This window comes from Zingiber officinale, chromosome 2A (assembly GCF_018446385.1).
Source record: "Zingiber officinale cultivar Zhangliang chromosome 2A, Zo_v1.1, whole genome shotgun sequence".
Lineage (NCBI taxonomy): Eukaryota > Viridiplantae > Streptophyta > Magnoliopsida > Zingiberales > Zingiberaceae > Zingiber > Zingiber officinale.
The window spans coordinates 68,351,198-68,423,286 of NC_055988.1; positions in this window are offsets into that span (position 1 = coordinate 68,351,198).

Genomic DNA, 72,089 nt, shown 5'->3' on the forward strand with positions numbered 1-72,089 from the left:
TTGCCTCTGTGTATTTGGTATTAGGTTAATTATGCACGTGTCATACATAATTTAGGCAGGTTAATAGTAGGATATGCTAACTTTGTGGATGCAGTATCGAACTATTATGGCTTTTAGTTATTATGTGTGTGATTGGACCCTTGGACATGTCAAGGGCATTTATATGTGTGTGCATGATTGTATTAAAATACAGCAGGAGCTGTATTTAGTTTTATTAGGATTTTATTTTTGATCTAGATACATGTACATTCCTTTTATGGAATATAGGATCAAAAATGTAAAATTCTATTTATGTCGCGGATCGAATCTTGCAAAGTGTGGAACCTTCTAAGGGCCAGAGGCGCAGCGGAACTAGGAGCAAGATGGATGCGACAGCTAGACCCGGTGGCGATGGCCAAATATGGCAGCAGCTTGGGATGACAACACACGGAAGACAACTAGAAATAAAAGCCATAATAGTTGAAAATTAGATTTTCTATTTATTGCTTTTATATTGTGCTGTGTGTGCATGTTAGTTTACAAGTTTAGTAGGCTAGCATAGTTAAAATTCCTCATTTATAAATAACTAAGTGGGAGAGGGATTTTTAAATAAATCCCATGGTCTCCATTACTGGTTTGTAAGTGATGCAAACAAGCTTGCGCGTTGGCTCTGAGTGCCTTCCTCCATAACGGATGAGCTTGTTTGTGGATCACTAGAACAGACTTCCATTTTTGGATGACTATAGGAAGTTAATTAAGAGCGTGTGATCTTCCCCAACGGAAGGGGCATAATCTTATTAATGGACTTAGTGTCAAGTAATGGTATACACTTAGACACATCTAATAGTATCCTCCCCATCGGAGTCACTGCTAGTATTTGTGTGACCAAAAGACACCAAGTATTAATTTTATTTGTCAAAAAGTTAGGTTGACAAGATAATAAAATTAATGGGTTAAGACCCTCCTTTTACAAATGTTGAATTTGTATACGTCCACACTAACGTGGCATACAAATTTCACGGTGTTTTGAGGTGTTGGTTAATTTAAAATAGTATTGTTTGAGGAATCAATATTATTCTAAATTTAGAGTTCTGACCAAAAATTATTTGTGATTCTTAGGATGACTTTCAACCCACTGTCCATCATACTTCAACAGAATAGACTTACTGGACCTAATTACATAGATTGGAAAAGGAACCTGGACATTGTTCTTACTGCTGAAAGCTATAAATTTGTACTGACTGAGCCTTGCCCTGAAGCACCTACTGGTGAATCTACCCAAGAGGAGATTGAATATCATAGGAAATGGATAAAAGCAGATGAGATGGCGCGGTGTTACATTTTGGCTTCAATGTCAAATGTATTGCAACATCAGCATCAAGATTTACCAATAGCTTATGATATTATGAACAATCTCAAGGAACTCTTTGGTCATGAGGATAGGGCTTCTAGACAAGAAGCTATGAGAAAGATAATGACAGCCACCATGCAAGAGGGTACTCCTGTAAGGGATCATATCCTAAAGATGATGGCTTATCTGAACGAGATACAGATCCTTGGAGGAGAAATTGATGGGGAAACCCAGATCGATATGATCCTCCAAACGCTACCTAGAAGTTTTAAGCAATTCCGCCTGAACTATAATATGAATAAGAGGATTTATTCATTAGCGGAATTACTGACAGAACTTCAAGCAGTAGAAGGATTATTTCATCACAATGCTCAAATTCACTATGCTGAAAATGGTTCTACTTCTAAACCGAGAGGAAAGAAGAAGAAGAAACAAGCTGGTTCAGTAAAGAAAGTGAATAAATCTCAGAGTACGGGATTTAAAGCTGGAGTGAAGAAGCCGAAGGGCAAGTGCTTCATCTGCAAGCAGGCAGGACATTGGAAGGCGGATTGTCCTCGTAGGAACCAAAACAAAGGTATATCTCATGCTCTAGTTGTTGAAACATGTTTAGCGGTGTTATCTACCAGCACCTGGTGTGTAGATACGGGAGCCACTGATCATGTCTGCAATTCCCTGCAGGGGTTCCAGGAAACCCGACGACTATCTGAAGGAGAGATTACCGTCTACATGGGCAATGCTACTAAGGTGGCAGCTGTTGCAGTGGGAGACGTCTACTTATCTTTTAGTAGAAATAGAAATTTGATTTTAAGAAATTGCCTTTATGTACCCAGTTTTAGAAAGAATTTAATTTCAGTTTCTAAATTGTTTTTAGATGGATATTCAGTTTCCTTTAGTAACGATGTAGTTATTAAGAGAAATAAAGTGATTATCTGTTCTGGTACATTAGTTGGCAATTTGTATATTTTAAATCTAAATTCTCCCACAAAGCAAAACATGGAAATTTATAACTTATCTTCTAACTCTAATAAAAGAAAAGAACCTTCAGAAATGAACCAAGCATATCTTTGGCATCTAAGGCTTGGTCATATTAACTTAAGTAGGATTCAGAGGCTTATGGCCGATGGACTTTTGGGTTCATTAGAGTTGGAAAATTTTCCAACTTGTGAATCTTGCTTGGAAGGTAAAATGACCAAGAGGGCTTTTAAGGCCAAGGGGTATAGAGCCAAAGAAGTGTTAGAATTGGTTCACTCTGATTTGTGTGGTCCTATATCTGTCCAGGCAAGAGGAGGTTTTGAATATTTTGTCTCTTTCATAGATGATTATTCAAGATACGGATATATTTACCTAATGCGCCGCAAGTCCGAGTGCTTTGATAAGTTCAAAGAATACAAGGCTGATGTGGAAAAATGATTAGGTAAAAGTATCAAGACACTACGATCTGATCGTGGTGGCGAATACCTCTTAGGAGAGTTTAGGAATTACTTATCAGAGGTCGGGATTCAATCCCAATTGTCTGCACCTGGAACACCCCAACAGAATGGTGTAGCGGAACGAAGGAATAGGACCCTTATGGAGATGGTTAGATCAATGATGAGTTATTCAGAATTACCAAATTCGTTTTGGGGATATGCTCTGGAAACAGCAGTATACATTCTGAACTTAATACCTTCTAAATCAGTTTCTTCTACTCCCATAGAATTGTGGAATGGGCGAAAACTCAATCTAAGACATATTCGGATTTGGGGTAGTCTAGCACATGTGCTAAAACCAGATGCTGATAAGTTAGAATCTCGTACAGAAGTTCGCGTGTTTGTGGGATATCCCAAAGGAACGAAAGGAGGTTTATTTTATAGTCCTAAAGATCAGAAGGTCATTGTTAGCACCAATGCCCAGTTTTTAGAAGAAGACTATATAATGGATCACAAGCCCAGTAGTAAAGTTGTTTTAGAAGAACTTAGAGAGGACACGTCCACTTCAGTACCAACAGTACAAGATGAAGTACCACAAGAGACTGCAACACGTGTCACACATGATACACAACCACAGATAGTGCCTCGTCGTAGTGGGAGGGTTGTAAGGCAGCCTGAGAGATTCATGTTTTTGGGAGAGTCTTCGGACTTGATCCCGGGTAAACATGAACCTGATCCTCGAACATATGACGAAGCACTCCAAGATATAGATGCAGCATCTTGGCAAAAGGCGATGAATTCTGAAATAGAGTCTATGTACTCTAATAAGGTCTGGGAGCTTGTAGAACCACCTGATGGTGTAAAAGCCGTTGGATGCAAGTGGATCTACAAAAGGAAAAGAGGGATAGACGGGAAGGTAGAAACTTCAAAGCTAGGCTTGTTGCGAAAGGGTATACTAAGAAAGAGAGAATCGATTATGAGGAAACCTTTTCACCGGTAGCCATGCTTAAGTCTATCCGGATACTCTTATCCATTACTGCTCATATGAATTATGAGATTTGGCAAATGGATGTCAAGACAGCTTTCCTTAATGGAAGTCTTGAAGAGAACATCCATATGAAGCAACCAGAAGGGTTCATTGAAAAAGGCAAAGAGCATCTAGTGTGCAAGCTCAATCGGTCCATTTATGGACTAAAGCAAACTTCAAGATCTTGGAACATCCGGTTTAATGAAGTAATCCAGTCATATGGATTTATTCAAAGTCCGGATAAGAAGTGTAACGGAAACGTGGTGGTATTTCTTGTACTATACGTAGATGATATTTTGTTAATTGGCAACAATGTCAAGGTATTATCAGACGTAAGGGTATGGTTGTCCAAAAAATTTGATATGAAGGACTTAGGAGAGTGTGCACACATTCTTGGGATCAAAGTAATAAGGAATCGCAAGAAAAGAATGTTGTGTCTGTCCCAAGCTTCATATATAGATACAATCCTTGCTTGTTTTAGCATACAAGATTCCAAGAAAGGTTTCTTACCTTTTAGGCATGGAATAGCTCTATCTAAAGAGATGTCTCCAAAGACATTAAAGGAGATAGAAGACATGAAAGCAATTCCTTATGCTTCAGCTGTAGCAAGCCTTATGTATGCAATGCTATGTACGAGACCTGATATTTGTTTTGCCGTGGGCATGGTCAGCAGATATCAGAGTAACCCTGGACAAGGACATTGGACTGCGGTAAAGCATATATTAAAGTACCTGAGAAGGACTAGAGATTATATGCTAGTTTATCAAGCAGATGATTTGCTCCCTGTGGGTTACACGGATTCAGATTTCCAATCAGATAGAGACAACAGTAAGTCTACATCAGGCTATGTGTTTACTTTAGGAGGTGGAGCCATTTCATGGAGGAGTGTTAAGCAGAAATGCGTTTTGGACTCAACCATGGAAGCTGAGTATGTAGCAGCCTCTGAGGCAGCTAAAGAAGCAGTATGGATCAGGAACTTTCTAATGGACTTAGATGTGATTCCTAGTTTGCCCAAAATCATCACAATTTATTGTGATAATAGCGGTGCAGTTGCAAATTCGAAGGAACCATGAGCTCATAAGGCAAGTAAACATATAGAGCGCAAGTACCACCTGATACGAGATATCGTGAAGCGAGGAGAAGTTGTCATCGCCAATATTGCATCAGCGGATAACCTGGCAGATCCTTTCACTAAGGCCCTTCCAGCGAAAGCTTTCGATCGGCATGTGGAGGGAATGGGAATCAGATGTATGGTAGAAGATATGGCAGCTTAGTCATTATTATAAGTGGGAGATTGTTGGAGTGTATACTGAAAGCCTAAGCTTTGTAAACATTCATTATGAATAAAGAATCACATTTGGTCAAATGATCTACATTTAGTTGTAGTTGTTCAATTAATTTATATTGTAGATAACATAGTATGTGGTGTCACATACAGAAGATGATGTTATCAGTACCTTATAAATTATAAAAAGTAGCTCACGACCAAAATGGAAAGGAACAAACCATTAGAAGGTCGTAGTGTAATTAGGTATCAGTTTATCTTGATTGTATAATTACACTAGTACATTTAGAGTGTATTGAGTATGACCATTTGAGGTCGTTTCTTTTATACTGACTTTATAAAGAAACAAAGACCTCGGTTATTATGGAAGTGTGTGCTCTTAATCCTAATATAATAACAAGCACATATATTTGATATTTATTTCTTTAATTTATCAGTGGGTGAGATTTAGTTCGATGAATCAATAAGCCCGATAAGTTGGGAAATGGTATCACTTATAGTGTGTGTTGTTGATTATAGAAGGAAACTGTGTCCTAGAGATACTAGGTTGATAATGTCCTCAAGAGGAGCTCATAAGGATTGTCATGTTAAACCCTGCAGGTGGACTTAGTCCGACATGATGATAAGGTTGAGTGGTACTACTCTTGGACTAAGATATTAATTAAATGAGTTGTCAGTAACTCACTTAATTAGTGGACATTCGATATCTTAAACACAGGGAGACTAACACACTCATAATAAGAAGGAGCCCAAAAATGTAATTTGTGATTGGTGCGGTAGTTCAATAATAGTTCTCTAGTGGAATGAATAATTATTGATAAAATTAAGTTGTGTGTTCGGGGCGAACACGGGATGCTTAATTTTATCGGGAGACCAAAACCAATTCCTCCTCTCGGTCCCTATCGTAGCCTTTTATTTATAGAGTACTATACCCACCTATACCCACTTTCTATACCCACCTAATAAGGGCCGGCCAAGCTAGCTTGGGAACCAAGCTAGGGCCGGCCTAAGCATAAATTGGTGTGGCCGGCCCTAGCTTGAACCCGAGCTATAGGGGCCGGCCATATTAAATTAAAAAGGATTTTAATTTTAATTTTTATTATGTGGAAGATATAATTTATTAAAGAGAATTAAAATTAAAATATCTCTCTTGTAAAAGATCTACAAAAGATTAAAGAAAGAGATTAGATCTCTTTCCTTATTTGTAGATTGGTGAGATATTTTAGTTTCTCTTTAAAAATTATTCACATGTTGTAAAATAAAAATTATGGAAATTTCTTTTTATCAACCATGAAGAGATTTTTGAAGAGAAATTTTAATTTTAAAATTTCCGGAAACAAATTAGGAAGTTTTAATTTGTTGATTAAAACTTGTCTAATTTATTTCTCCATGTGGTGGCCGGCCATTATAGTTTAATTGGGGAAATTTTATTTTATTTTTCTCAATTAAATCATGTCAAGGAAATTAAGGAAATTTTATTGTAATTAAATTTCCTAATTTTCCTAGGCCAAGGAATATAAAAGTAAGGGTGAGGGTGCCTTCATGAGAGACAACCCTCTATTATTTCTCTCCCTCTTTTGTTCCTTGGTGTGGCCGGCCATCATCATCCTCTCCTTCTCTTCCTCTTGTGGTGGCCGAACCTCTCTCTCCCCTTGGAGCTCTTGTGGTGGCCGGATACTACTTGGAGAAGAAGAAGAAGGAGAGAAAGCTAGCATCTCTTGGAGCTTGGTTGGTGTTTTGATCTTCTTCCTTGGTGAAGCTTCCTTATTGTTGGCCGAACCTAGCTAGGAGGAGAAGAAGGTGGTTGGTGGTTTCTCATCTCGGAAGATCGTTGCCCACACAGCGTCCGAAGTTAGAAGAGGAATACGGTAGAAGATCAAGAGGTCTTTCTAGAAGGTATAACTAGTAATTTTTCCTTTCCGCATCATACTAGTTATTTATGGAAATAATACCAAATACAAGAGGCTTACGTTCTAGTATTTCGAATATGTTTTTCGAAGTTGTGTTCTTTTGTTTTATTTTTCCTTGTGATTTGATTGTTCTTTTCGGTTAACCAAAAGTTATTTTAGGAAATTAAATATTAACTTTCTATAAAAGGTTTTGTCTAGTCGGTGGTGGTTGCTCCCATATCCAAGAAGGCCGTGTGCCTCGCCACGTCAGTACTGGGAACCAATTATGGAAATTAATATTTAATGGAATTAATAACTTAAGGTGATTTGGGTCGAACGTGTTATGTTCCGCAGGAGACCCAAGTCAAAATCTAAAAGAACGAATAGATTTAGTTTTGGATCAAACGTGTTAAGTTCCGCAGGCGATCCAAAATTTAATTTAAAAGAACACATGGTAGCTAGGAAAAGGTTCAGACCTTTGTACAAAATTTTTGTACAGTGGAACCTCTAGGTTTTCCGAGTAGCAACCAATAGAGGGTGCCTCCACCCTATCCATGGCACCTTCGCGTAGCTCTGAGACATCTTTGAGTGGCTCTAAGGTGCCTTGAGAACTGTTCACCCGAGGCTGACTTGTGTATTTTAGCTCCTTCAAAACATGTTAGTCCAAATACTAAAGATTCCCTACAAAACAAAGTTAGCATACTAAGATAGTATTAATTAATTAATTTGACAGTCTCAGGACTGTCTAGTTCTGAATTTCAAATTTCCTATGAAACCCTAGGTCGAAATGATGCATACTGTTCCCATAATGGGGAACACATCTTCACCTACTCCTCTTAGGATAGTTTTACTAATGTCAAACCAATCTTCCAGACCATTTGGACTTTTGCTCAACACCCGAGACTTTAGGACTTTTCGCTAGATGTTTTATCCCCAACTCGTCCAATCTTCCTCCTAGTGCCCATGACCTCAGGACTTTCACCTACTATCCTTGACTCGTAGGATTTTTTGTCTGATGTCTTCACTCTTCTAAGACATCCGCCCAACCCCTCCAACCAGGATTTCCTTATCTAGCCACAACTAGGAATTTCAACTTACCTAGTATTCAGTAGGACTTTTACCTTATCTAAACTCATTTAGGGCTTTCCTGCACACTCAGTCAAGCTTATTAGAACCACAATAACCCTTAACTTTGAACACTTTGCTATTATCAATACTTGGATTTGATTATCTGGTGCTTCCTGCAACAACAAACTGCCCAAGATTAAAAAGAAAAGGAAAAGTAAAGGAAAAAAGGTCAAGAATGTCCAAGCACAAAAACCTCAAATCAACATGGAGCGAATCATTATCATCCGAGTCTGAGATAGAATAATATGTCAGACTAGTACTAATGCCTAGCCACAAGAAGAAGATGACGAAGCTACATCGGAAGAGAGCATCAATGAAAGGGAAGTATCTACCTATGAGTTTGATAAGGTAAGTGAGGTACGTCACCTTCCTTCATATCAAATTTACGAAGCTATTAAAATGCTATCTTGAACTTTATTAACAACTATGACAAAATATATTGATGCAAAGAAAAACTATGCATGTTTACAAGAACATTTTGATAAACTTAAAGTTGAAAATGCTAAATTAAATGAAGAAATAGAAACATTGAAATTAAAAATGAATTTTGCCTACTTAAATTCAAATACTATTCAAATTTTTAATTTTAGAAATTATGGAGAACTAAACTAACATTTAAGAAATCATATGTGTCAAATAGGAAAAGTTACAAAAACTGATATTCTACAAAAATATTTAATTAATCCAGTAGGCTATAATTTATTTTGGAATCTAAAATATGTTCTAATTTATTAAATTAATTTTTATGTGCATTCTAGAAATAATTTGTTGAATTATGAAATGTATCAACAAAACTAATTCTTTGTATCCATTCTATTCAATTTTTCTACGTAATATGTTTTCTATGATAAATAAAGATGGTATCTGTCAATAAAAAAATTTTCAAAAAATTTCGACTTTTACTTAGTTTTTCATGAAATATTTAATGAGAATTAAAATTTAAAAATTAAAAATATCTTGGATATTGAATTTTGAAAAACTTATATTTTTTGTAGATAAAAATTATATTTTCCATGTTCAAAAAATTAGACACATTTTTAGAAGTTAAAATCTATTTTTAAATGTTTAATTTCAAAAATAAATATTTTTATGCAAAAATATTTATTTTGGATAAAATAAAAATAGTTTCATTATTAAAATTTTTATTGTGATTGGCATAGTTCTGTTTGCCATTGACAAAAATTTTTAGGATTTTTGAAAACTTAAAAATAATTTTCAAATTATTTTTGGAAAAATGATGCTTAATTCTTGAAAAATATTTTAGTTGCAAAATAATTTTCATAAAAAAAAGACACAACCTTGGATAATCTATATATAGCACTTAGAACTTTTTTTTGAATTTTTCTATCTTATTTTCCATTATTTTTTTCGATATGACCAAAGGGAGAGAACTTATAGGGGTTTTAGTTAAGAGGGAGTTTGAAATTTTCTTTCTTGAAAATATTTATTATGTATAATTTATAATTTGTAATTTTCTTTGTTACACTTAATTGCAATATTTAACTCTTTAACTTATGTTTTTTTATAAATCATATTTCTTGTTTGATTGCCCTAACCATAACTCGGGATGATGCACATCAAAAAGGAAAAAATTATAACTACCTCGGGATAGTTTTGATATGATCAACCGAGTTAAGTTATACCCTGTGTATTTGATACCCTGTGTCTAAGTGTGTAACGATATAGGAACACAAGAAGTCGAGCAGAAAATATAGTGAATGAGAAAGTTGACATGGAAAGCGAGTTAACAAGCTCAGTATATCCAAGGTACGCGGAACTATGAATGAGTACACCTGTAGAGCAAGAAAGACATGCACGGTGTATCCGAGGGATGAGAATGTTGGGTTTTTCGGGCCACGAAAACAGCTTTTCGTGTCGTGGAAACCCCGAAACCCCTAGCCACGGATCCGTGAGAAGTAAAAACTTTCGAAAACAAAATTACGAGTATGAGTTTACCAACCTATAGATCTACACTAGAACTATATGTTAAGAGTTTACCCTTGATGTGCGCCTTTCGCGAATCCCGCTCGTCCAAGGTGCCGGATCTCAAGATTGTCAAAGTAGAAAAGCCTCTAGAAGTATCCACACGAACAAAAGAAGGAGATCACCAAACTAAAGTGTGCTTGCACCTTAGTAGGGTTCGGCAAGATGAGGAGAGGAAGAGCAAGAAGAGAGAGCTCTAGGAGGAAGAAGATGATATGAATTGCCTTGAATATAAAAATGAATTCCTCATTCACCACAAAAGTGGCCGGCCAAAACATTCAAGTGTAACCCCCATTTTGCATTAAGTGGCCATTAAAGAGGGAATATGTAACCTCCATGAGGTGGCACAAACATGTGCTAAACAAGATGATGTGGCACATCATCATTGGCCACTTAATGCCAAGTCACAAATGATATGGCATAAAGTCAAGTCAAACTTGACTCTTCCTCTTCCTCTCAAGTCAAGTCAAACATGTAACGACCCGCCTTCTACCACTAGGCTGTAAGGCTGATCGTCACATTATGCTGTGCTAAACTATTCCCTGACTATTTAGTAAGTCTAGATGCGGAAGCTGTACTAATTAAAATTTCACTAAAACACTGACATTTCTTGGTTCTATACATGCTAAGGAAGGTAACTAACTACTCATAACATGTCTTACCTTCCCCATGGCCAAGGAACTGGACTTAGACACTTCCATGCTGATACCAGACCTCCCAATCGATCCACGGATCGATTGGAATAGTCGGATCGATCCAGTGATCGATCCAGCCGGCAACTGTATGCGGGACATAAGTTGGATCGATCCAGTGATCGATCCAGCATGCTACTGTGGCCGGGACGATAATTTGGATCGATCGGCTGATCGATCCAGGTTGATCAATCGATCCGGTGATCGATCCCAGAACTCGATCGACTGATCGATCCAAAGGCCTACTGTTCGCGGAGCAGATTGCCCAATCGATCAGCTGATCGATTGGAAACCCTCGAATCGATCAGCTGATCGATTCGAGTTACTGATTTCATGCCAAATGTCTGATTTCAGCACTGTTTCGTGCCTCAACCACATTACAAGTACTAAAATGACCAAGAAACACTCTAATGACAACAACTAACATTCTAACAACATAAAAGAGGTGTTCTAAGCATAATAAAGTGCATGGTTAACTAATTCGTAATGAATAACATACTAAAGTGCAAGATGATAAAAAGAAACACTGAAAAGTTCTAATGTTTGAAATAAAGCTTGCTAAGGTTCCCTAAGATCTTCTTCCAGGTTCCATCCACACACATCCTTATCAATGCATTGACCTCCAGCCTCCGCTAGTCCATCTTTCCTTTACCTTTATCTGCAGTATAAGGAAAAATAGAATCTGTAAGCTTAAAGCTTAGTAAGAAACCATCTACCTCACAAAATCATGCATTCGATGCAGTATGCTTTTAAATCATGCTATTTGAAAATATGCACTGAACTTACTAAGACATGGTATACTGAAATCATAAGGCATAACATATAAGCATGACATAAGCACTGAATCATGGCAAAGCAACCCAAAGAACACTGAACTGAATATAGGCTAAACTAACTGAAACTGAATCTGTAACTGGAAACAAACTCAACTAGCATAACTGATTTTGAGTTTTGAAATTTAATACGTAATAAGTGAAAATACTAAACATGCTGTTGGGCCCGGCAACTGTACTTGTTGTGCGCGCATCCCTACTAGACCCGGGGTTGCAAGTCCCGAATTTAGCAGGGTTGTCTAGGCTATCTGAACCTAGGGACGACTGTGGGAGTCCAACCCAATGGATATCTAATCCAGTACAGTGCCACTGAAAATAAAATACTGATATCTATAGCTAATTGATATAACATGCTGTTTCTAGGTTATCTGAACCTAGAGCTAGGTTATCTGAACCTAGAGGCGACTGTGGGAGCCCACCCATTGGACCGTAGTCCCATAAAACTGAACTAAACTAATGTGCTGGTTTAAATGCCTCTAATGCATTTAATTGAGCTATTAAACATAACTGAGGTGGTATTTAGCTACACTAACATTTTACCGAACACTTGGTGTGCTCCAACTCTCTCCTCTAATAGGGAGATCACCTCTAGGCACCCGACAACGTCTAGAATCTCCAACTAAAGGAGAACAACGTGTCCGACCCGTCTAGAGGTGTTCAACTAGATCCCTAAATCCTCGAGGAGGGTTTAAACATACCCTATGTGCCGGAAAAACCTGCATATAGCTAAAACTAATGCGTAGGAAACCAACCGGAGCTATTATACTGCAGGTGAGGGGTTTCTTACCTCGTACGCTAATTTTCTTACAATTCCTTTCGCTAGAATTCCGGTGGAGATGACCTTCTCGACGATCCGATCACGTCTTCGCGTTCCTCTCGCGGAGAAGAACCTCTTTCGTGTTGGAGTCGTCGCCGGAAGATGACCCGATGGTCCTTGGGCTTGGGCGCCGAGAGAGGAGGAAGAGGAGGTGTGGGCGGCGGTGAAGTTTTGGAAGAGGAATAGGTCACGGTGAAAATAAAACCCAATAACTCTTCACCCTATTAATCTTCCTATTTAAATCAAGTGATTAATTCGGCCAACCCAACTATAAATGTACCTGATTCCCTTTCCTTTCAGCACGGCCCTACTGGGTTCAACCGATTACTGACATTATCTCGAAACCATAGGTCTCGGGTTCGATTCCCGCCTAAGCTATTTTGCGGTTCTAATTATTTTTGTTACTTCCGCTACTCGGAAAATTCCGGAAAAATATCTAAAAATTCCAGAAAAATCATACTATATTTCTAAAACAGTTTTGAGAATTTTCGGGCTTTACAAAACATGACTTAATCTCTCTCATGGTTGATCTAATCCAACCATTTAATTCAAGCCAATTTAATATAATGAATCTAATTCATTTAATTAAATTGATTCAATGAGTCATAATCTAAATTAGACTCATTGAACACATGAATCAAATTGAGTCTAACTCAATTAGCCCAATTAGGATTACTCTTAATCTAATTTGATTCATCACATGAATCTAATCCTCTTGGTTCATCATATGAACCTAATCTCCATCTAATTGTCCTTAGTGTGTGACCCTATAGGTTCTTGTAACGTTGGCAATGCCCCTAAACCCATTTAGGAGCATAAGTAATGAGCGGTATCTAGCAACACATCATTACTACCCAAGTTACAAGAATGTTGAGATCCAACATCACCTTGTGACTACTAATTATGACTCCTCACAATATATGACAAGTGTCCTTCTATCCTAGACATCTAGATTGATCAATGTGAGGCATAGACCGTGTCATCCTCTAATCAATCTAAATCTTGAACTCCAAGTAGACTCACTAAATCAAATGAGCTCAATATCTCATATTGACTCATTTGGGCATGGCCATGCACTTCGTGGTCTCACTCTATCAAGAATATCGATGTCACTCCCGTCATATATGAGGGATAGATCCCATCTACATCACTCACATCCCTCTGCATAATTCGTTACATACCCAGTAATCGCCTTTATAGTCCACCTAGTTACGGGTGACGTTTGACAAAACCAAAGTACATAACTCCTTATGTAGGGATCCATGGTGACTTCAGGTCTAAGGACTAGTAGTCATACTAATAGCCTCATGAGAAAGTATATGACACTCATATAATGATCCATGATACTTTCTCATGGCGGGTCATTCAGTATACATTCTCCAATGCATACCCATGTGTCAACTTGATATCTCTATATCCATGACTTGTGAGATCAAGTCATTGAGTTGACCTATATGCTAGTCTTATTGCATTAACATTGTCCCTAAATGTTAATACTCGACTAGGAATGATTAAGAGTAGTGTTCCCTATATCATCTCACTATCGGTTCAACTAACAGATTGATATAGGTGAGAACCTTCTACTCAAGGACGCTATTATACTTAGTTTATTTGGCACCAATACAAGTAAGTATAATAACCAAAACAAATGCCTTTATTTATATAAGAATATGATACAACAAATCCATAATACGATCATCAAATGATTGGCTCTAGGGCTCTAACTAACAATCTCCCACTAGCACTAGTGTCAATCAGTGTAGTTTCTAAGCCCCAATGACCTAGTGTGACCATCATGCTTCCTCTATGCCAAAGCCTTGGTCAAGGAATCTGCGATGTTAGCCTCTGTAGGTACTCTGCATATCTTCACATCTCCTCTCTCGATAATCTCTCAAATGAGATGGAAGCGCCGTAGTATGTGTTTGGTCCACTGGTGTGAGCGAGGTTCCTTAGCCTGTGCTATAGCTCCATTATTGTCACAATAGAGCTCAATAGGGTCAGTGATACTAGGAACCACCCCAAGTTTAGTGATGAAATTGCGGATCCAAACTGCCTCCTTTGTTGCCTCTGATGCAGCAATGTACTCGGCCTCTGTCGTAGAATCAGCTATTGTGTCCTGCTTCGAACTCTTCCAGCTCACAGCACCACCATTTATGCAAAATACGAACCCTGACTGCGATTGATAATCATCCTGATCGGTCTGGAAGCTGGCATCACTGTAACCCTTTACAGCTAGCTCATCATTGCCTCCATATATCAAGAAATATTCTTTAGTCCTTCTTAAGTACTTAAGAACATTCTTGACCACTATCTAGTGACTTTCACCTAGATCTCACTGGTATTTGCTCGTCATGCTCAAAGCATATGAGACATCAGGTCGAGTACATAGCATGGCGTACATGATAGATCCTATGGCTGAGACATAAGGGATCTGATCCATGCGGTCTCTCTCCTCTCTAGAAGAGGGACCTTGAGTCTTCGAAAGACTCATGCCATGTGACATCGGCAGAAATCCCTTCTTGGAGTTCTGCATGGCAAACCGAAGGAGTACCTTGTCAATATATGTACTCTGATTTAGGCCAAGCAATCTCTTAGATCTATCTCTATAGATCTGTATCCCTAGAATGCGGGATGCCTCACCTAAGTCCTTCATTGAGAAGCAACTCCCTAGCCAGGTCTTGACAGACTGAAGCAAAGGGATGTCCTTTCCAATGAGTAGTATGTCATCCACATACAATATGAGGAAGACAACTATATGTCTCCTACAACCTTCTTGTAGACACAAGGCTCATCTTCGTTCTTGATGAAACCAAACTGTTTGATTGCATCATAAAATCGAAGATTCCAGCTACGAGAAGCTTGCTTTAGTCCATAAATGGACCTATGCAACTTGCATACTCTGCTAGTATGCTGTGGATCTACAAAACCCTCAGGTTGTGTCATGTACACATCCTCGATTAGGTTTCCATTCAGAAATGCGGTTTTGACATCCATCTGCCATATCTCATAGTCATGGTAAGCTGCAATAGCAAGCATGATCCGAATGAACTTAAACATCGCTACTAGAGAAAAGGTTTCATCATAGTCAATACCATGAATCTGCTTGAAACCTTTAGCTACCAAGAAACCCTTATAGATAAGTCCATCCATGTCAGTCTTTCTCTTAAAGACCCACTTACACCCAATGAGTTTTACCCCTTCAGGTGGATCAACCAAAGTCCATACTTGGTTGGTGTACATGGATTCCATTTCGGATCTCATGGCCTCTAGCCATTTCTCAGAATCTGGTCTCATCACAGCTTCCTGATAGGTGGTAGGCTCATCCTCTATGAGCACAATGTCATCATGGTCAGATAAGACAAATGAGTATCTCTCAGGCTGACGACGTACCCTATCAGACCTGCGAAGAGGTATGTCTACTTAAACTGGTTGTTGTTCCTCAACTCTTTGTGGAACAACATCATCCACAACACTTTGTGGTTCCAGTTCAACTTCCATCGAGGCTTCAGTGCTATGGTCCGCATCTTGAACTTCTTCAAGATCGAACGTACTCCCACTAGTCTTTCTAGAAATAAAGTCCCTTTCTAGAAAGACCCAAGTCTTTGCCACAACTACCTTGTGCTGACTAGGAATGTGGAAGTAATATCCCTTAGTTTCCTTGGATATCCAATAAAGTAGCACTTGTCTGAGACTTGACGTCGAACGTAAGCCTCACAATTCCAAATCCTCATGAAAGACACCTGGGCATCTCTCCCAGTCCATATCCTATATGGTGTCTTTATCACGGCCTTGGATGGAACTCGGTTGAGTATAAAAGCTGCCCTGTCTAGAGCATAGCCCCAAAAGAATGTCGGAAGATCTGTGTGACTCATCATAGATCATACCATATCTAATTGTAACACCCACGAAATTATAAGATAAGTATATGGGTATTATTTTTCTTTAGAGCATAGAAATAAAAAGGATAAGAGAAAAAGGGAAAATAGAAACCAAAAATAGAATAAGAAGAGGTGAGGTCAAGGATTGAACCTTGAACCTCCCACAAATAATGGAGATAAATTGATGTATGATAACCACTAGAATAATGAATAATTTATGGATAGAAAGGAATAAAAATTTAGTTAAATATGAGAAGAAAATAAAAGAACACTAAACAAGAGAGCAAGAGAAAACCAAGTTGCTTACCTCCTCTTCCTCATGGTAAAGAGAAGAAGCAAGCAAAAGATAAATTGCCCACTTCCCTCCCTCTCTCTATTTTCATGGGAATTAAAGGAATGAGGGAAAAGAGGAATTGAGGGAATGAATGAAGACATGTTTCATTTACCTAGGAATAAATAGGATTGGGAGAAGAAAAACAAGGGATTTAATTCTTTTTTCTTCCTCCTTCCTTCTCCTTCTTCATTCTCACCAAAACCAAGAGCCCTTCCCTCTCCTTATTCCGAAAGCTAAGCTAAGTTTCTCTCCAAGAAAACTAAGTTTAGAGAAGAATCCTTCAAGATCCATCCCTTCCAAGCAAGAGAAGCAAAAGGAGGTACAAGAAGAAGAAGCTCTCTTGTTAGGATACCTTTTTCCTTAAGAAAAACCACAAGCGAAAGGATGTAAGTTTCCCTCACCTGTGGTACAATAGCTTGTGTATTTTCTATGAGATTTGGTTGTCTAAAAACCTAGGATACCTTCATGAAATTTTTGGCCAAGACAAGACCAAAAAGAAGGACCTAGGAAATGTAAAAACCTAAATCTTGACATGCTCAATATGCTTCTTGTAACATGTATCTTAAAGTAGGGATTTATCTAAGGTTTATATGCTAGAATGTTTGATTAGAACTTGGAGTCATACCCTTAGACTCTCGGCCAAACATGAATAAAGGAGATAGGTAAGTTGAGACTCAAACCAAGCATGCTCCTTTTTTTGTTTTATGATAAGTACTTCATGATGAGAAAGTTGTTAACATGATATACTCATGCCTATATGATGAATGAATTTTATTCCATGCTCCTAAGTATTCAGCCATGATAGGAATAGGGGCCTAGAAAATGGTTAAACCTAAACTAATCATGCCATGATCATCCTTAAGACAAGTTATGAAATTAATATGACATGCTCATGTTATAGTGAGGTTAGAACTTGAGTTCACGCCCATAAACTTTCGGCCACAACAAGTTTAAAGGCCTAGGAAACTTAGAACCTAACCTAATTATGCTCATGTTGTTTCTTGAAATAATTGCTATGAAATTTGTTTAGGGTTCTCATGCTTTTATGACACTTGAACCCTAGATTCAAGCCTTACAAGTTTCGGCCATAATCATGTTTAAGGGCCTAGGAAACTTAGAATCTAACCTAATTATGCTCATGTTGTTCCTTGAAATAATTGCTATGAAATTTGTTTAGGGTTCTCATGCTTTTATGACACTTGAACCTTAGATTCAAGCCTTACAAGTTTCGGCCACAATCATGTTTAAGGGCCTTGGAAACTTAGAATATAACCTAATTATACTCATGTTGTTCCTTGAAATAATTTCTATGAAATTTGTTTAGGGTTCTCATGCTTTTATGACACTTGAACCCTAGATTCAAGCCTTACAAGTTTCGGCCACAATCATGTTTAATGGCCTAGGAAACTTAGAATCTAACCTAATTATGCTCATGTTGTTCCTTGAAATAATTGCTATGAAATTTGTTTAGGGTTCTCATGCTTTTATGACACTTGAACCCTAGATTCAAGCCTTACAAGTTTCGGCCACAATCATGTTTAAGGGACTAGGAAACTTAGAACCTAACCTAATTATGCTCATGATGTTCCTTGTAATATTTGCTACGAAATTGGTTTAGGGTTCACATGCTTGAATGATGATGTTTAATCCAATGTAATGCTTGATAAGATTCGGCCATGATGAGTTTATAAGCCTAGGAAACATAGAACCCTACCTAAACATGCTCATGATGTTTCCTTATGGTATATGATATGATATTGGTTTAGGGTTCACATGCTTGTATGTGGTTTTTTTACCTAAATCACAACTATATGATTCGGCTACTATATGACATTAGGGTTAGGAATCTAAATATGATTTCCATGTATCTCACATGCAATGTTTTATGATGTGGTAAGAACTTGCTATGTTTCTATGTTTAATTATGTACACTTATGATCTAGGTATGATGGTAACCCTTATGCTGTGCTTTGTGCCCAAGTTATGCATGCTATTTATGATGAGCTGTGTGCCCAATTTATGCATGATATTTATGATGAGCTGTGTGCCCAAATTATGCATGCTATTTATGATGAGCTGTGTGCCCAAACTATGCATGTATTTATGATGTGCTGTGTGCCCAAATTTTACATGCCATTATGATGAGCTGTGTGCCCAAATTCTAGATGGTATGATATGATAAGAAATATGATGTGCATGAAATAATAAGAACCATGATATGTATGACATGCTACTTTACTTTATATGGCTTGTACCAAGGGTGGGCTCCATAAGCACCCCAGGGTCGATGGACTAAGAAACGGGCCTCGTTAGGGATGAGCTCCTAAGTGCCCCTAGGTCGATGGACTAAGAAACGGGCCTAGTATGTATGCCTTGTAGGGTTCAAGACTTGCTACCTTGGACCTACATAGGACGCGCGCATTTATGTATGTGGTACAAGCCGAGGCCCTAATCATGTTATGATTATGTTTAAGTATGTATGTAATAAGTTTTCAAAGGACATGTTGTATATATATATTATTGCATGAATCATGTTTTTGAAAGTCATCTCGCATAACCCTTTATGATTATGTTACAATATACCATGATGCCTATGATTATGTTATGTTATGTTAGGATGAACCTTATGATTATGTTATGATATGCTATGATCATGATTATGTTATGCTAGGATGCACTTTATGATTTTATCATGATATGCCATAATGTTTATGATTATGTTATATTATGTTAAGATGAACCTTATGATTATGTTATGATATGCTATGATCATGATTATGTTATGCTAGGATGCACTTTATGATTTTATCATGATATGCCATAATGTTTATGATTATGTTATGTTATGTTAGGATGAACTTTATGATTATGTTATGATATGCTATGATCATGATTATGTTATGCTGGGATGCACTTTATGATTTTATCATGATATGCCATAATGTTTATGATTATGTTATGTTATGTTAGGATGAACTTTATGATTATGTTATAATATGATGCTTCTATACATGATATGATGAGTTGTCTTTATGCTTTATGCCTTGGTGTTTTAGTTATGCTATATGGTTTTTGTGAGTAGGAAAGGATCTTACTGAGCCTTGAGTGCTCACAGCTTACTTTCCTTGTACCATAGATAAGGACAAAGAATGGATGTACTAAGGGAGCAGCAGGAGGGGGCAAGAAGGACGTGTGTAGTAGTGACTCAGCTAAAGAGAAAGACCTGCTTTTAGTTAATAAGAATTATGTTTATGTCGTTCTTTTATGACTCCATGACATTTCATCATGCTCTTTAGTATTATGGCTTAAAAATTTATGTTAAGTATGTTATGTGACTCATATGATAGGTAGTTAGTGATGATGATTTGAAAAGTAAAGAAAAAGTTTTAAAGAAAAAAAAAATATACTATAGATAAGACTTCCGCAGTTTTAAGAAGAAAAAATAAGTAACCCCCGTTAGCTTGAGCAAGAAGGGGCGGGGCGTTACACTAATAGGATACGATTCCTCCTTTCGGATACACCATTCCACTGTGGTGTTCCAGGAGGAGTGAGTTAGGATAGAATCCCACACTCAGCTAGGTAGTCAAGAAACTCATGGCTTAGGTATTCTCCACCTCGATCTAATCGAAATATCTTAATACTCTTGCCAAGCTAGTTCTGTACTTCATTTTTGAATTCTTTGAACTTTTCAAAGGATTCTGACTTATGTGTCATCAAGTACACATAACCATATCTACTGAAGTCATCAGTAAATGTGATGAAGTACCTATAACCGCCTCTAGGAGCGACATTGAAAGGGCCACATACATCACAATGTATGAGTCCTAACAAATCAGTCGCTCTTTCGCTGTGCCCACTAAAGGGAGTCTTGGTCATCTTGCCTAGTAGGCATGACTCGCACGTCTCATAAGATTCAAAATCAAATGAGTCCAGCAAACCATCCTTATGGAGCTGGGATAAGCGCTTGTCATTTATATGACCTAAGAGACAGTGCCAGAGATAGGTTTGGTTCAGGTCATTTGACTTGAACCTCTTGGTATTTATGTTATAGATAGGGCTTTCAAGGTCTAGAATGTAGAGTCCGTTCATCAGAGGTGCACTACAATAGAACATATCTTTTAAATAAACAAAACAACATTTGTCCTTAATTATAAAAGAGAAACCTTTCTTGTCTAAACAAGAAACTGAAATTATGTTCTTTGTTAAAGCAGGCACATAACAATAATCATCCAACTCTAGTACAAGCCCAGAGGGCAGAGATAGAAAATAAGTCCCTATAGCAACAGCAGCAACCCGTGCTCCATTGCCTACGCGTAGGTCCACCTCGCCCTTTGCCAATGCCCTGCTATTTCTCAGCGCCTGCACATTAGTACAAATGTGAGAAGCACATCCAGTATCTAATACCCATGATGAAGAAATAGATAGATTGATTCTATAACATATATACCTGAAGTGGAAGTCTCACTTCGCTTCTTCTTAAGATCTTCCAGGTACATCTTGCAGTTCCTCTTCCAGTGCCCGGTCTGACGGCAGTGGAAGCAGGTAGCCCTCCTTTAGGCTTCAGTGTCTTGCCTTTTCCCTTGGCTTGGGACTTTCCTTTTCCTTTGGGCTTTCCCTTGCCCTTGTGTTTCTGAACCATCAGAACAGAGTGGGGCTTAGCCTTCTTAAGGTTCAGCTTAGCAGTTCTTAACATACTAAGCAGCTCGGGCAGTGGCTTGTCGATTTCGTTCATGTTGTAGTTTAGAACGAATTGACTATATCTTTCCGACAAGGATTGCAAGATTAGGTCAGTGGCCAGCTCTTGGCCAAGCGGGAATCCCAATCTCTGTAGGTTTTCTATGTACCCAATCATTTTGAGTACATATGGACCTACGGGAGCCCCATCTGACATCTTGCACTGAAATAGTGCCCTTGAGATCTTAAATCTCTCATGCCGCGCTTGTCCTTGATATAGTTGACGAAGATGTTCAACCATATCGTAAGCGCCCATCAACACGTGTTGCTTCTGAAGCTCAGAGTTCATGGTCGTGAGCATTAGATAGGACACATCTAATGCATCATCTTGATGCTTCTTATAAGCATCTTTGTCAGCTCGCGTGGCATTGGCAGGAGGAGCCTCCGGAATGGGCTGCTCCAGAACGTACAGTTTACGTTCTTGGGTGAGAACTATTCTCAAGTTCTTGTACCAGTCCAGGAAATTTTCTCCGTTGAGCTTGTCCTTCTCAAGGACAGAACGCAGAGAGAAGGTGTTCGTATTCGACGTCATGGTTATCTACAACAGAAAAATGCAGAAAATAAATATCATATTCTTTTAAATCATTTAATTAGGCCTTTAACTAAATGATGCTCCCACTGAATTCTATAATTCATGTGGGACAAGATCCACATCATACTAACCCTTGAGTTAGCTTTGGCTAATATGCCCAAGATTTAGTATGATCGGTAGGTAACGATTTACCAATTATATCTCTATGCAACTCTTGTTTATAGGATTATTATCCACAGTTATATTAAAACGTGAGTTAGCTTTGGCTAATACACCCAAGAATTAATATAAATGTGATTTATGTCCTATCTTTCCAACCATTGGAAGAATGTCTATAGTTGTACTCGATCCAACCGAGTTAACTAGGAATATTCAATCTAATTGAGTTTGTATTCGCCCATGCATTGATAAGCGGGACCAAGATTGTCCCTCCATACCCTACCAAGATAATATGTGTTGCTCTGCTTTGGCAGATTCAACAACACATGTGATCGAGGTAGTGATAGGTATCATGGCACGGTAGGCATTAGAGTTGACGCGATTTAGATCTAATCTAATCGTCGATGTGTATCAAATATGCGATAGATCTAATCTAATCGAAAGGGTGCATTTTGTACACAATTTAGATCTAATCTAATCGATAGGCACTAATTAATTACTAATCATGCATCACATACACACAAGCAATTAATTAAATTAATTTGTGATTAGTCATGGCCCCACTACGATCTTCTCAAGCCAATGAGAAGATCGGATGGTCAACCTAGGGTCAACAGCTTCTCAAGCTCCTCCCTTTGACCACCTTGTGTTACTCACGCCCTCCTCGTAACTCCGTCTCGAGTGGACCTTCCATGGATCCAATTTTGTACATTACAATTTTGAAACTCGAGTTACATTCGAGTCTAAACTAATTTACAATAAGAATAAATAGAGAAAGGCACGATGCGCAGGTCGCATATTAAAAATATAGCACACACAATCACATGACGGCATGCAGGCTGTATTATGAATTACAACACAAAATATACCAATCCAATTGGGTCATTTTAGGCTATGACTATCACAAATTATACATAATTCTAAATTATATATTTTCTATAATTTTCTACAATTTTAATACCATTTTTACGAGTAAAAATTCCCGGTGGTCCCGTTTAGCGATTTTCGGGCGCAATCACAGAACGAATCCCCTTGCGGGGCCAGGGGCAGAGCCCCTACCCGCGATCTAAACATCGCGAGTGTCCCTAAACAATCCTACAGCGCCTTAGTCCGCTGTCCCAAAAAGTTTTGGGGCGAAACCTTGCCGTTTCGGAAAAATCTTCTCGGTAGTCGAAGCCTACAAGTGTATAAACACTTGTGCTTCGCTTCTACGAGAAAATTACTCATAAAAATCCATAAAAACTTAAATTTACAGAAAATCACAGAAGCTATATTTTTCATAAAAATCAAAATAAACTCGTACAAGTCTTCGCACGTGGCTCTGATACCACTGTTGGGTTTTTCGGGCCGCGAAAACCGCTTTTCGCGTCGCAGAAACCCCGAAACCCCCAGCCACGGATCCGTGCGAAGTAAAAACTTTCGAAAATAAAATTACGAGTACGAGTTTACCAACCTATAGATCTACACTAGAACTATATGTTAAGAGTTTACCCTTGATGCGCGCCTTTCGCGAATCCCGCTCGTCCAAGGTGCCGGATCTCAAGATTATCAAAGTAGACAACCCTCTAGAAGTATCCACACGAACACAAGAAGGAGATCACCAAACTAAAATGTGCTAGCACCTTAGTAGGGTTCGGCAAGATGAGGAGAGGAAGAGCAAGAAGAGAGAGCTCTAGGAGGAAGAAGATGATGTGAATTGCCTTGAATGAAAAAATGAATTCCTCATTCACCACAAAAGTGGCCGGCCAAAACATTCAAGTGTAACCCCCATTTTGCATTAAGTGGCCATTAAAGAGGGAATATGTAACCTCCATGAGGTGGCACAAACATCTGCTAAACAAGATGATGTGGCACATCATCATTGGCCACTTAATGCCAAGTCACAAATGATGTGGCATAAAGTCAAGTCAAACTTGACTCTTCCTCTTCCTCTCAAGTCAAGTCAAACATGAATTAATCTCTCTCATGGTTGATCAAATCCAACCATTTAATTCAAGCCAATTTAATATAATGAATCTAATTCATTTAATTAAATTGATTCAATGAGTCATAATCTAAATTAGACTCATTGAACACATGAATCAAATTGAGTCTAACTCAATTAGCCCAATTAGGATTACTCTTAATCTAATTTGATTCATCACATGAATCTAATCCTCTTGGTTCATCATATGAACCTAATCTCCATCTAATTGTCCTTAGTGTGTGACCCTATAGGTTCTTGTAACGTTGGCAATGCCCCTAAACCCATTTAGGAGCATAAGTAATGAGCGGTATCTAGCAACACATCATTACTACCCAAGTTACAAGAATGTTGAGATCCAACATCACCTTGTGACTACTAATTGTGACTCCTCACAATATATGACAAGTGTCCTTCTATCCTAGACATCTAGATTGATCAATGTGAGGCATAGACCGTGTCATCCTCTAATCAATCTAAATCTTGAACTCCAAGTAGACTCACTAAATCAAATGAGCTCAATATCTCATATTGACTCATTTGGGCATGGTCATGCACTTCGTGGTCTCACTCTATCAAGAATATCGATGTCATTCCCATCATATAGGAGGGATAGATCCCATCTACATCACTCACATCCCTCTGCATAATTCGTTACATACCCAGTAATCGCCTTTATAGTCCACCTAGTTACGGGTGACGTTTGACGAAACCAAAGTACATAACTCCTTATGTAGGGATCCATGATGACTTCAGGTCTAAGGACTAGTAGTCATACTAATAGCCACATGAGAAAGTATATGACACTCATATAACGATCCATGATACTTTCTCATGGCGGGTCATTCAGTATACATTCTCCAATGCATACCCCATGTGTCAACTTGATATCTCTATATCCATGACTTGTGAGATCAAGTCATCGAGTTGACCTACATGCTAGTCTTATTGCATTAACATTGTCCCTGAATGTTAATACTCGACTAGGAATGATTAAGAGTAGTGTTCCCTATATCATCTCACTATCGGTTCAACTAACCGATTGATATAGGTGAGAACCTTCTACTCAATGACGCTATTATACTTAGTTTATTTGGCACCAATACAAGTAAGTATAATAACCAAAACAAATGCCTTTATTTATATAAGAATATGATATAACAAGTCCATAATACAATCATCAAATGATTGGCTCTAGGGCTCTAACTAACAGAGAAGTCATGGAAGAAGCCTACTTGAGGAGAAGACAAGAGTTAGGTTCGAGTGAGCTCAACTTCGGAGCACTGGAGCATCACCCAAGTAAGAGCAAGGAAAATAATGGTCAATGTTAAGATTGACCATTCAGATGTATAGTGCTCGAGGCGCCTTAGATAGATTAGATGTGTCTCAAATCAATAGTACCAGAGGTACCTCAAATCATCTCAAGGTGCCTCAAATGAGATTGTAGTCCTTGTTAAGGAGAGAAGCAACAGTGTCCCCGTCAATCCGACTGAGGCACCTCCATCAGAACTGAGGGGCCTCCATCAGAACTGAGGAACCTCTGATGAACCGAGGCACCTCTAGTCTTCTAGATTAGAATGATGTTGGTTGTAATAAGGATAAAATTTATCAAGCTAGAGACAACTCCAAGTGTTCAAGGTGCCCCAAATGGCCACGTCAGCAAAATGGTCACTTTGACCGTTGAGCTATAAATAGAGTCTTTAAGCCAGTTGTAAATTATACACCTATTTTTAATCTTATATAATTCATTGTATCCATTCAACTATTATAAAGGGATTCTCCACCTCTAACTTTGTCAAAGAATGAGTTTTTGCTAGTGCACTTCTATTGCCTTGGATTAACAACACCCAAGTTGTAGCCAAGTAAAAATATTATCTCCTTACTCCATATTTTGAATATTATTTATTTTATTATTAATTGTGTGCCCTTACTAAATAATAAAGTGAGAGAATTTCTAACTTGATTTGTAGGTCATCTATTGACCCCTCTCTAGACGGTCTACCAGATCCAACAAACTAGATATTGTAGGCCCCTTCCTGACTAGATCCTATTGGGATCTTTTACATAAAATAACACATATACACAATGGAAAACTTGATCCCTCCAGAGATCTAAGCGAATGAAATATACAATGTTTGATCGAGTTGTTACCATTGTTGTGTGAACAATATAATCCCGATAGCAACTTTGATTCGGTAGAACTTAGCATGATCAGAGTGGGTGCGCCTCTTTAGTATCCACATAAATACATCCTTTGTTCATCATATGAACTCAGCATTCAAAGAAGAACAACTTTCATTATGCTAGCAATGGCATGGTGTTTGGCCAAGAGAAGAAGAGGAAGAAGACTAGAAAAAAAAACTTATCCAAAAAATGCATTGCAAATGGCATTTGTACCCATCTAATGAAACAAAAGTTTTTGCCTTTTGGTCTCCCTTTTCATGAATGCCCATTAATCTCTATTAATGAACATTAATCCTCTTTAGTGGGTTGGATGTTAATGTATTAGATTAGACATTAATTTAATAAGTATTAACCCAATAAGCCAATGAGTCTAACCCATTAATTCAATGAGTCTAATCCAAAATCATTTGTGTCTAATTTGGATTAATTTGGATTAACCCACTAATCTTAAGGTCCATAGTATTTTAGTTAAACTAAAATAAACCTATCTTGAAATCAACATGTTCCCTATGTGTGTGAACCAATAGGTTCTTGTAACATTGATAATGTCTCTAAAATAACATTTTAGATGCATAAGTAATGAGTATAATCTAGTAATTCATCATTTCTACCCAAGTGACAAGAATATTGAGATCTTACCTAATCTTCCTGTGTCTATTATTTTGTATAAATCAATCCTTCTATCCTTGATATCTAGCTTGATCCATGAGACATATATTGTGTCATCCTCTTATTAATATTTGTGTTTCCTGATCTCTAAGTAGACTCACTTAACTAAATGAGCTTAATATCTCATATTGACTTATTTGAGCATGGTCATGCATTTTAGCTGTCCTACTTAATCAAGGGGCTCACGATATCACTTCCATCATATGGAAGGGATAGATTTCATCTATATCACTCACATCCCTCTGCATAACTTATTACATATATAGTGATCAACTCTATAGTCTACCTTATTACAAGTGATGTTTGCCGATACCAAAGTACATAACTCCTTATGTAGGTAACCATAATGACATCAAATCTAAGGATTATACATATCAATAGTCACTATGAGAATGTTTATGATACTCGTATAATGATCAATAAAACATTTTCATGGTGGTTCAATTAAGTACATATTCTCTAATATATACCCATGTATCAACATGATATCTAATATCCATGACTTGTGAGATTAAGTCATATTAATATTGTCATTATATATTAATGCTTAACTAGGAATAGTTAAAAGTAGTGTTATATATATATATATATATATATATATATATATATATATATATATCCTCCGCCCATGATGACCGGTCATGGCCGGTCCCAAGCCCGGATAAAGGAGGAGGGTTGCGTTAGGTTGTTAGCCAGCGTCAAACTATGGCAAATATTTCATGAATGAATCCATTAAACTATTGTGCTAATGCTAGGTTGTTCCCCGGAAGGAACGCGTTGCAGGGTCCGACTGTAACGTCTCGGCAAGGACCGCTACATCTCCAGAACTCAGGTGTAGTGATAAATATGCAAGAGTTCGCGTTACAGGGTCCGACTGTAACGTCTCAGCATGGACCGCTACATCTCCATGAGAACTTGGGTGTAGTGTTAAATAGGCAAGAGTTCTCACACCATAGGTTAGATAAGAACAAATATGATAGGAAAACTAATAATCTATGATTTGGAACATGGAACATAGGAACTCTCACTGGTAAATCAATGGAGGTAGTAGATATGATGATTAGGAGAAAAATTAATATTTTGTGTGTACAAGAGACAAAATGGACAGGTGAGAAGGCAAAGATGATAGAGAATTTGGGTTTTAAGTTATGGTACACTGGAAAGAGTAAAACAAGAAATGGAGTGGGTATTATTGTAGATAGTTTGTTAAAGGATGAAGTTGTAGGAGTAGTTAGAAAAGGGGATAGAATTATAGCCCTTAAGATAATAGTGGCGAAAGAAACTATGAACATAATTAGCGTATATGCACCACAAGTAGGATTAGATGAAGCTACCAAATTAAGATTTTGGGAGGACTTAGATGAAATATTACAAAATATTTCACCAAATGAAAGGATTTTAATAGGAGGTGATCTAAATGAACATGTCGGAGTGAAAAGTGAGGAATATGAGAGAGTACATGGGAGCTATGGGTTTGGAACGAGGAATGAGGAAGGGAAAACTATATTAGATTTTGCGATAGCATATGACCTTATATTAGCTAATACGTTTTTTAAGAAAAGAGAAGAACACTTAGTCACATTCAAAAGTGGGAATAATAAATCGCAAATTGACTTTCTTATGGTTAGGAAGAAGGATAGAAAGATTTGTAAAGATTGCAAACATAGGGTAGTAGTGTTGGATATACGCCTTAAACATAGTATTAATAGAAAGAAAAAATATATACAATTCCTAGAATTAAGTGGTGGAAGTTAAAGGATGAGAAGCAATATATATTTAAGGAGAAGATAGAAGTACAATCATTAGGTGAAATATATGATGACTCTAATACAACATGGGATAAGATGGTATCAAAGTTAAAAATAGTAGCTAAGAGTGTCCTCAGTGAGTCAAAGGGGCATGCACCGCTAAGTAAAGAATCTTGGTGGTGGAATGAGAAAGTACAAGAGAAAGTGAAGGAAAAACGAATAGCTTATAAGGAATTATATATTTGTAAGAATGAGGAAAACTTAAAAAAATATACAATAGCCAAGAAAGAAGCTAAGAAAGTGGTGAGTGAAGTAAAAAATGAAACTTTTGAATGGTTATATAAAAAATTGGATACAAAATAAGGGGAAAGAGACATTTATAGAATAGCTAAAGTGAGAGAAAGAAAAACAAGAGATCTTAGTCAAATAAAATGTATTAAAGATGAATGCAATAGGGTATTAGTAAGCAATGGAGAAATAAAAGAGCGGTGGAAGAGGTATTTTCATCAACTTTTTAATGAAGGTTTAGGAGACCAACTTAACTTGGGTAATTTAATTAGGTCAAATGAGCATCGAAATTTTAATTTTTATCGTAGAATTCAAACTTCAGAAGTAAAACAAATTTTAAATGAGATGCACAATGGAAAAGCCGTTGGACCAGATGATATTCCGATAGAGGTGTGGAAGTGCTTAGGGAAACAAGGTATTGAATGACTTACAAAATTATTTAACATGATATTGAAAATAAAAAAAATGCCTGATCAATGGAGGATAAGTACTCTAGTTCCCTTATATAAGAATAAGGGAGACGTACAAAATTGTGCAAACTATAGGGGTATTAAACTAATGAGTCATACTATGAAACTTTGGGAAAAAGTAATAGAAAAAAGATTAAGGAAGGAGACCACAGTGATAGAAAATCAATTTGGGTTTATGCCTGGAAGGTCGACAATAGAAGCTATACATCTTCTTAGACAATTAATTGAAAAATATCGGGAGCAAAAACAAGATCTACACATGGTATTCATTGACTTAGAAAAAGTGTATGATAGAGTCCCAAGAGAAATTATATGGCGAATTTTAGAAAAGTGAGGTGTTAGCGTAATATATATTGAACTAATTAAGGATATGTACGAGGATGTAACGACCAGAGTAAAGATTTCAGGTGGAGTAACTGAAGCATTTCCAATAAAGATAGGGTTATATCAAGGATCAGCTCTAAGTCCCTATCTTTTTACACTAATTATGGATGAACTCACTGTGCACATTCAAGACACAGTACCGTGGTGCATGTTGTTTGCAGATGATATTATTTTGGTAGATGAGACACGTGAAAGAGTAAATGCTAAGCTAGAATCTTGGAGGGAAACACTAGAAGGGAAAGGTTTTAAGCTTAGTAGATTAAAGACAGAATATATGGAATTTAAGTTTAGCAATATTAGAAGTAATGAAACAATTGTTAAGATAGGAGAGGACGAGTTGCCTGGAACCGAGCGATTTAAATATTTAGGATCATTTTTACAAAATGATGGAGGGATTGAGAGAGATGTCTTACATAGAATACAAGTAGGATGGGTGAAATGGAGGGGAGCGTCGAGTGTTTTATGTGACCGTAAAGTACCTCTTAAACTGAAAGGTAAGTTCTATAAAACCGCAGTTAGACCTGCTATGTTATATGGAGCTGAATGTTGGGCTATGACTCGAGCACACGAGCAGAAGATGAGAGTTGCAGAGATGAGGATGTTAAGGTGGATGTGTGGACATACGAAGATGGACAAAATAAGAAATGAGAGCATTAGAGAGAAATTAGGAGTTGCATCTATTGAGGGAAAACTCCGAGAGACACGTTTAAGATGGTACGGACATGTACTTAGACGACCAATAAATGCTCCAGTTAGGCGATGTGAAACTATGATAAATATGCATATCAAACGAGGAAGAGGAAGACAAAAAAAGACTTGGTTAGCAACAATAAAACATGATAAAATTTATTTAAATATAGATGATGATATAATAGGAGATAGAGCTCAATGGCGTAAAAGGATTCATACAGCCGACCTCACCTAGTGGGAAAAGGCTTGGTTGTTGTTGTTGTTGTTGTATATATATCCTCCCATTATCAATTCAACTAATTGATATGTTATAGACTAGAATCTACTACCCTAGAAAATTATTATACTTATTTATCTAACACATATCTGAAGTAAATATAACAACCATAGACTTTGCCTTTTATTAATGAAATATGATACAAAAGTTTTCTTGTCAATCATCTCATAATTGGCTCTAAGAACTAATACTAATAGACCTCAACAAAAGAAATTTCTTCTAGTGACCATAGACTACTTTTCCAAATGGGTAGAGGTTGAAGCCTTGGCTCGAATCACAAATATGTCATCAAGAAGTTCTTGTGGTAGTATATTATCTATCGATATGGACTGCCTCACAAGCTCGTCTCTAACAATGGTTGATAATTTCAAGTCCATAAATTAAGGGAATAGTGTGAAGGCTTCAGTATCCAATAGGCTTTCATCTCAATGGGTTACCCCTAAAGAAATGAGCAAATGGAAGTAGTTGATGTGCATAGATTATATACACTTTTATGAATATTTTGACGCAAATCTACTTATATTTCATAAGTGTAATCTATGTTTATTGCACCATATTTTATTATAATATCATATTTCCACTCCTTTTGTTTGAAGATCTCCTCTTTACTTGTTTTGATTGATAGGATGTGATTTGGAACAAAGCAGAGATTAAATGGAGTCTAGAGCTTCCCAAAATACGTGGACCATGCTTATGAGGCATGGACGTGTGAAAATATGGCATAAACTAATGCCCACATGGCCTGGCCATACCTTTTAGGCACGGCCATATCAATTCCAAATGATCGTGTCAATTCCACATGGTCGTGTTAATTCTACACGACCGTATCAATTCCACACAGCCATGTTATTTTTAGCACTCTAGACCAAAAGTAAAATGATCATAATTTTTTGCTCGGTTGGAGTTTTAGACTATTCTTTATACTAAATTGTAGCTAACTTACTGAAGACTTCAACTTGAGAATATGATGTTAAGATGTGATAAAATAGTCTACAAGGTCCATATGGCCTTGACACAAGGCCATGTCAATCCATGTTGTCGTGTAGAATTTCTAGAGAAGAAGAAGACTTTGGCCGTGTGGAATCCACAAGGCCATGCCACCGAACCAAAGCCAAGGTAGCACATGGTCATGTGGATTCACACGGTCGTGTCACAACCCAAGCAAGGGTCATGTCTAGAGCAATAAAAGGAGTTTTCTCTCCTTTTTCAATCATCTTTGGCTTGGGGCTTGCCCCCATTCCTTAAGGAAGGTTTCTCTCCTATAGGGGAACCTGAGATCTTCCATCTTCACTAATTGGTCTACCTCTAGAGTAACAAGACTCTCCAAAGACATCGACAATGCATAGCTAAGCATCTCTTCTCCTCATTTCTTGTATTTGAGTTGTAAGAATGTTATCCTTCATGTCTTTGGTTTATTCTTCCTTTGCTATGGAGTAGATTATCTAGATCTAAGATGTAGGAAGTAGTTATGATATGATTATGGATGTATGAACTATGCATTTGGATATTTTCTTATTTTATGAAGTGTTTATGTCATGTTTTATGTGTGTTGTTTTTTTTATGTGTTTGACAAAATGTGTGTAAGGTCAATTCATGTAGATGTAGGATTTTGATCACCATGTAGAGGAAGAGCCTTGGATTGTAAGACCATGGGACCTTGTGACAGAAGGTATCCCTTACTTTCTATAGCATTCCCTTGAAATGGGGATCAATTCTTTACTAGGAAGAATAATTAGAGTTTAGAGGGTTCTTCCAAATTAATGTTAGGAAATGATTTGTATAATCTAGGAACGTATGCCTTGGGGGTCCTATTAACAAGGATTCCCTCTTAATTGTACTTTCTAGGTTACCTTTTCTACTAAATTACATTAATATACCATTAGGAAGTAAATTAGATAACTCTAGGGATGTATGATCAGGGGGTCCTAGTGACAAGGATTCTCTCTTAACCGGACTTCCTAAGTTACCTCTGTATTTAATGACGTTGGAACTTGGGAGACTCTCCAGTGCAACTTATGTTGGGATTGTGTTAGGCTTTAGTTAGATTCTCTACATGAGTGTAAGTATGAAGTTAAGTAGATGAACAATACATAGAGACATTAACTAGCATTATAACGAAACCGAAATCCTAGAATATATGACACGCAACTCACTTATGCTACCTCTCTCTATTCTGTCGTTCCTCCTCTTTCTCTAATCCTTCTTTTCCCTCTTTTCAACCTCTCTTCTTGCATTCGTGAATCAATCTTTGATTATCTAGATAATTTATTGTGTGAAGTTAACTAGTACTTAATCAACAGTGCATGTGTGATCGTTATTTTATTACTAACGACGTAGCCGTGCACTTGTAGCTTCATAACAATGGTCAACTGAGAGATAGTTCGGGGGCTTAAGATTAAATTGGACCATGTTAAAGGTGGCTAGGTGGATGAATTATCAAGTATCATTTTTCTTACTGAACTACCCCTCAAGAGAGCACATGGATAACTCCCTTTTATCTCATTTACGATGAAAAAGTAGTGATCCCAATGGATTTTAGTGAAAACTCAACTTAGAGAACCACCTATGGTCATGACAACTTTGATCAAAGACTCCTCAACCATGACTTAATCAAGGAAGCCAGAGAAAAACTAGACGCTTGACTCATCACCTACTAGAAAAGGATGTATCAAACCTACAATAAGAAAGTCATCCCTCACACCTTCTAAGTCGGGGACTTAGTTTGGAAGAAGGTCAAGCCTGTCAAAGACGTCAACAAGATGGAGCTGTAATGGGGGACCATATCGGGTGATTTGAAAGCCATATTCCAGAGCATACCACATGCAAAACTCGAGTGGAAGAAAACTCGACCAACCATGGAGAGCCAATCACTTAAAGCCATATTATTTCTAAGCAACTCTCGTGTCTTTCAGTTATCTTTCAAGAATTATCTAAGCTTTATACCTCCACTTTTTGTAATAAAAGAGCATTTACATTAGACTTGGGTCCTGTCTTCCAAACTCTCCTAACTTAAATATAGTCAGGGTCAAGATCTAGGTTACGATATCAACCTTCCCATCGTGTAAGGGTCGAGCGCATATTGTATCGCTGATATCTTTTTAGGGCCTAAACTCCCTTGACTCAGACATAGTCAGAGTTGAGATCTAGGCTACGATCTCAACCTTCCCTTCACATAAGTGTTAAGTGTATATCATATCACCCGTGTCCTTTTCAGGGCCTAAACTCTCCCAACTCAAACATAGTTGATAAGTGTGAAATATATAGGGTTTTCATTGCATTTTCATGCTACATTTAACCTACTTTTGTATGCATGATTCATGATATTTTGATTCTATACTTCATTTTTATGTTTTTATTACTCCTAAATATTGCTTTTGTGTATTTTAGATGATAAGAATGAAGGTTGGAGTGACAAAGAGACCAAAGAGAACAAGAAGAAGAAGTCCTTTCTAGACACGAGTGCCTGTGTCCAACAACATTGATCATGCAAGGCTCTGCCAGATCACCATGATCGCCCATGGCTAGCGGCACTGGTCGTGTCCCGCTCAGTTGGATCACCACAACCTGCCCATGCTCAGCTCTACCAGTTTGCCATGGGTTCTTGTGCTTAGTAGCACGGGTCGTGGCCCACTACATCTAGTGCCTCCACACCCGACACGGGTAGTCGTGCCAAGCGGCATGGCCCGTGTCAGCGGTCAATCTCCAAGCACTAAATAAGGAGCTCTCTTCATTTGGATTGGGAAGCTAGATGAGAGAACTTTGTCCTCCTCCTTGGGAGAGGGTTTCCGCCTCTAGGGGAAACTCTAAGCCATCACCTTCATCCACTCCAATGATTCATCCGTCTCTGACACAAGGAACCATTCCAAAGACATCAGGAACCTTCTCGCTAAGCATTTCTTATCTCTAATCTCTGATTTAGATTACATGCATGCTTCTTTTAGTGCCTTTAGTCTATAATTTCCTTGCAATAAAGTACTTCTCTACATTTCAAGATGTATAGAGTAGCCCTTTTAATATCTGAACATCTTTTCATTTAATCTACTGAGTTTGCATGTTTTTTTTTTGATAAAATATGTGTTTATGGAATAAACAGGTTCAATTCCACATTTTGAAATTTTGTGTACCAAGACAATTCCTTCTTTAACCATGAAGTAACATTTCTCCCAATTTGGGACAAAGTTCACCTCTCCACATCTTTGAAGGACTCGAGAAAGATTTAATAGATAAGTATCAAAGTTATTCCCATAAACTGAAAAATCATCCATAATACCTCCATTATTTTCTCTATTAGATCTGAAAAGAATGCCATCATGCAACGTTGGAAGGTAGCCGAGGCATTACAAAGTCTAAATGGCATACTTCGATAAGCATAGGTCCCATAGGTGCATGTAAATGTGGTCTACTCTTGATCTTGGGAATGTATTGGAATTTGAAAGAAACTAGAATATCCATCCAAATAGTAGAAAAATAAGTGGTTTACCAACCTTTCAAGCATTTGATCAATGAATGGTAGGGGGAAATGATCTTTCCTAGTTTCTTTGTTTTATTTTCTATAGTCATGTACATCTACCATCCTATGACTATTTATGTTGGAATCAATTTGTTGCTTTTGTTTCGAATGACAGTCATTTCTCCCTTTTTTGGGACTACATGCACTGAACTCACCCACTCATTATCAGAGATAGGGTAGATAATCCCTGCATCTAGAAGCTTTAATATCTCCTTCTTCACTACCTCTTTCATGTTTGGGTTTAATCTCCTTTGATGTTCAACTAAATTTGTATACCCTTTTTCAAGTAGAATTTTATGCATACATATAGAAGGACTAATTCCTTTAATACCATCCATGGTGTACCCAATCACCTTCCTATGCAACCTTAGCTCATTCATTAATTTTTATGTCTCAAGCTCAGTCAAGTTTGCATTAACTATTACTAGAAAAGTAGAATATAGACCAAGGAATGCATATTCAAGGTTGGGTGGCAAAGGTTGTAGCTTCACCTGAAGTAGCATAATCTCAGGCATAGTTGGATCTTGCTCTAGTGACCTCATTTCCCCATTCTATGATATTCCTTCTGAAGTTCTCCTAGATTCTTGTACTGTTTCTTCCATTTCCCCATAGTTTAGGTTCTCCCCCCATGCACAAAATATCACATTTCTCTTCCACAATAGGATCAGTTGAAGAAGTCATTCCTTCTAACAATTGTGATAAGGACTCACCACACCAAGGGAATAGGTCTTGAAAATCCTCAAATTTTAAATAGATGTTTTCTTCTTAGATGTTTTGAGTTTTAGCATCTTCATGGCCTAATTTATTTTCTCCAATCAATCTCTCCTTATTCCCCTTTGCTTCAAGTGCACACAATGAGAGGGTCATCAAATTTTCCCATGACCAATCATTAAGATTCGACATTACTCGATAAATTATTTCATGTGCTTCATCTAAATTTTTCTTCACGAAAGATCCTCCAGCTACCGCATCTAATTGACTCTTGTTTTGGAAAGATAGGAAAATGTAAAATTGGTAGATAATTAGCAAATTCTCAATACCATCATATGGACATTGATGCAGAAGAGATAAGTATCTATCCTAAACTTGATGTAATGTCTCCCTGTCTAGTTGCTTGAAATAGTAAAATTTGTTTCCTCAAATGGGTGGTCCTCCTTAGGGGGGAAATATTTGTTTAAAAACTTTTGCTCCAATTTGTCCTAAATTTTGATACTTTCAAATTGTAGAGTATTCAACCAAACCTTTATATCATCTCTAAGTCTGAAGGTAAAAGCCATAAGTCAAGTAGAATTAGTAGAGACCCCCCTCATATTTCAATGTGTTGCAATATCTATGAAACTCTATGAGATACGAATATGGATTTTCCGAATCTGATCCACCCAAACTGATCCTCCTGAATCTTAGAAATAAAAGATGGTCTCAGCATAAATTTTTTTTCTTGAATTTCTAATGGTACAATAGGCCCTAGCTCATTGGCTGACTTAGGAATACCATAATCTTTCAATGGCCTTAGAACCATATTTATCTAAATAGACTAGAAATACTTGAGAAACTGAATAGCATTGAATGCATATTACAAGGAAAAATAAAATTTACAAAATCATAAATTGGAAAACTGAAATATAGAAATTAGAAATGCAAAAATAGAAATTAAAGAAATGCAAGATGTATGTGTAAGTTATATTGACAAAGAGAAAAAAAAAGAATTAAGTTTAGACTAACTCTAAATGACAATTGATAAGTGTTATGCCAATCCTCGACAACGGCACCAAAAACTTGTTGTGAAACCGTAAGTGCACAATTATATCATCAGTAATAATAATATCGATCCCACAGGGATTGGAAACACCTAAAGACTTACACCTTGAATTAGCTAAACTAACTAACCTTGGAAAAGGGTTTCTTGCATAAAACTAAAGAACACAAACAAAGGAAAGTAAACTAGAGATAAGAAGATTGAGGAAGTCTTGCTTTGTAAATGGTTATAGGGGTTTTGATTTCCAAATAAAGGAACTTAATATACTTGGACTCACCCATTCCTACCATCAACTCTCAAATGTTCGAGAAGCCTAACCAATGTACTAATACTAATCTGTGGCTATGTGTTCGAGTGCTATCTCTATTGTCATCCAATGCACCCAACTAAAGATAGTAGCCTAATAAGTCCAGTTAAGAGGGAATATCTGTCATTAAGACCCCCGGTCATACATTCCTAGGTCACTCACATCATCTATGCACACGAGCTTAGGGAAAATCCATTAAGAGCAGTTAAGATCTCCCTTGTCAGAGAATTTCCTCTCTTCATCAAAAATAATTCTAGATGTTCGGTTAAGAGGGAATCTTATGTGTGTCAATTATATATGTTATTTTATATTATTTAATGCACATCTTTCTATATTCATTGCCTTTGATCTATGCTTTTACACCCTTTATTATATTAATTTTAGCATAATTACTATTTTATGTCCAGAGATCTTCTTGGTGTCTATTTTTATTTTTAGGAGTAGTTGAGAGAGGTAAAAGACTCAAAATACACAAAAGAAGATAATTTGAGGAAAACTATGATCTAGAGATGTATTTTCCCTAATGAGGAAAGTAAAGGTTTAGAGTGCCCAAGTCTTGGAGCATAATCGACAATAAATTTCCAGAATCAAATTGGACTTGGCCATGCATTGAGGCATGGTCAAGAGAAGCTCCAGATGAGTGGTCATGCCAAAAGGCATGACCAAGGAACAAAACAAGACACTAGTTGTGCCAAATGGCACGACTAGGAAGGAGAACCAGCATAGAAGCTATTCAGGACATGCCAAATGACACAACCAGGAGCCAACCAATGCATATTTCTAGAGCAAAAATGAACTTGGTCATGCCTGAGGCACGACCATGCCTCCAAAGAGCAGAAAAGTCTAGTTTTGAAGAATAGGCCGTGCCAAATGGCATGACCCAGAAGGTTAAAATAGAGCAGTCTCTACTTTGGTCGTGCCAATTGGCAAGGCCAGAAGCCGTACAACAACACTGGTCATGACAAAGGGCATGGCTAGGGGCCTAGAACCAGAACAAACTTAGCTATGGTTATGCCAAATGGCATGGCTAGATAGCCAAGGAATGGCTTGACCCATGCCAAATGGCATGGCCCGTGTCCTTGGGACGGCCACCACGTGCCCCCATCCCTATATAAGCGGCACTTCATCCCCTTTGCCAGAGGGGAAGTTCCAAGGGCGGGAGGAGACCTTCTAGGTTGAATCTTTTCACCTGGAGTTGTTATCTGGATGATCTGATGTCGTTCTACTACTCCAACCTTGTTGACACTTCAAGATCTTCATCCAAGGGTTTCAATCGACATCAAAGGATAAGCTTCTTCTCCCCTTTTTTTGGGTTTTCAAAGTTTATATTATTTTGAGCTCTTGGATTGTATTTCTTTCTATTATAGAGTAGAACTATATTGTTCTAGGCTGTAAGGAATAATTGTAATGTGTGGATGATGTAAGTCTCTATGGACTTGCCAATTTTCTTGTTTAATGAAGCTTTTATGGCACTTGTTCTATTTGATGAAATTTTTGCAACTAGGCTTTCTCCATAGATCTACATTTATCTATCTAGACTATATTTTTGTATGCATAGATCTAATTTATGTACTAGATATATTGATGTGTATTTAGATCTAAGTGTGAATTTAAAATTTCATTGAATAGATAAATAGATTGTTATCTTTTGAGCGTATGATCCTATATAGGTTGGTATGACTTTAGGATGCTTGTTTAACATTAAGTATCTAAGGTAGTTATCCTTCTATATGGAACATAACCTCCTAAGAGAGAAACATTCTATGTATGGATGAGTCTTTTACTTGACCTAATGGACTTTCCCTAATCATATACTACACAAGTGATCTATGTAATCTAGAGATGTAAAACCGAGAGAAGCCTTGTGACAGGAGGTACTCTACTAAAATCTGGACTCTTTAAGTTACTTCTTCACTTTATAGCATACTTGTTTACTTGTAGGGGAAATACTCTGATACACCATCTCAAGGTGGTATTCGATAGTAATTTAGACCATCCAACAAATATAGAAGTTGAGAACTAGGATTGGGCAAATTCATAGTAAAACATTCACCATTACAATGAAACCGAAGGCATAGAACATCTTCTTGAATTAAGGCCTTCCTCAATTATGTTTCTTCTATTTTAACATTTTTGTTGATAATCTCAAATTAAACAATTATTGATTCTGTCTAGTTAAATTTGAAGTGTAAAATCAATTAGCATTTGATCCTCAGTTCTCGTAGGATCGACTTATATAAATTTTATTACTTGACGATGCCCGTGTGCTTGTGGGATCACATCAAGTGCCATTGTCGGGGGCTGAGTGCTTTAAATCTAGTTAGTTTATATTAGAGTTTCTCTAGACAATTCCTTAATTCTTTCATTCTTTATTCCTAATTCATTACCCTTTATTCTTGGACTTTCATTCATTGTTCTTTATGTCTTATTTCTCATCTTTGCATTATATTTCCTTTTCTACATTTTATTTAAATTGTGTTACTTCATGTCTTTCTGCTTCTAACGCATACCCTTTCAGATAGACATGGACTCTAATTCACAATTATTGCTCTAATTTTTAAGTTCAACCAAAATACTAACGTGAATAATATATTATTTTTGTGATCGTGTGGAAAATACTTGTCCATCACTATTTGACCATTCCTTATGGGTTCCCTCCCCCAACTATAATCAGTGGCCGAAGCAAGGTTATTGTGAGGCTTGTCAAGTAACGGGTCATTCCATTATAATTTGTTTAAGGATAAATAATCTAGTGAAATTATTGGAAGAACTTGAAAGAAAGTTCAATGAAATGGCCTATTTAAATTCACAGTCTCAAATATCCAGCCGGAGCAAACCACAAAATTATTTCGAAAATAATCAACAGGAAGGAAGGCAGAATTATTTTTGCCCAACAATGGAAGTTTAACCACCATTTCAAGAAGATAGATTAAAAAATATAGTAGAAGAAATTTTGGCTAGTCAAGCTCAAATGCTTGTGGATATGAAGCAAATGATTAAGAGAAACAATATAGACACATCTTACACTGAAACGCCAACTCTACTCTCAACTTGGGAGGACCCTCAGATCAACATTATACAAGAATATAAGATTGACAAACAAGATATAGAAGCTCCTTTCCGCACCTAGGAAGATAGATTATGGGAAATGTAGAAAAACTTCAAATTCTCCCAGGCTCAATCAGATGAGATGAATGATGATAATGTAAATGAGCTTAGGGAAAATGAAACAGAGAATCTGGCAAAGGAGTGCACTACTCTAATTTCAGTACCTCCTATTGTCAATAATCAAGAGGAGCATTTCCTTTGTCCTATTATTGATGAAGTTATGGAAGGAAGTGTAGTGACAATGCCCCAAACATCATTTCCTTGGTTCACACAGAAATTTGATTTTATAGATGATGTAGGACCAGATATGAATGATGAGGGTAATGTAGGGACTTATACAATGGATGCAAAGCCCCAAGAATCATTTCCTTCAGTAACATCCATGCTCAATGATTTAATTTTTTTCTATAATTGGTAGTAGTATGCTTTTATTTAATATATCCAATGCTACTAACCAATTCTTTATTGAGCATGTTGGCTGTAGGGAACACGTTGCAAAGGGTTCACATAGATAATTTCTTGATGCACCTTTGAAGGAAGGCATATTCATTAAGGAGAATTTTAGAACCTTATGTAGGAAGGTTCTAAAATATCTAACGCCACCAAGGTCGAGATTTCAACTTGGTGACTATGATAAGAGATCTAGCTTAGGACCTACAACAAGTGTTTCTTGGGAGACAACCTAAGTTTCTTTCTTGCTATTATTTCAGTTTATTTTCTTTTCTCTTTTCTTAACCCAATCCCTTTACTTAGTTTTTCTTATCTATACTTCTTTTTCAGGATACATTGTTTAGGAGGCTTGAGGATAATGGAGTAATTTCATAACTTGATTGACCCATTAACTTAGCACGTCTCACTTGGTAACTCATTTAATATTAACTCTCTTTTATATTTGACTTTATTTCTATTGGAACAATGGAAAGTTTAAGTCTGGAGAATACATACTTAGATACATATATGTTGGGTGATAGTTTAGATTTTAGTTTAAATTTGTAGCAGTTCTCTTTCAGTTTTTGAAGCAGTTTGAGTTGCACTATCCGCACTATTACAACTGACTTGTCCAAGAGTAAACTTCTAGCATGGTCATTATCTAGAGGTCATGAGTTACACTTTTTAGTGCTAGTATATTTAGTGATTTATTTTCTCTATCTTTAATGAAACAAAATGAGCATAGCATTTGTTTGACAATAAAAGTGATTTCTTAACAACATCTTGGATATTAGATTGATGCTCAAAACATTAAAGCTCATTTAGAAAAGTGAAAATCCCACCAAATATGCATCATTACAAATGTGCAATTGTTTTAAAAAAAGTATATGAAATAAGGGATTGGAAAACTTTGTTATCATGAGTGGAAACTAGTTGTTTGCCCCTTTGAGACCGAGTTACGTTACTAGAAAAATAAATTCTAGATTTCTCTTGATATTGAGCGCATTCCTTAGACCTTGGGTAGATTTAAGGTTGATGAACTAAGCAGTGTTTACTGCTGGGAATAAAAACAAAAGATGGTTCAATGATGACTTGACTAGGATTAGGAATTGATACTTGGGAAATTTAGGCCACGATTTGCACTGAGCACGAAGAACTCATTCTTTGGCTAAGTTAAATCCATTTGTAATCATGCTCATCATTGAAGTTGTTTGATAGAGTTAAATTGATTCATCAAGCTAAGAATTATGATGCACTTACTCTTACACATGTTTCTAAACTACAGAATTTTATTTGATAACAATCGAATGCTTTCTTAGAGATTATTCTTGATAATGCTTATTAGTTTCACTAGTTTGATAGAGCTGAATAGAATCACTAGGGATATACATTATTAGCTCATGAATCTAGATTGCAGAGTTTGCTTAAGGACAAGCAAAGGTAAGTATAGGGATGTGATGTGCATAGATTTTATATGTTATTTTGTATTATTTAATGCACTTCTTTCTGGATTCATTGTCTATGATCTATGCTTTTGCACCCTTTATCATATTAATTTCAGCATAATTACTATTTTACATCCAGAGATCTACTTGGTATCTATTTTTATTTTCAGGAGTAGTCTAGAGTAGTAAAGGATTCAAAATACACAAAAGAAGATAATTTGAGGAAGACTATGATCTAGCCATATCTTCCCCCTAATAAGGAAAGCAAAGGTTTGGAGTGCCCAAGTCATGGAGCACAATCGGCAATAAACGTCCAGAGTTAAATTGGACCTGACCATGCATTGAGGCATTGTTAGTTAGAGCCCTAGAGCCAATCATTTGATGATTATTGTATGGACTCGTTGTATCATATTCTTGTATATAAATAAAGACATTTGTTTTTGGTTATTATACCTACTTGTATTGGTGCAAAATAACTAAGTATAATAGCGTCCTTGAGTAGAAGGTTCTTACCTATATCAATCGATTGGTTGAATCTGTTGGTTAATCATAAGAAAACGTACCGATTCCACTGTACAAAATTTTTTGTACAAGTGTTGAACCTTTCCTTAAATAACCTATTGTGTTCTTTAGAAATTAAATTAGGAATCACAGGCGGAACTTAACATCATTGATTCCAAATTTAACTTATCTATTCTTAATGGTTTAGATTTGAATCACAAGCGGAACTTAACACTATTGATTCAAATCTACCTAAGTTATTAATTCCATAAATATTAATTTCCAAAATTAGCTTCCAGGACTGCATGGTGAGGCACATGGTCTTCTTGGATATGGGAGCAACCACCACCGCCTAGGCAAAGCCTTTTAAGGAAAGCTAATATTTATTTCCTTAAATAACTCTAGGGTAACCAAAAAGAACAATCGAATCACAAATTCGAAAAAGAAAAAAACACAAACTCGAAAAACTATTTCGAAAAACTAGATCTAATTGACTCTTGTATTTAGAATTCTTACAAAGAAAATAACTAGTATGATGCGGAAGAAAACTAGTAGTTATACCTTCTCTTTGTAAGCTAATGACCTCAAGATCTTCTGCCGTATTCCTCGCCTCGCCTTGGATGTCGTGTGGGTGACTATCCTCCAAGATGAACACCACCCAAAAGAGTCCTTCCTCTTCCTCTAGAATTCGGCCACCACCACCACCAAGGAGAAAAGAGCAAAGGGAAAGGGAGAGGGCCGGCCACCAAGAGATCTCCAAGCAAGAAAATAAGAGTTGTGTCTCATGAAGCCCCCTCACCCCTTCTTTTATATTACTTGCCCAAGGAAAATAAGGAAAAACCTTTTACAAAAAATAAAATCATCCAAGAGTTTTCCTTTTCCCTTTTTATTTTTCCTTTTCTTTTCTCTTGATTGAATCAATCATCAATCAATGGTTGTGATCAATCCTATATGATTTAGGATTAAGTTTGGCTGGCCCCTTGCTTGGACTCCAAGCAAGGTGGTCGGCCACCATATTTAGGAAAGGAATAATAATTTTTTTATAAAATTTTACAAGAGAAAAAACTCTTATAAAGTTTTACAAGCTCTCTTTTCTAGAGTTAAAAAAGGAAAGTTTTTAAAAATTAAAACCATGTTTTAAAATTTAAAGCTTCTCTTATAAAATTTCCTTTTTTTTAACATGATGATAGAAAATTTTAATTTTAAAACTTATCTCCCTTTTTTTCTTAAACCATGAGGATGGTTAAAAAAGGAAAGTTTTAAAACTTTTAAAACTCTCTATTAAAACATGTGGCCTAATTCAAATAAGGAAAGTTTTAAAAATTAAAATCTCTCTTTTAAAACTTATAGTTTTCTACAAAGAGAAGATTTTAAAAATTCAAAACACTCCTCCTATTTGAATTAATCTTGGATGACCCCTTCAAGCTTGGTCACCAAGCAATGGGGCCGACCCCTATAAGAGGATGTGGCCGGCCATTGCTTGGTCACCAAGCAATGGTCCGACCCCCTTCTTGGACACCAAGAAGAGCCTTACATTTAGATGGACTTGAGGCTATAATGAGGCTACGACAGGGACCTAGAGGAGAAATTGGTTTTGGCCTTCCGATGAACTTGAGTATCCCGTGCTCGCCCCGAACACACAACTCAAGTTCATCGATAACAACTCATTCTACTAGAGAGTTATTACCGCACTACCGCACCAATCCCAAATTACATTATCGGCTCCTTCTTATCATGAGTGTGTTAGTCTCCCTGTGTTTAAGATTATGAATGTCCACTAATTAAGTAAGTTTCTGACAACTCACTTAATTAGTATCTAACTCCAAGAGTAGTACCACTCAACTTTATTGTCATGTCGGACTAGGTCCACCTGCAGGGTTTAACATGACAATCCTTATGAGCTCCTCTTGGGGACATTCTCAACCTAGATAACTAGGACACAGATTCCTTCTATAATCAATAACACACACTATAAGTAATATCATTTCCCAACTTATCGGGCATATTGATTTATCGAGCTAAACCTCACCCTTTGATAAGTCAAAGAAATAAATATTAAATATATGTACTTGTTATTATATTAGGATTAAGAGCACACACTTCCATAATAACTAAAGTCTAGTTCTTTTACTAAGTCAGTACAAAAAGAACTTACCTAAATGATCCTACTCAATACACTTAAAGTGTATCAGTGTAATTTATTAGTCAAGATAAACTAATACTTAATTACACTACGACTATTCTGATGGTTTGTTCCTTTCCATCTTAGTCGTGAGCAACTGTTTATAATTTATAGAGAACCGACAACATGATCTTCTGAGTGTGACACCACACTCCATGTTATCTACTATATAAATTAATTGAATAATTACATCTAACAAATAAATGCAGATATTGACCATTGTGATTCTTTTATTTCAACAAATAAATGTTTACAAAAGCTAGGTTTTTAGTATACACTTTAACAATCTCCCACTTATACTAAAAGACTAAGCTGCCATATTTGTTGCCTTACATCTGATTCTCATCCCCTCCACATGCCGATCAAAAGCTTTCGCCAGAAGGGCCTTTGTGAAAGGATCTGCTAGTTTATCTTCTGATGCAATCTTGGCGACGACAACTTCTCCTCGCTTGACGATGTCTCGTATCAGGTGGTACTTGCGCTCTATATGTTTACTTTCCTTATGAGCTCGTGGTTCCTTTGTGTTTGCAACTGCACCGCTATTATCACAATAAATTGTGATGATCTTGGGCAAACCAGGAATCACATCTAAGTCCATTAGAAAGTTCTTGAGTCATACAGCTTCTTTGGCTGCCTCAGAGGCTGCTACATACTCAGCTTCCATGGTTGAGTCCGAGACGCATTTCTGCTTAACACTCCTCCATGCAATAGCTCCACCTCCTAGAGTAAACACATAACCTGATGTTGACTTACTATTGTCCCTATCTGATTGGAAGTCTGAATCCATGTAACCCACAGGGAGCAAATCGTCTGCTTGGTAAACTATCATATAATCTCTAGTCCTTCTCAGGTACTTTAATATATGTTTTACCGTAGTCCAATGCCCTTGTCCAGGGTTACTCTGATATCTGCTAACCATGCCCACGGCAAAACAGATATCAGGTCTCGTACACAGCATTGCATACATAAGGCTTCCTACAGCCGAAGCATAAGGAACTGCCTTCATGTCCTCAATCTCCTTTAATGTCTTCGGGGACATCTCTTTAGATAAGGCTACTCCATGCCTAAAAGGTAAGAAATCTTTCATGGAGTTTTACATGCTAAAATGAGCAAGGATTGTATCTATATATAAAGTTTGGGATAGGCACAACATTCTTTTCTTGCGATCCCTTATAATTTTGATCCCAAGAATGTGTGCACATTCTCCTAAGTCCTTCATATCAAATTGTTCAGACAACCAAACCCTTACGTCCGATAATACCTTGACATTGTTGCCAATTAACAAAATATCATCTACGTATAGTACAAGAAATACCACCACGGTTCCATTACACTTCTTGTATACACAAGACTCATCCGGAAACTGAATAAACCCATATGACTGGATTACTTCATTAAACTGGATGTTCCAAGATCTTGAAGCTTGCTTCAGTCCATAAATGGATTGATTGAGCTTACACAATAGATGCTCTTTACCCTTTTCAATGAACCCTTCTGGTTGCTTCATATGGATGTTTTCTTCACGACTTCCATTAAGGAAAGTTGTCTTGACATCCATTTGCCAAATCTCATAATCCATATGAGCGGAAATGGATAAGAGTATCCAGATAAACTTAAGCATGGCTACCGGTGAAAAGGTCTCCTCAAAGTCGATTCCCTCTTTCTAAGTATACCCTTTCGCAACAAGCCTTGCTTTGAAGCTTTCTACCTTCCCATCTATCCCTCTTTTCTTTTTGTAGATCCACTTGCATCCAATGGCTTTTACACCATCAGGTGGTTCTACTAGCTCCCAGACCTTATTAGAGTACATAGACTCTATTTCAGAATTCATTGCCTTTTGCCAAGATACTGCATCTATATCTTGGAGTGCTTCATCATATGTCCGGGGATTAGGTTTATGTTTACCCGGGATCAAGTCCAAAGACTCTCCCAAAAATATGAATCTGTCAGGCTGCCTTACAACCCTCCCACTACGACGAGGCATCGTTTGTGGTTGTGTATCATGTGTGACACATGTTGCAGTCTCTTGTGATACTTCATCTTGTACTGTTGGTACTTAAGTAGACGTGTCCTCTCTAAGTTCTTCTAGAACAATTTTGCTACTGGGCTTGTGATCCATTATATATTCTTCTTCTAAAAACTGGGCATTAGTGCTAACAATGACCTTCTGGTCTTTAGGACTATAAAATAAACCACATTTCGTTCCTTTGGGATAACCCACAAACACATGAACTTTTGTACGAGATTCTAACTTATCAGCACTGGTTTCAGCACATGTGCTGGACTACCCCAAATCCGAATATGTCTTAGACTGGGTTTTCGCCCATTCCACAATTCTATGGGAGTAGAAGATACTGATTTAGAAGGTACTAAGTTCAGAATGTGTACTGCTGTTTCAAGAGCGTATCCCCAAAACGAATTTGGCAATTCTGAATAACTCATCATCGATCTAACTATCTCCATAAGAGTCCTATTCCTTCGTTCTGCCATACCATTTTGTTGGGGTGTACCAGGTGCGGACAATTGGGATTGAATCCCGGCCTCTGATAAGTAATTCCTAAACTCTCCTAAGAGGTATTCGCCACCACGATCAGACCGTAGTGTCTTGATACTTTTACCTAGACGTTTCTCCATATCAGCCTTGTACTCTTTGAACTTATCAAAGCACTCAGACTTGCAGCGCATTAGGTAAATATATCCATATCTTGAATAATCGTCTATAAAAGAAACAAAATATTCAAAACCACCTCTAGCCTGGATAGACATAGGACCACACAAATCAGAATGAACCAATTCTAACGCTTCTTTGGCTCTATACCCCTTGGCCTTAAAAGGTCTCTTGATCATTTTACCTTCCAAACAGGTAAAACACATGTTGGAAAGTTTTCCAACTCTAATGGACCTAAGAGTCCATTGGCTACAAGCCTTTGAATCCTACTTAAGTTAACATGACCAAGCCTTAGATGCCAAAGATGCATTTGGTTCATTTCCGAAGGTTCTTTTCTCTTATTAGAGTTAGAAGATGTGTTATTAATTTCCATATTTTGCTTTGTGGGAGAAATTGGATTTAATGTATATAAATTGCCAACCAATGCACCAGACAAGATAATCACCTTATTTCTCTTTATAACCACATTGTTACTAAAAGAAACTGAATATCCATCCAAATATAGTTTAGAAACTGAAATTAAATTCTTTCTAAAACTGGGTACATAAAGATAATTTCTTAAAACCAAACTTCTATTCCTATTAAAAGATAAGTAGACGTCTCCCACTGCAACAGCCGCCACCTTAGTAGCATTGCCCATGTAAACGATAATCTCTCCTTCAATTAGTCGTCAGGTTTCCTGGAACCCCTGCAAGGAATTGCAGACATGATCAGTGGCTCCCGTATCTACACACCAGGTGCTGGTAGATAACACCGCTAAACATGTTTCAAAAACTAGAGTATGAGATATACCTTTATTGTTCTGATTCCTATGAGAACAACCCGCCTTCCAATGTCCTGATTGCTTGTAGATGAAGCACTTGCCCTTCAACTTCTTCATTCCAACTTTTTGTCCTATACCCTGAGTTTATTCACCTTCTTTGCTGAAAAGACCTGTTTCTTCTTCTTCTTGCCTTTCGACTTAGAAGTAGAACCATTTTCAGCATAGTGAATCTGAGAACTTTGACGAAATATACCTTCTGCTGCCTGTAGTTCTGTCAGAAGTTCCGCCAACGTATACTCTCTCTTGTTCATGTTATAGTTCAGGTAGAACTGCTCAAAACTTCTAGGTAGCATTTGGAGAATTATATCGACCTGGGTTTCCCCATCGATTTCTCCTCCAAGGACTTGTATTTCATTCAGATAAGCCATCATTTTGAGGATATGATCCCTTACGGGTATCCCCTCAGACATGGTGGCTGTCATTAGCTTTCTCATTGCCTCTTGCCTAGCAGTCCGACTCTGGTGCCCAAAGAGTTCTTTGAGAATGTTCATTATATCATAAGCTGTTGGTAAATCTTGATGCTGATGTTGCAATACATTTGACATAGATGCCAAAATGTAACACCGCACTATCTCATCAGCTTTTACCCATTTCTTATGATACTCAATCTCCTCTGGGGTAGAGTCACCGTCAGGTGCATCAGGGCAAGCCTCAGTCAGTACAAATTTATAGCTTTCTACAGTAAGGACAATGTCCAGGATTCTTTTCCAATTAATATAGTTGGGTCCAGTAAGTTTGTTCTCTTTCAGTATAATGGCCAGTGGGTTGAAAGTCATCCTAAGAATCACTAAAATAACTTTCATCAGGACTCTAAATTTAGAATAATATTGATTCCTCAAATAATACTATTTTAAATTAACCAACACCTCAAAACACCGTGAATTTTGTATGCCACGATAGTGTGGACGTATACAAATTCATCATTTGTAAAAGGAGGGTGTAACCCATTAATTTTATTATCTTGTCAACCTAACTTTTTGACAAATAAAATTAATAGTTGGTTTCCTTCGGTCACACAAATAATAGCAGTGACTCCGATGGTGAGGATACTATTAGACGTGCCTAAGTGTATACCATTACTTGACACTAAGTCCATTAATAAGATTGTGCCCCTTCCGATGGAGAAGATCACACGCTCTTAATTAATTTTCTATAGTCATCCTAAATGGAAGTTTGATCTAGTGATCCACAAACAAACTCATCCGATATGGAGGAAGGCACTCAGAGCCAATGCGCAAGTTTGCTTGCATCACTTACAAACCAGTAATGGAGACCGTGGGATTTATTAAAATAAATCCCTCTCCCACTTAGTTATTTAAAATGAGGAATTTTAAACTATCCTAGCATAAATCACATGCATATAAACATCACTGTAAATAAAATCAATAAATTTGGAAATTAATTTTCCAACTTTTATGGCCTTTTCCATCACTATCTTCAGTATGCTCCAACCCTAGCTGTTGCCATCTTTAGCCACCGCCATCGGGTCGAGTTGTCGCATCCATCTTGATTGCTGCGCCTCTGGTGCTCCAAAAGTACCAGGCCTCGCAAGAATCCATCCGCAACAAAAATAGAATTTTACATATATCAATCCTATATTCCACGAGGGAATGTACATGTATTCTAGATCGAAAAAATAAAATTCTAAAAATAATACAGCTCCTGCTGTATTTTATATATACAATCATGCACACAAATAATGCCCTTGACATGTCCAAGGGTCCAATCATACACAATATCAATAAGCCATAATAGTTGGAGCCTGCAACCAAAGAGTTAGCACATCCTACTATTTTCCTGCCTAAATTATGTATGGCATGTGCATAACCTATTTGAATTCTAAAAATACACAGGGGTAAACCCTAGCTCTGATACCAATTGTTGGTTAATCCTAAGAAAACGTACCGGTTCCACTGTACAAAAATTTTTGTACAAGTGTCGAACATTTCCTTAAATAACCTATTGTTGTAACGACCCGCCTTCTACTAACTAAGCTGTAAGGCCGATCGTCACATTATGCTGTGCTAAACTATTCCCTGACCATCACTAAATCTAGATGCGGAAGCTGTACTAATTAAAATTTTGCTAAGCTGTTATCATTTCTTGGTTCTATACATGCTAAGGTAGGTAAACTAACTATTCATGACATGTTTTACCTTCCCCATGGTCAAGGAACTGAACTTAGACATTTTCCCGCTGTTATCAGACCTCCCAATCGATCCACCGATCGATTAGAATAGTCGGATCGATCCAGTGATCGATTCAGCCGACTACTGTATGCGGGACATAGGTTGGATCGATCCAGCACGCTACTGTGCTTGGGACGATATTCTGGATCGATCGGCTGATCGATCCAGATTGGCCAATCGATCCAGTGATCGATCCCAAAGCCTTCTGTTCGCGACGAAATTGGCTGGATCGATCGCCCGATCGATCCAGAAGCCTACTGTTCGCGGAACAGATTGACCAATCGATCCACTGATCGATTGAAGTTTCTGATATTTTTGCAGCTAACTCTGATTTCAACACTGTTTCGTGCCTTAATCACATTACAAGTTCTAAAATGTTCTAAGCATAATAGAGTGCATGGTTAACTAATTCATGACCATTAACATACCAAAGTGCAAAATACTAAAACACTGAAAAGTTCTAACGCTTAAAACAATTTGCTAAGTCCCTAAGATCTTCATTCCAAGTTCCTGCCCGCACACATCTTCGTAGCATTGCCCTCCAGCCTCCGCTAGTCCATATTTCCTTTACCTTTATCTGCAGTATAAGGAAAAGAAAGTATCTATAAGCTTTCGCTTAGTAAGAAACCATCTACCTCACTAAAACATGCATACGATGCATTTATGCTTTTAAAAACATGCTATCAAACATATGATGAACTTGTCAAAGCATGGCATACTGAAATCACTGAACATGAACACTAAAGCATGGCATACAAGCTAATCATAAACTATCATGAGTATCAATAAAGAAACTGAACTGAAACATAGCTGAGTTAAACTAAAGCTGAACTAGAACTGATTTAGAATATAATCACATGATTGATTGTGAGTTTGGAAAAACTAATATCATAATAGATTAAAATACATAATCATACTGCTAATGGGCCCGGCAACTGTACATGCTATACGCGCATCCTTAACTAGACCCGGGGTTGCAAATCCCGAATTTAGTAAGGTTTACTAGGTTATCTAAACCTAGGGACCGACTATGGGAGCCCAGCCCAATGGATATCTAATCCTGTACAGTGCCCCTACTGAAAATAAAATACTGAATCATAGCTAACTAATTTATCTTGCTTTTACTAGGTTATCTGAACCTAGAGGCGACTGTGGGTGCCCACCCATTGGACCGTAGTCCCGTATAAGCTGTAGCAAGACTAACTAAACTATTTAAATGCTTCTATTGCATTTACTGAGCTATTAAAAATGTCTACTGTAGCATTTTACTGAGCTAAGCATTTTATCGAACACTTAGTGTGCTCCAACTCTCCTCTCTATCAGGGAGACCACCCCTAGGTACCCGACAATGTCTAGAATCTCCAACTGAAAGGAGAAAACGTGTCTGGCCCATCTAGAGGTGCTCAACTATATCCCTAAACCTACGAAGAGGGTTAAATACACCCTATGCGTCGAAAAGTCTGCATATAACTAATTTTAAAAACATAGAATCGTACGAAAAGCTACTTATACTGCAGGTGAGGGGTTTCTTACCTCGAGTTCGGATTTTCTTACGATTCTAATCGCTAGATTTCCGGAGGAGACGATCCTTTCGACGATCTTCTCGTGTCTTCGCGTTCCTCTCGCGGAGGGGAGCGTCCTCATGTCGAAGTCGTCGCCGGAAAGTGCCCTTGGGGTCCTAGGAGAGGAACCCTATGTCCTCTTGTGGTTGGCGCCGAGAGAAGGAGGAGGAGAGGGAGTCGGCGTGGCTAGGGTGAGGGTGAGGAAGAATCACGTTAAGGGAAAAAAATAACTCCTCACTTATTAATTCCCTATTTATATTAAGTGATAATTCCGGACCAACTCCAATTTAAATAAAATTGTTTCCCTTTCCTTTTAGCACGGCCCTGCTGGGTTCACTTGGTTACCATGGTTCACCATAAGTCATAGGACCCAATAGGTCTCGGGTTCAATTCCCGCATAAGCTATTTTCGTTTTATATTTATTTTTGCTACTTCTGCTACTCTAAAAACTCTATAAAAATATCCTAAAATTCCAGAAAAATCATAGAATATTTCTAAAATAGTTTTGAGAATTTTCGGGCGTTACAATTATGTTCTTTAGAAATTAAATTAGGAATCGCAGACGGAACTTAACATCATTGATTCCAAATTTAACTTATCTGTTCTTAATGGTTTAGATTTGAATCATAAGCGGAACTTAACACTATTGATTTAAATCTACCTAAGTTATTAATTCTATAAATATTAATTTCCAAAATTGGCTTCCAGTACTGTATGGCGAGGCACATGGCCTTCTTGGATATGAGAGCAACCACCACCGCCTAAGCAAAGCCTTTTAAGGAAATCTAATATTTATTTCCTTAAACTACTCTAGGTTAACCAAAAAGAACAATCGAATCACAAATTCGAAAAAGAAGAAAACACAAATTCGAAAAACTATTTCAAAAACTAGATCTAATTGACTCTTGTATTTAGAATTCTTACAAAGAAAATAACTAGTATGATGCGGAAGAAAACTACTAGTTATACCTTCTCTTTGTAAGCTAATGACCTCGAGATCTTCTGCCGTATTCCTCGCCTCACCTTGGACGCCGTGTGGGCAACGATCCTCCAAGATGAACACCACCTAAAAGAGTCCTTACTCTTCCTTTAGAATTCGGCCACCACCACCACCAAGGAGAAAAGATCAAAGGGAAAGGGAGAAGGGAGAGGGCCGACCACCAAGAGATCTCCAAGCAAGAGAATAAGAGTTGTGTCTCACGAAGCCCCCTCACCCCTTCTTTTATATTACTTGCCCAAGGCAAATAAGGAAGAACCTTTTACAAAAAATAAAATCATCCAAGAGTTTTTCCTTTTCCCTTTTTATTTTTCCTTTTCTTTCCTCTTGATTGAATCAATCACCAATCAATGGTTGTGATAAATCCTATATGGTTTAGGATTAAGTTTGGTCGGCCTCTTGCTTGGGCTCCAAGCAAGGTGGCCGGCCACCATATTTAGGAAAGGAATAATAATTTTTTTATAAAATTTTACAAGAGAAAAAACACTTATAAAATTTTACACGCTCTCTTTTCTAGAGTTAAAAAAGGAAAGTTTTTAAAAATTAAAACCATGTTTTAAAATTTAAAACTTCTCTTATAAAATTTCCTTTTTCAAAATGATGATAGAAAGTTTTAATTTTAAAACATATCTCCCTTTTTTTCTTAAACCACGAGGATGGTTAAAAAAGGAAAGTTTTAAAACTTTTAAAACTCTCTATTAAAACATGTGGCCTAATTCAAATAAGGAATGTTTTAAAAATTAAAATCTCTCTTTTAAAACTTATAGTTTTCTACAAAGAGAAGATTTTAAAAATTCAAAACACCCCTCCTATTTGAATTAATCTTGGTCGGCCCCTACAAGCTTGGTCACCAAGCAATGGGGTCGGCCCCTATAAGAGGATGTGGCCGACCATTGCTTGGTCACCAAGCAATGGTTCGACCCCCTTCTTGGACACCAAGAAGAGCCTTACATTTAGATGGACTTGAGGCTATTATGGGGCTACGACAGGGACCTAGAGGAGAAATTGGTTTTGGCCTTCCGATGAGCTTGAGTATCCCGTGCTCGCCCCGAACACACAACTCAAGTTCATCAATAACAACTCAGTCCACTAGAGAGTTATTACCGCACTACCGCACCAATCCCAAATTACATTATGGGCTCCTTCTTATCATGAGTGTGTTAGTCTCCCTGTGTTTAAGATTTCGAATGTCCACTAATTAAGTAAGTTACTGACAACTCACTTAATTAATATCTAACTCCAAGAGTTGTACCACTCAACTTTATTGTCATGTCGGACTAGGTCCACCTGCTGGGTTTAACATGGCAATCCTTATGAGCTCCTCTTAGGGACATTCTCAACCTAGATAACTAGGACACAGATTCCTTCTATAATCAACAACACACACTATAAGTAATATCATTTCCCAACTTATCGGGCATATTGATTTATCGAGCTAAACCTCACCCTTTGATAAGTTAAATAAATAAATATTAAATATATGTGCTTGTTATTATTTTAGGATTAAGATCACACACTTCCATAATAACTAAAGTCTAGATCTTTTACTAAGTCAGTACAAAAAGAACTTATCTAAATGATCCTACTCAATACACTTAAAGTGTATCAGTGTAATTTATTAGTCAAGATAAACTAATACTTAATTACACTATGATTATTCTGATGGTTTGTTCCTTTCCATCTTAGTCATGAGCAACTGTTTATAATTTATAGAGAACCGACAACATGATCTTCTGAGTGTGACACCACAATCCATGTTATCTACTATATAAATTAATTGAACAATTACATTTAACAAATAAATGCAGATATTGACCATTGTGATTCTTTTATTTCAACAAATCAATGTTTACAAAAGCTAGACTTTTAGTATGCACTCTAACAGAATCGATAGTGAGATGATATAGAGAACACTACTCTTAATCATTCCTAGTCGAGTATTTACATTCAGGGACAATGTTAATGTGATGAGACTAGCATGTAGGTCAACTCGATGACTTGATCTCACAAGTCATGGATATAGAGATATCAAGTTGACACATCGGTATGCATTGGAAAATGTATACTGAATGACCCACCATGAGAAATTATCATGGATCGTTATATGAGTGTCATATACTTTCTCATGTGGCTATTAGTATGACTAGTCATTGGACATGAACTCACCATGGTTCCCTACATAAGGAGTTACGCACTTTGGCTTCGTCAAACGTCACCCGTAACTGGGTGGACTATAAAGGCGATTACTGGGTATGTAACGAATTATGCAGAGGGATGTGAGTGATGTAGATGGGATCTATCCCTCCTATATGACGGGAGTGACATCGATATTCTTGATAGAGTGAGACCACGAAGTGCATGGCCATGCCAAATGAGTCAATATGAGATATTGAGCTCATTTGATTGAGTGAGTCTACTTGGAGTTCAAGATTTAGATTGATTAGAGGATGACACGGTCTATGTCTCACATTGATCAATGTAGATGTCTAGGATAGAAGGACATTGTCATATATTGTGAAGAGTCACAATTAGTAGTCACAAGGTGATGTTGGATCTCAACATTCTTGTAACTTGGGTAGTAATGATGTGTTGCTAGATACCGCTCATTACTTATGCTTCTAAATAGGTTTAGGAGCATTGCCAACGTTACAAGAACCTATAGGGTCACACATAAAGGGCAATTAGATAGAGATTAGGTTCATTTGATGAACCTAAAGGATTAGGTTCATGTGATGAACCAAATTGGATTAAGAGTAATCCAAATTGAGCTAATTGAGTTGGACTCAATTTGGTTCATGTGTTAAGTGAGTCTAATTTGGACTTAGACTCATTTAATTAATTTAATTCAATAAATAGAGATTCATTAAATTAAAAATTGACTTGGACCAATGGTTAGATTAGATCAACCAAGGGAGAGAAGTGGTCAAGTTTGACTTAACTTAAGAGGAAGATGAAGGGTCAAGTTTGACTTAACCATTTACCACCTCATTGGTGAGTTGGCAAAGAGTGGGGCAATGATGATGCTCCACATCATCATGTTTGCCTAAGTGGGATGCCACCTCATGGGAGTTACCAAGAGTTGTGACTCTTGGTATCCCATGGAGGTTGCAAACCTCATGAAGTGGTCGGCCACTTTTAGTGTGGAATATTTTCATTTTCATTCAAGTGAATTCATTTTTTCTTCTTCTTCCTCTCAAGCTCTCATCTTCTTCTCCCTCTCCTCCACCTCCTTGGCCAAAACTTCTAAGGGTGATAGCACACCTTTTTAGTTGTTTTCTCCATCTCTTGCTTGTGTGGATACACATAGAGGAGTGTCTATTTTGATACTCTCGAGATCCGGCGAACCTTGGACGAGAGAGATACGCGAAGGGCTTTGCATCAAGGGTAAATTTCTTTTCTTCCTTGTAGATCTAGTGTAGATCTAGGTTAGAAACTCGTACATGAAGTTTTTCAAAATTTTATACACTTTGCACGGATCCGTTGCATGGGTTTCGGGTTTTCCACAACACAAAAAGCGGTTTTTGCGACCCGAAAAACCCAACAGGCATGGCCAGGAGAAGCTCCAGAAGAGTGGTCGTACTAAAAGGCATGGCCAAGGAACCAAAAAAGACACTGGTCATTCCAAACGGCATAGCCAGGAAGGAGAACCATCACAGAAGTTGTTCAGGATGTGCCAATTGGCAGGGTCAGGAGCCAATCCATGCATATTTCCATAGTAGAAATGAACTTGGCCATGCACTTAGGCACTGCCATGCCTCCAAAGAGCAGAAAAGTCCAGTTTTGAAGAACATGTCATGCCAAATGGCATGGCCCAAGAGGTTAAAATAGAGCAGTCTCTACTCTGGCCATGCCAATTGGCATGGCTAGAAGTCCTACAACAACACTGGTCGTGACAAAGGGCACAGTTTAGTGCCTGGAACCAAAGCCAATTTGGCTCTGTTCATGCCAAATGGCACAACCAGATAGACAGAGAATGGCTTGGCCCATGCCAAATGGCACAGGCCGTGTCCCTGGGCATGGCCAACCCATGCCTGATCCCTATATAAGGGGCACTTCATCCCCTTTGCCAAAGGGGAAGTTCCAAGGGTGGGAGAAAACCTTCTAGTTCGAATCTTTGCACCTGGAGTTGTTATCTGGATGATCCGAGGTCATTCTAGTACTCCAACCTTGTTGACACTCCAAGATCTACATCTAAGGGCTTCACTCAACATCAAAGGATAAGATTCTTCTCCCTTTCAAAGTTTCTATCATTTTGAGTTCTTGGATTGTATTTCTTTCTATTGTGAAATAGATCTGCATTGTTCTAGGATGTAGGGATTAATTGTAATATGTGGATGATGTAAGACTCCATGGACTTGCTAATTTCCTTGTTTAATGAAGCTTTTATGTCACTTGTTCTTGTTGGATCGTGAAAACGCTAGAGGGAGGAGGGGGTAAATAGCATCCATTGAAAATCGTTATCGAGTAAGCAGTGGAAATAAAATACAAAAGCAACTCTAGAAAAACACCTGAAGTTTTTACTTGGTTCGGAGCCTTCGGTGACTCCTACTCCAAGGCCTAGGTCCTGCGGATCTATCGATGGGCAATCCACTAAAAATCTCTTTCGGTACCCCCGGAAAAGAGAATCAAGTACCAGAGACTTAGGTCATGTGCAACACACTGCACTTGTCCTTTTGTAGAAATTAAATATAGAAAATAAATGCTACCAACACTTTTATAAATTGTAATGGAGCACTTCGTGTTGATGTATATCTACCGAGCATGATCGAAACTCCTAGGAGCAGTCATCGGACTCAACAACTTCATTGTGGAGTAGCAACAGTAACCAGAAGCAGTCGGAAGCTCGAATGTACGCATAGTAACTTGAATATTCTTGATCTCTGAATGCCTCCTCGAAACTGCCTTATAAAAGGCTTGGAAGGCGCCTTCCATAAGCATGGAAGGCGCCTTCCATAAGCATGGAAGGCGCCTCCAATGAGGCAAAATCCATCTCACAGTGTTCGGTGCTTATCCTTAACTTCAACAAATTTCATCCAATGGAAGGCACCTTCCATAGCCATGAAATGCACCTTCTATGAACTGTACTGAGGCACCTTCCATAGCCATGTAAGGCGCCTTCGGGTATTATTCACCAGAAGGCAACTTTGTTCCTTTTCTTGCTTTATTGCCCTGCAACAAATGTGTTAGTTCAAAATACCCTGTAAGACAAGTGTTAGCACAATATAAAGAATAGAATAATTAGTTCATATCCTACCAAGACCAGGAACTAGTCAAGGTCTCAGTCTAGAGATCCTAAATGGTCCTAGACTGGACCGATGCCTATTGTCACTCAACTAGAACATGTCGTCACAGTCACTCTCCTCAAGTGACTTACCTTTACTTATCGTTTGTCCGACATCTGATCAGCATGTCGACCAGTTTAGACTTCATGCCAGCTATCCAGTCAGCCTGTTGACCTAGCTAGACTTCGTGTCATCTATCCGGTCGGCCCATTAACCTAGCTCGGCTTTGCATCAGCTATCCGGTCAGCTCATCGACCTAGCTGGATTTCTCCTGCACACTCAGTTAAAGTGTTAGATCACAACATAATTAACTTAACCTACTTTTTCATTCATCAAAACCTGAGTTAGATCGTTAGTGCTAACCACACCAACAATCTCCCCATTTTTGATGCAATGACAACCTGGGTTGAGTTAGTGAAAAATATGAAAAAATAAATAAACATATGACATGGTTTAAGTTAGTCTAATTTTTAAGTATCATTTGGTCCTTTTACAAACTTAATCCATCTAACCCTCCCCCTTTGGCATTCATCAAAAATAATAAGCATTGACAAGTGTAAAAAAATGGACTAAGTAAAGGAAAGAAATTTTGAACAAAAAAATCTTCAGCTATACTAGGGGAATTTAAACTTATAAAAACAAATTAATAACTTGTTCAAAAATAAAGATTTTCAAAGAAGTTAGAAATAATTTTCAAAATCTACTAATGTCACATAATTTTCATAATTTACTATCTTTTCATTAGATTTTCAAAAGATATAGAATTTGAAAAATGCTAAAAAAATATTTTCAAAATAGAAACAAGTTTTAGAGATCATTTTGAAACTTGAGTTTTGAAAACATTTTAACATTTTGAACAACCTCTTGAAAATTGAAAAAGATGTAAGGAATGTTTTAAAAAATATATTTTTTAAAAAACTTAAGGTTTTTAAAAAACTATGTCAAGTCATTTTTAAAAATTTTGACAAATTAATTTTGAAAACTTATCTTTAAAACTTTTAAAGATTAAGGAAGTAAATGAAAATTTTTTAAAAATAGTTTTGTAAGATATTAAAAAATTACAAATAGTTTGCAAAATATTAATACTCCCCCTGAACCTGATAGTATTTTCAAAGTAAAACAATTAGAAAGTGTCCTTAACTGTCTAACCATGAGTTACTTACTAACTATTAGAAGATAGCAACTTTCACTTGATTAGTCAGGTTAAGTTTGGTTGATTCAGTAAGTATTTGACTAAGCTGAATAACTTAACCTGATTACTGTTAGTATGGTTTTTAATGCCCAGACTTGTATTGATGCATGGATATAAGCATCTTAAGTCCAAGCAATATGCCTATGCACCTCACCCCTTTCTAAGTTTAGTAATACACAAACAAGGTAGTGCTAGTGTGTTGGTGAGATGCTCAAGTTCTAGACCTATAGGAGCATGCTTTCTAAGTATTTGATCTATACTAAGGCTAAAATTGATTTTAAAAATTCTAAAAATAGGGAATTTTGAGAAATATAAATAAAAAAGTTTTATCCTAAAATTTTAAAATAAAATTTTGAAAATAATTTTAAAAGTAAAAGTCCTAATCTATTGAGCACATTCCTAATCTCTGACGTAAGTTGCTAAACTCACATTCAGGAAGGAGTTTAGTAAATATGTCAGCTAAGTTAGACTTGGGCTCAATGTATTTGAGTTCAATATCTCCTTTAGTGACATGATCTCTGATAAAATGGTATCTAATTTCAATATGTTTAGTTCTTGAATAATGCACAGGATTTTTTGTTAAATTAATTGAATTGATATTATCAATTAGCACTTTTATATTTGTAAAGTTTAAGTCAAAATCTTTTAAGGTGTGCATCATTCATAATAACTATGCGACACATTCTCCTATAGCTATATATTCTAACTCAGTAGTAGATAAGGCAACACAGTGTTGCTTTCTACTAAACCAGCTAACAAGTGATGGACCCAGTAGCTGACATCCATTACTTGTACTTTTACGGTTTAATTTATAGCCAGCGTAATCTGAGTCAGAATAGCCTAATAATTCAAAATTGGTTATTCTAGGATATCAGATTCCTACATTTGATGTTCATTTAAGATATCTAAAGATTCTTTTAACTTGAGTCAAATGTGATTCTTTAGCACAGGTTTGGTACCTAGCATATATACTAACTGCAAATAAAATATCAGGTTGACTTGCAGTTAAGTATAGTAGGCTACCTATGACACTCCTATAGTATTTTAAGTCAATTGGTTTTCGAATTGGGTCCTCATCTAAAGTTGTGTTAGTTTCCATAGGTGTTTTTATTTCCTTAGTGTTTTCCATTATAAATTTTTTAAGTAATTCGTTAACATATTTTTGTTGATAAATGTAATTACCCTCATTTGTTTGTTTAATTTTTAATCCTAAAAAGTAAGTTAATTTACCTACTAGACTCATTTCAAATTCGTATTCCATTAGGGTGATAAATTTTTGTAAAAATTCTAAATTAGTTGATCCAAAGATTATATCGTCTACATAAACTTGGGCTATAAAAATATCTTGTTTTATAGATTTTACAAATAGGGGTGGGTCAATTTTTCCATGGTTGAATCCTTTGAAAATTAGGTGGTAGGTTAATCTTTCATACCAAGCTCTGGGTGCTTGTTTAAGTCCATATAGGCTTTCTTAAGCTTAAATACCTGATTGGGATGATCTAAGCTCTTGAATCCAAGTGGCTAACCTACATAAACTTCTTCTTTGATTAGCCCATTTAAGAATGTGGATTTAACATCCATTTAATAGAGTTTAAATCCTTTATGGGTTGCATAGCTAAGCAACATTCTAATGGATTCAAGTCTGGCTACTGGGGCATATGTTTCATTATAGTCAAGTCTCTCTACTTGACTAAACCCCTTAGCAACTAGTCTAGCCTTGTTTCTAATAATTTCCCTAGTTTCACTTAGTTTGTTTCTGAACACCCATTTTGTTTCTATTATCTTTTTATTTTTGTGTGGTAGAACTAAATCCCAGACTGTGTTTCTCTCAAATTGGGCTAGCTCTTCTTACATGGTTATAATCCAGTCTGGGTCAAGCAATGATTCAAATATTGTTGTGGGTTCTATCTTTGAAATTAGGGATATTTGACTTAAGTTCCTAAAGGATGACCTAGTCTGAACCCTTAGGTCTGGATCACTAATTATTTGGTCAATTGGATGATCTAGGTTGACTCTTAGGGTTCTAGGAGGTTTATTCACACGAAGCTAATCTTCTTCTTCATGAATTAGGTTTTCATTAGCTCCCCCTTAACTAGTGTTACCTTGAATAAAATTAATTGGTTGAATTTAGGTTTATTTTAAGTTTTGATTGGTCTCTTCAAATTTCACATTTAAGGTTTCTTCAAATTTTAGTGTGACTTTATTATATATTCTATAACCTTTACTATTTAATGAATATCCTACAAATATTCCATTTTATATTTTTTAGGTAAATTTTCCTAAGTGTTCTGTTGTTGCATCCGAAGCAGGTCTCATTCTTTGGTTCGGTAGTGGACTTGATCTTCTGTAGGTCTTTTCTACTAAGTTCTTCTTTCTCCTGGTGAACATTTTCTTACCAAGTTCACCAGGTTTTCTTCGTCTTCTAAGTCTTGGTCTAACTCACCTTCAGATTCAGGAATGTTTCTTGACTTTTCCTAAAGAGCAACACCTTTCTCGATTCTAGCGTTAGTTTGCTCATGTAGCTCAAGTTCACAAAATAGTTCATCTAATTTTAACTTTGAAAGATTCTTTTAAATCTTGTAGGCATCCACGATGGATGCCATAATGCATTTCGAGGAAACACGTTTAGGGCGTACCTTATTAAATCGCGGTTCTCCATTTGGTGGTTGATGGTATAAAGCCCATTGAGGATGTCTTTGATCCTCGTGTGGAGTTGACTCGTGGATTCTCCTTCCGCATCTTAATGTTAAACAATTTATTTAAATAAAGATCTCATTTAGTTACCTTTGCGTCGCTAGTTCCTTCGTGCAGTTCGATGAGCTTATCCCACAGTTCCTTTGCATTTTCGTGTGGGCCCACTCGGTTCAACTCCTCCATTGTTAGCTTGCATTGTAGTGTATTAAGTGTCTTGAAGTCGATCTGAGCTTTCTTATTCATTTCTAGATTCTAGTGTTCCAGGTCCATCGGGTTTCTGGAGTTATCGACAGGCGTTTTGTAGCCTCTGGTGACACTAAACCACTGGTCGAAATCGGTCTTCAAGTAGACTTCCATTCATTTATTCTAGTATGGTAAGTCATCGCCACTGAATAGGGGAGGTCGGATGGTGCTGTAACCCTCGGTCTGGGCCATGAATCCTGCACACAAAGAGAGAAAAAGAGAGAGAGTCCCAAGACTTGGTCTTGGATTAGTAGTGTGGGAGAAAGAAAGGTATTACGACTGAAATGGTGTTGCACCAGCTCAGTTTAGTTTTCTACGAAGAAAATGTTTACAAAAAGGTAATAATACCAGTTTAGATTATATCGAAAAAACTTAAAATCGAAAAAGAAACAAAAACTTTCACCCCCTTGCCTGATTGGTGGTTGCACCATATCAGAGCCGTACCGGCTCTGATACCACTTGTTTAATCATGAAAACACTAGAGGGGAGGTAAATAGTGTTTATTGAAAATCATTATCAAGTAAGCAGTGGAAATAAATTACAAAAGCAACACTAGAAAAACACGAGCGATTTTTACTTGGTTCGGAGCTTTCGGTGACTCCTACTCCAAGGCCCAGTTCCCATGGACCTATCGATGGGCAATCCACTAAAAATCTCTTCTGGTATCCTCGAAAGAGAGAATCGAGTACAAGAGACTTAGGTCAAGTGCAACACACTACACTTGTCCTTTTGTAGAAATTAAATACAGAAAATAAATGTTACCAACACTTTTATAAATTGTAATGGAGCACTTTGTGTTGATGTATGTCTGCCGAGCATGATCGGAACTCCTAGGAGCAGCCGTCGGACTCAGTAGCTTCACTGTGGAGTAGCAGCAGTAACCCGAAGCAGTCGAATGCTCGAATGTATGCGTAGTAGCTCGAATATTCTTGATCTCCCAATGCCTCCTCAAAACTAGAGTGCTTCGTCATATGTCTAGGGATCAGGTTCATGTTTACCCGAGATCAAGTCCGAAGACTCCCCCAAAAACACGAATCTTTCAGGTTGCCTTACAACCCTCCCACTATGATGAGGCACGACCTCTGGTTGTGTATCATGTGTGACACGTGTTGCAGTCTCTTGTGGTACTTTATCTTGTATTGTTGGTACTAAAGTAGACGTGTCCTCTCTCATTTCTTCTAGAACAATTTCACTCATGGGCTTATGGTTCATTACATAATCTTCCTCTAAAAATCGAGCATTGGTGCTAACAATGATCTTCTGATTTTTAGGATTATAAAACAAACCACCTTTCGTTCCCTTAGGATATCCCACAAACAGACAAACTTCTGTACGTGATTCCAACTTGTCAGTATCTCCCTTCAGCACATGTGCTGGACTACCCATATCCAGATATGACTCAGACTAGGCTTACGCCCATTCCATAATTCCATGGGAGTAAAAGGAATTGTTTTAGAAGGTACCATATTCAGAATGTACACTGTTGTTTCTAGAGCATATCCCCAAAACGAACTTGGTAATTCTGAATAACTCATCATTGATCTAACCATTTCCATAAGAGTCCTATTCCTTCGTTCTGCCACACCATTCTGTTGGGGTGTACTAGGTGTGGACAAAGGGGATCGAATCTCGACTTCTGATAAGTAATTCCTAAACTCTCCAAAGAGGTTTTCGCCACCACGGTCATACCGTAGTGTCTTGATACTTTTGCCAAGATGTTTCTCCACATCAGCCCTATATTCTTTGAACTTATCAAAGCATTCAGACTTGCGGCGCATCAAGTAAATGTATCCGTATCTTGAATAGTCGTCTATAAAAGAGATGAAATATTCATAACCACCTCTTGCCTAGATGGACATAGGACCACACAAATCAGAATGAACCAGTTCTAACATATCTTTGGCTCTATACCCCTTGGCCTTAAAAGGTTTCTTGGTCATTTTACCTTCCAAGCAAGATTCACAGGTTGGAAAGTTTTCCAACTCTAATGAACCCAAGAGTCCATCGGCTACAAGCCTCTGAATCCTACTTAAGTTAATATGACCAAGCCTCAGATGCCAAAGATATGTTCGGTTCATTTTTGAAGGTTCCATTCTCTTATTGGATTTAGAAGATGTGTTATTAATTTCCATTTTTTGCTTTGTGGAAGAAATTAGATTTAAAGTATATAAATTGCCAACCAATGCACCAGAACAGATAATAATCCTATTTCTCTTTATAACCACATTACTATTAAAAGAAACAAAATATCCATCCAAATACAGTTTATAAACTGAAATTAAATTCTTTCTAAAACTAGGTACATAAAGACAATTTCTTAAAACCAAACTTCTATTCCTATCAAAAGATAAGTAGACGTCTCCCACTGCAACAACCGCCACCTTAGTAGCATTGCCCATGTAGACGGTTATCTCTCCTTCAAATAGTTGTCGGGTTTCCTGGAACCCCTGCAAAGAGTTGCAGACATAATCAGTGGCTCCCATATCTACACACCAGGTGTTGGTTGATAACACCGCTAAACATGTTTCAACTACTAGAGAATGAGATATACCTTTATTGTTCTGATTCCTACGAGAACAACCCGCCTTCCAATGTCCTGACTACTTGTAGATGAAGCACTTTCCCTTCGGCTTCTTCATTCCAGCTTTTTGTCCTATACCCTGAGATTTATTCACCTTCTTTGCTGAAAAGACCTATTTCTTCTTCTTCTTTCCTTTCGACTTAGAAGTAGAACCATTTTCAGCATAGTGAATCTGAGAACTGTGACAAAATATACCTTCTGCTGCCTGTAGTTCTGTAAGAAGTTCCGCCAACGTATACTCCCTTTTATTCATGTTATAGTTCAGGCGGAACTGCTCAAAAGTTCTGGGTAGCGTTTGGAGAATTATATCAACCTGGGTTTCTCCATCGATTTCACCTCCAAGGACTTGTATTTTGTTCAGATAAGCCATCATTTTGAGCATATGATCCCTACGGGTGTCCCCTCTGATATGGTGGCTGTCATTAACTTTCTCATTACCTCTTGCCTAGCAGTCAGACTCGGATGTCCAAAGAGTTCTTTAAGATTGTTCATTATATCATAAGCAGTTGTTAAATCTTGATGCTGATGTTGCAATACATTTGACATTGAAGCCAAAATGTAACACCGCGCCATCTCATCTACTTTTACCCATTTCTTATGATACTCAATCTCCTCTAGGGTAGAATCACTATTAGGTGTATTTGGACATACCTCTAACAGTACAAACTTATAGCTTTCAGCAGTTAAGACAATATCCAGCTTTCTTTTCCAATCTATATAGTTGGGACCAGTAAGTCTGTTCTCTTTCAGTATAATGGCCAATGGGTTGAAAGACATCGTAAGAATCACAAAATAAACTTTGGTCAGGTTTCTAAATTTAGAATAATATTGATTCCTCAAACAATACTATTTAAATTTACCAACACCTCAAAACACCGTGAATATTGCATGCCACGTTAGTGTGGACGTATACAAATTCAACATTTGTAAGAGGAGAGTCTTACCCATTAATTTTATTATCTTGTCATCCTAACTTTATGACAAATAAAATTAATAGATGGTTTTACTTTGGTCACGCAAAACAATAGCAGTGACTCCGTTGGGGAGGATACTATTGAATGCGTCTAAGTGTATACCATTACTTGATACTTAGTCCATTAAATAGGATTGTGCCCCTTCAGTTGGAGAAGATCACACGCTCCTAAATAATTTCCTATAACCATCCATAAAGAAAGTTTGATCTATTGATCTGCAACAAACCCATCCGTTGTGGAGGGAGGCACTCAGAGCCAACACGCAAGCTTGTTGCATCACTTACAAACCAGTAATGGAGACCGTGGAATTTATTTAAAATCCCTCTCCCACTTAGTTATTTAAGGTGAGGAATTTTAACCTATGCTAGCATACATCACATGCACACATACATCACAGTAAATAAAAGCAATAAATATGGAAATTAATTTTCCAACTATTATGGCCTTTATTGTCACTGTTCTCCGTGTGCTCCATGTTGGTTGCTACTCGGAAAACCTAATGGTTCCACTGTACAAAAATTTTGTACAAAGGTCTGAACCTTTTCCTAGCTACCATGTGTTCTTTTAAATTAAACTTGGATCGCCTGCGGAACTTAACACGTTTGATCCAAATTTAATCTATTTGTTCTTTTGGGTTTTGACTTGGATCTCCTGCGGAACTTAACACGTTTGATCCAAATCACCTAGGTTATTAATTCCATTAAATATTAGTTTCCAAAATTGGCTCCCAGTACTAACGTGACGAGGCACATGGCCTTCTTGGATATGGGAACAACCACCACCGACTAGACAAAGCCTTTTAAGGAAAGTTAATATTTAATTTCCTTAAATAACTTTAGGTCAACCGAAAAGAACAATCAAATCATAAGTAAAAGAAAAACTAAAAAAAACACAACATCGAAAACAAATTCGAAATACTAGAATCGCATGCCTCTTGTATTTGGTATTTATTTCCAAAAATAACTAGTATGATGCGGAAAGGAAAAATACTAGTTATACCTTTTAGAAAGACCTCTTGATCTTCTACCGTATTCCTCTTCTAACCTCGGACGTTGTGTGGGCAACGATCTTCCAAGATGAGAAACCACCAATGCACCTTCTTCTCCTCCTTGCAAGATTCGGCCAAGTCAATAGCTCCTCCAAGGATGAAGAGAAAACACCACCAATGCTCCAAGGGATAAAGCTTTCTCTCCTTCTTATCCAAGCTTGAATCCGGCCACCACTTAATCTCCTAGAGGAAGAGAAGGTTCGGCCACAACAAGGGGAAGAGAGAACTTGAAGGGGCCGGCCACACCAAGGAAGAAGAGAGGGAGAAGAATAATAAAAGTTGTGTGTCATGAAGGCACCCCAACCCCTTCTTTTATATTCCTTGGCTTTGGCAAATAAGGAAATTTAATTATAATAAAATTTCCTTAATTTTCCTTGACATGAATTAATTGGGAAGAATTAAATAAAACTTCCTCTTTATTCATACAATGGCCGGCCACAATCAAAAAGACAAATTGGGAGAGTTTCAATCAACAAATTAAAACTTCCTAATTTGTTTCAGGAAATTTTAAAAATAAAATTTCTCTTCAAAAATCCCTTCATGGTTGATAAAAATAAATTTCTATAATTTTATTTTTCAACATGTGGATAATTTACAAAGAAGAAAATAAAACATCCTTTTAATCTACAAATAAGGAAAGAGATTTAATCTCTTCTTAATCTTTTGTAGAAACATATAAAAGAGATATTTTAATTTCTAATCTCTCTTTTAAATTATATCTTCCACATAAGAAAAAATTAAAATTAAAATTCTTTTTAATTTTACTAGGGTCGGCCCCCTTTAGCTTGGGTTCAAGCTAGGGCCGGCCACCCATAAACCATGCTTAGGCCGGCCCTAGCTTGATCCCCAAGCTAGCTTGGCCAGCCCCCCTTTAGGTGGGTATAGAAGGTGGGTATAGGTGGGTATAGTACTCTATAATTAAGAGGCTACGATAGGGACCGAGAGGAGGAATTGGTTTTGGTCTCCCGATAAAATTAAGCATCCCGTGTTCGCCCCAAACACACAACTTAATTTTATCAATAATAATTCATTACACTAGAGAACTATTATTGAACTACCGCACCAATCCCAAATTACATTTTTGGGCTCCTTCTTATTATGAGTGTGTTAGTCTCCCTGTGTTTAAGATAACAAATGTCCACTAATTAAGTAAGTTACTGACAACTCACTTAATTAATATCTAGCTCCAAGAGTAGTACCACTAAACTTCATCATCATGTCGGACTAAGTCCACCTGCAGGGTTTAACATGACAATCCTTATGAGCTCCTCTTGGGGACATTCTCAACCTAGATCACTAGGACACAGTTTCCTTCTATAATCAACAACACACACTATAAGTGATATCATATCCCAACTTATCGGGCTTATTGATTTATCGAACTAAATCTCACCCATTGATAAATTAAAGAAATAAATATCAAATATATGTGCTTGTTATTATATTAGGATTAAGAGCACACACTTCCATAATAACTGAGGTCTTTGTTCCTTCATAAAGTTAGTATAAAAGGAACGACCTCAAATGGTCCTACTCAATACACTCTAAGTGTACTAGTGTAATTATATAGTTAAGATAAACTAACACCTAATTACACTACGACCTTCCAATGGTTTGTTCCTTTCCATCTTGGTCCTGAGCTACTGTTTATAATTTATAAGGAACTGATAACATGATCTTCTGTGTGTGACACCACACACCATGTTATCTACAATATAAATTAATTGAGCAACTACATTTATTGTAAATGTAGACATTTGACCAATGTGATTCTTATTTCTAGATAAATGTTTATACCAAAAGCTAGGCTTTTAGTATACATCCTAACACTCCAACCCTAGCTGCTGCCATCTTTAGCCACCGCCATCGGGTCGAGTTGTCGCATCTATCTTGTTTCTTATTCCGCTGTGTCTCTGGTCCTCTTATAGCACCACAACTCGCAAAGATACGATCCGCGACAAAAATAGAATTTTACATATATCGATCCTATATTCCATAAAGGAATGTAGATGTGATCTAGATCGAACCAAAAAAATAAAATTCTAAAACTAATACAGCTCCTGCTGTATTTAATACATACAATCATGCACACACAAAATAATGCCTTTGACATGTCCAAGGGTCCAATCACACACAATATCTATATGCCATAATAGTTGGAGCCTGCAACCATAAAGTTAGCACATCCTACTATTATCCTGCCTAAATTATGTATGACATGTGCATAATCTATTTGAAAACCAAACACATAGAGGCAAACCCTAGCTCTGATACTAATTTTTGGTTGGTCCTAGGAAGATCATACATGTTCCACTGTACAAAAATTTTGTACAAGTGTCGAACCTTTCCTAAATAACCTATTGTGTTCTTTAGAAGTTAAATTAGGAATCGCAAACGGAACTTAACATTATTGATTCCAAATTTAACTTATCTATTCTTAATGGTTTAGACTTAGATCGCAAGCGGAACTTAACACTATTGATCCAAATCCACCTATGTTATAAATTCAATTAAATATTAATTTCCAAAATTGGCTTCCAGGTTAAACATGGCGAGGCACTAGGCCTTCTTGGGTATCGGAGCAACCACCACTTCCTAGACAAAGCCTTTTAAGGAAAGCTAATATTTAATTTCCTTATATAACTCTAGGTTTAACCAAAAGGAACAATCGAATCACAAATTCAAAAAACAAAAAAAGGCACAACTTTGAAACAAATCTGAAAAACTAGAATCTAATGCCTCTTGTGTTTGGAATTCTTACAAAGAAAAATAACTAGCATGTTGCGGAAAATAATTACTAATTATATCTCTTCTTTGAATGCTAATGACCTCGAGATCTTCTGCCATATTCCTCGCCTAGCCTTGGACGTCGTGTGGGCAACGATCCTCCAAGATGAACACCACCCAAAACCTTCTTCCTCCTTCTCTAAAATCCGGCCACCACCACCACCAAGGAAAAGAGAGCAAAGGGTAAAGAGAGGGAGAGAGGGCCAGCCACAAGAGGATCACCAACAAGAGAATAAGAATTGTTAATTCATGAGGCCTCCTCTCCCCTTCTTTTATATTACTTGCCCAAGGCAAATATGGAAAGACTTTTTACAAAAATTAAAATCTTCCTCTTGTTTTTCCTTTTTCCTTTTTATTTTTCCTTTTCTTTCCTCTTGATTGATTCAATCATCAAACATGGATTGATTAACTTGATTGGTTGACCCCTTGCTTGGGCACCAAGCAAGGGTGGCCGACCACAATAAAAGGAAAGAAATAACCTTTGTAAAATTTTTATAAGCAAAGAAAAAACTCTTATAAAATTTTACAAGCTCCCTTTCAACTTCCTAAAGTAAATATTAAAAAAGGAAAGTTTTAAAAATTAAAACTATGTTTTAAAAATTTAAAACTTCTCTTATAAAATTTTCTTTTTTAACATGGTTAGAAAATTTCAAATTTAAAACTTCTTTTTATTTTTTCTTAAAACCATGAGGATGGTTAAAAAAGGAAAGTTTAAAAACTTTTAAATTTTCTTTTAAACCATGTGGCCTAATTCAAATAAGGAAAGTTTTATATTTTTAAAACTCTCTTTTAAAACTTGTAGTTTTCTACAAAGAAAAGATTTTAAAAATTTAAAGCACCCCTCCTTATTTGAATTTATTATGGTCGGGCCCTCCCTGCTTGGGCACCAAGCAAAGGGCTGACCCTCTTTGAGAAGATAGTGGCCGACCCCTATGGCTTGGTCACCAAGCCATGGGCCGGGCTCCTCTTGGACACCAAGATGAACTTTTCATGAGTGGATTTGAGGCAATAATGAGGCTACGACAAGGACCTAGAGGAGAAATTATTTTTGGCCTTCCGATGAACTCGAGTATCCCGTGTTCCCCCCGAACACACAACTCAAGTTCATCAATAATAACTGATTCCACTAGAGAGTTATTATTGCACTACCGCACCAATTCCAAATTACATCATGGACTCCTTCATATCATGAGTGTGTTAGTCTCCCTGTGTTTAAGATAACGAATGTCCATTAATTTAATTGAGTTACTGACAACTCACTATAATTAATGTCTTAGTCCAAGAGTAGTACCACTCAACCTTATTGTCATGTCGAATTAAGTCCACCTGCAGGGTTTAACATGACAATCCTTATAAGCTCCTCTTGGGGACATTCTCAACCTAAATTACTAGGACACAGTTTCCTTCTATAATCAACAACACACACTATAAGTAATATAATTTCTCAACTTATCGGGCCTATTGATTTATCGAGCTAAATCTCACCCTTTGATAAGTTAAAGGAATAAATACTAAATATATGTGCTTGTTATTATATTAGTATTAAGAGCACACACTTCCATAATAATTAAGGTCTAGTTCTTTTATTAAGTCAGTATAAAAAGAACTTACTTAAAATGGTCCTACTCAATACACTTAGAGTGTACTAGTGTAATTTATTAGTTAAGATAAACTAATGCCTAATTACACTATAACAATTCTAATGGTTTGTTTCTTTCCATCTTAGTCGTGAACAATTGTTTATAATTTATAAAGAATTGATATCATGATCTTCTGTGTGTGACACCACATACCATGTTATATACAATATAAATTAATTGAACAACTACACTTAACAAATAAAATGTAGACATTTGACCAATGTGATTCTTTTATTTCAAAAATAAGTGTTTACAAAGGCTAGGCTTTTAGTATACACTCTAATAGAGAGTGACTATGAGGGCGCGTCCAGTTGATGGACTATAGGCGTTGGTCCAGTTTAGGACCATTTGAGATCCCTAGACTAAGACCTTGACTAGTTCCTGGTCCTCGAAGGATAGGAACTAATTACTCTATTCTTTATATTGTGCTAACACTTGTCTTGCAGGGTATTTTTGACTAACACATTT